General features: G+C 38.8%; 1 protein-coding gene across 1 annotated transcript; it reads left to right on the forward strand.

Annotated features, from left to right (window-relative positions):
• Positions 1-25,444: 25,444 nt before the first annotated feature.
• LOC150082195 (uncharacterized) lies at positions 25,445-60,159 on the forward strand. Its single transcript, XM_090380039.1, has 3 exons — positions 25,445-26,141; positions 52,548-52,724; positions 59,886-60,159. Exons 1-3 carry the CDS (start codon positions 25,775-25,777, stop codon positions 60,143-60,145), a joined length of 804 nt encoding a protein of 267 aa, XP_090236165.1. The 5' UTR covers positions 25,445-25,774; the 3' UTR covers positions 60,146-60,159.
• The last annotated feature ends 3,851 nt before the right edge of the window (positions 60,160-64,010 follow it).

Below are 64,010 nucleotides of genomic sequence, written 5' to 3' on the forward strand. Positions count from 1 at the left end.
CTCGAACTCATGTCTTTTCCACCCTGTGTGGGGAGGACAGCGATTCTACCAACTGTGCTACCGCGAGACCCTGTTACAGCAACAACAACTTGAAAAACGTTGATTGAAAAGCGATTGCCATTGCAATGGCATCATCAGGCTTTGCTGCTGCCAAGCAAAGAAGAACAGAGCTGCTCATTTCTAGCGACATTAGAAAAGCAGAGGCCCTGGAGGAGTGCCGAGACCTTTGAGACGAATCAACAATATCTCATAAAGATGCCTGAAGAGCACTGGATCTCATCACGGACGTTTTCGTACTGTGACTGAGTTAACCAATCTAGGTCGGGAGTTGCATGATTCTTCTCCCTGAGCATTGGTTCTTCTTACAGCAAAGAGGCAAACCAACCGAAGAATACACGCAAACACAGATAATATATCACCACCTCATGGTTTATCTGCCTTTGCGCTTAAAACAAACCCCAAGTCTCTCAACAAGACTTACTAACTAGGTAATATATGAAAAATGCATAAAACTTCCTCCTGGAAAAATGTATTCGGAACCTTGTTATTTCTATACGGTGTGAAAGGATCATGAGAAGGTACAGATAATTTCTTATAATTGTTGCTGCCAAGGCTTTTTACAAGTCTTGCAGCATGGCCCACACAAACTGTTGACCGTGCAGTTTCAGGCATCCTCACACAAATGGAATTGTACCGGTTACAGAGAGACTACACCAAAATTTAATCGGGCGCACACAACTGGTATAATAATCATTAACACATACAAACCACGCAGACAGAAGAAGTAGTCATGTAGTTCCAAAGATTACCAATCGAATAACTTGGAAAGCTAATAATTTATGCATCTATGCCTGAACAAGATTTAATAATTTTCAAGCAGATTCGTCAACTCTTTCTGTGCGATTTATTCTCATCAGTGATGTGGAATGAAAATGTATTTTTATTAATGAAATTCGTAAATGTGTGGGACCATCTTTAATTGCAGAAGTCTCAGATAGTCTACTGTAGTCCACTTGCTAACAAATTGTTGAAATTGCAGCCGATAATCATACTACTCCAAAACTATGTAAGCGCCTGGAATTAATTTTCCATTTCAGTTCGCTATTTATCAAGACATAGGGTCTAGATAAATGGCGCACATAGAATGCGTCTTCAAGTCCTTTATGTGTAACAATAAAATTATTTATCAGATAAATTCAATGATTTTTCTCATGCAAATCTATTTTAATTTCCTAAAAAAACAAACAAACAAGTACGAAATATGTATTAATCATAATTTTAGCCACTGAATGTTATGTACCTGTTTTGAAATTTTGATTGGTCGATTTTTATTACTTATTTTTGTAGAGTTTTGATTTTATGCTTAACTGCATACCAGGCGGCAGCACTTTACTAATTCTTGCAGACGAACATTTCTCTGCTTCTTGAAAGTTCATATAGTGTTAACATTTTAAAAGGTAAAAATATAATATTGGAGATATTTAATCTTGTTCTGGATTTTAGATCATATATTTCGAAAAAATGGTACGTTTTCAACAATTTTATAAACTCTTTTAAAACTAATCCTTTCAAACAGATCGTAGATATATTTTTTAAAATATCCCAGTACTTTTTTTGAAATAAGGATCTCATGAATTTACTATAAATAAAGTTTCTGAATAAATTGTATTTATTGTTAATTAAGCGAGTAGAATTTAGAACGTAAACTAGGATTAACAAATCTAAAATTCATGATTATTTTTTATAATTATGAAACGAAATTATTTTGGGACTAAATAATCAATTTAGGGATACAGTACATTTTTTATTAGTTATCATTTCTAAAATTTCGAAGCTTCATATGAAGTGCGTAGCCTTGGCTACGTTTCAAGGTGGATTTATGTAAAAGTATACTGCAAGTAATCTGCTTATTTAAGGTACGTGTTATATTTTCCCTTTAATGCACTTTTGGAGATAATTTATAGTCATATTTATGGATAAAATGTGTAATCAATAATGAAGATGACCATTAAAGGAAAAAATCTTCAAGGATATGTAGGTGTGCAGGGTTGGATTTCCTGTTATTATGTTCGAAGCCTGCAAGTAACAGGTGAAGCTGCAAAACAACCTCTGGGGTCATGCTTGTTAGTTTTGATTCTTTGGATACTATATTTCTTTAAGACGTTACTTTGGATTTCAGTTTTATAACTCATTTCAGGATAGTGTTGAGAAGTAGTTTGACTAAGCCAGTTTTATTGTTTTTCTTTACCTAAGAATGCATTATTGTTTTTTTAATTAAATATTTTCTTTATGAAATGAATAAAGTTTTCTGTATTGCTTAAAAACTTCGTTAGCTATGTTGAAGCGAGTCCATTTTTAACAGCTACATCAAAAATAGTGCCAAAAATTTGACGTCTTTAAAATCTAGCAAAGCAAGTTTACCACTTCAAAATGTGCTAAGCAAGATGATTAGAATTATTGGCAAAATTATTCTATTTATTCAAATAATAGCCTCCCCAGAAATATATTAAAACTCATTAAGGATATATAAATGGCACATTGCCAAAAAAAATCAGAATATAATTTTATGGTTAATCAATACAGAAATACTTGTACGAACGCTTTCGCCATGAAATATAATTAAAAACTAATTACTGCATACGAAGCAGATTTTCGAGGAATTTTTGAATTTTAGTAGAAGAGCTTAAGAAAAATCGTGTTTTTATTTCTCATACTAGGAAAATCAGTGCATTAAAAGAATAATGCTGATCATGAAACCATGAAAATCTTTTATGGTTATGACACAGCTACAAATGTTTAACAGAATAGAAGAGAAATATTTTTTTCTATTTAATTCGTTTTACGCTTTAAAGAAAAATTCTACAATCAGAACATAGAACATTAAAAGAAGGTGTTCTTATATACGTCATCAATGAATTCGAAAAAAAAAAAAAATAACATAAATTCACAAATTAAGATGTTCTATTTTAAAGTATAGAAAATGGTAAATGAAGGTTTTATTTAATCAAAGAAAGTTTACAAAATTGAGAAACTGAAAGTTTATAATTTTGATATACTGTTTTAGTTTTCAAACTTTAAAGTTTGAAATGCACATGTAAGTTGTCAAATGGTATGATCACAACATCTTTGGTATTAGATAAATACTGTAGGCTTTGCTGGACTTCTTAGTCGACTTTAGTCATGGAAAAGACAGATAATCCTTCCAATTTTCAGAAAGTTGTTGTCGGAGCACGTTTAGCATGAGCCACAATTTAGAAAACACAGGAAATAGCTGCTGTTTTGAAAGAAACTATTTCAAAAGTATAAAATGAGTAGAAAACTAAAAGAGAACGCATCTCTAAAAGGAAGAAATGAGGCAGAAAGTCAGAATTCTAAGAGAGAAGACACAGCAGGAATTTAAAGGAATTGTGTGTCATAATACACTGAGTGGACAAAAATCATGGGATGTCTATCTAGTAACCTAGTAACGGGTAGGCCCATCTTTCGCGGATAGGCATCGAGTTCACTAGTTCACGAAAGCGTTCCATAGGTATTTCCATCCATGCTTGCTGCACAGTTGTTGTCCATAATTCCGTCGCATTCCTGGGTGGAGGATCCAAAGCTCGAACGGACCTTTCCACATCATCCCAAAGATGCTCCAGAAGGTTCATGTCCGTGAACGGGGAGGCCATTCCATGGTGGTAAAATCTATGGAATGCTCATCGAACCATGATCTAGTCACCACGACTCTGTGGGGAGGCGCATTGCCTTGCTGGAAGAGTCCATCGGTGGACAATGAACTTGAAGGGATGCAGATGGTCTGCAAGGATGAACACGTAACCTGGACTGTTCAGAGATGCATCCAGACGTACCAGAGGTCTGAACGTGTGCCAGTTGAATACACGTCCCAGACAATTGCCGACCGTTCTCCTGAACAGTTGTTGATAGGACGGGTGCATAGCTTCGTGCGGTTTCCGCCAGATATGCACCCTTTTGTCCGCTCGAAATAACTAGAAACGGGACTTATTGTACCAGGAGACCGTTTCCAATCATGCAAGATTCAGTGCCGATGTTCTTTCGCCCAGTTGATGTGTAGAGTCCTGTGTTGTGGTGTTAGCAATGGGACTGTGGTGGTTCGGCGGCTCCCGTAACCTATTCCGGCTAATAATCGCCTGATGGTCTTCGTGGAGACGTTTCTGGTACCTCCCTCGTTGAAGTCGGGGGGGGGGGCGATTTATGCCACTGTTGCCGTCCGGTTGGCTGAAACAATGCGATAAAGACGTCGTCGACGGCGACGTTCATCCACCACCTTTTTCTGCCCACAGTACTCTAATAAAATATGTTGTTGTTGTTGTTATTTGGTTTTTAGGAGCATTAGCAACTAAGGCCATATTGCTCCGAGAATATGCAGTGGTCATTCCCTGACCTTTCCGCATCCTCCGTATTTTAATAAAATATATTCTGTATTTAAGAATTACTTTAGTGAACGGCAAGTTGTTGTTAAACCACGGTTTGGTGAGGTGAGCAGGAAAATATATCGAGGTTGTCCTCAGGGCTCGGTGATAGGCCCTTTTGCTTGGAAATGTGGAGTGAACCTCCTGAAGGCATGCATCCAGACCATTTCGTTTCGACAACCCAAGCAGCTGGAGGTGATATCATGTTCTGTTAGGGCCGACTGGGTACGCTCATACCGTTACACAGTAATCTGGATAAAATGAAACAATGTTTCATTTTATCCAGATTACCATGTTTTCTTTCAAGACAACACGACTGTCCAACCTTCAAACACAGTATCTTAAAGTTTCGAGGAGCATTCCCAAGATTTCCAACATCTATCCTGGCGATCTAATTCTGACATTCTCAGCTGGATTTCGAATCCAGCTGAGAATGTCTGGGATATGTTGGAAAGTGGAGGTAGGCTTCGCAGTTCTCTACCGACCACAGCAGCTGACAAATATCTTGATGGAAGAATGATAAAATCTGGAGCTAAATTTCTCGACCCTTAGTGGAATCCATGCCACGATACGGGGCTGCAATTCGAGCAAGGTCTGGCCCTACTAGATATTGAATAAATTTTAGAATTTTTTTTTTCCAGTGTGTACAAAGTGCAGAGTGTTTTCGGGTCTAACGGCACCAGGGATTTACCCCATCTCCGCGTATGTTCTTTGTATCGAGGACCGTATGCTGTGAGGGCCAGAGGTTTAAAAGTGTGTGGATCATGTGTTGTGTAATATGTTGTGCCCATTGTTCATTTGGCTTGTTAGCCGCCGGGCCCCTGATGGGACCCGACGTTTACATACTTCGTCGAGGGGAGGCCAGCCAGGTGTTCCCTTAAAGTTTGCTCTGGCAGGTCCTGCCACCTACTTTCCTGAGATTTCAGTGGCTAGGACTTAAAAAAAGAAAAACAATTCTTTTCGTTTGGGCGCAGTTGGGATGGTATATTATACGCTGTTTAGAGGGGCTATAAGGGATATACGCTGGAAGTGATAAGATTTCCTAATAGGTCGGGCATGAATTTTGATGTTTTAAATTTGGACGTGTGCGTCAGGCGCTGTGTAAGGGGAAAGAGATGGGAGGGGAGACAGAAGACTGGGGGGTTGGAAATTGGAAGTAAGGGGTCCACAGGAAAGATGATCCCTGTTGAAACAGTGGAGCATGCCCATGCAATACCAGAGGAGAAAGAGGGGTGGCAAGCGGGGGAGGAGACAGCAGGCCGTCTCCTCCACACCCTGCCAGGGTAAGAGGAGTGAAAAGCAGGCTAGGCAGAGTGTCCAGCCAGGGGCGCCAGACTGTTTGGCCTCATAAGATGCAGTCTTCATCTTTCCATTAGTCCGGTGGAGGTCCAAGTCCAGAAGTCAGGTCCAATTCTTCACGTTCATGTGTTGTGTTATGTATCTACTTCAGGTGGTCACTAGTTCAGAGTTTTGCAGTCATTTCCTTGATGTTCACGTCACGTCTGTGTTTTGGGAGATAGTTACATTGGAGCTGTCTCTCGAGATATAGTTGTTTATAGTGTTCCCTTTCTGTTTGTTATGTCCTTGTGTTGGTCCGGTTTGTTGCTTTTATTAGTCTCTACTTGTGGTATCCTGGTCCCCTGGGTGGGCCGGCCTCATTCTGGGCTTCTTGGTTTAGAGGTTCGGATATCAGCTCGTGTTTGGTATTTGGATCATAGATTAGTGATGATGCGGCAGGGATCTTTGTCTTTCAAAGAGTTCGCGAGCAAACACGGTGAAAGTCCTGGATTTGTCTTCTTTAAATATTATGTCTTCTTGGTTCCTTAGCAAGGAATTGATGAGTGTGTATAGCTGACATCTGAGGTCCTCATAGTTGTCACAGTTGTGGATAAGGTGTTCCTAGGTTTCCTCCTGCCTGCAGCTACAGCTCGGGTTGTCGGAGATTCCCAGCTCGTGGAGCTTCCCTCTGAAGGAGCCGTGTACCGTAAGAAGGAAGGTGGTGTGCAGGCCAGGAGAAAACCAGGACGGGGAGATGGGATATACCCCGCTAACATAGGATATAAATTTTTTGGTGACTTGCCCTTTTGTGGTAAGATTCCATCTGTTTTGCCAGATAGATTTCAGATGTTCCGTTAACCTCTTATTTTCTGAGGATTTGCTTTTCTGTGGATCTGTTGTGTAGTCTGGATAAGTTGTGGTTCTTCCTTTCGAATGTTGGTGCAGCAAACCACAGCGCACAATCTCCAGGTCCAAGGGAAGGGAGCCCGCGAGGACCTGGAGCGCATGGGTGCTCACCGTACAGCAGGCTCTACTTGTTGTCAATAGTGTACATGCAGCATCTTTCTCTCCCTTTTACCCAGTGCTATGTTTTATATATTGCTCTTGTGGGTAGCACAGTTTATAGGATCGCCGTCCTGCCCACACCGGATGGAAAGACATGAGTTCGAGTCCCATCGATGACGTCAGGAATTTTTATGGGCCTTTTTCACAACGTGGTTGATTTAGTCGGACTCAGGCAAGAGTAAGCAGCATGAGTTTTCTCGCGGAAATTTGGATTTTTCATCCAGCAAATAGCAAATTGACCACAGAATACATGGAATTTACAGACAATATACATGGAGCAATATGGCCTTAGTCGCTGATGATCCTAAAACTCTACTACAACAACATCTTTATATATATATATTTATTTATTTATTTACGAAATATTTATTTTTCTAAAGTTAACAAATTGTCAATAAGAATATGAACAATTCAATACATTACACCCACTTCATGCCATCAGCGTGGTCAAGTTAGTAGATTTCGAGCGTTGTTGCATGGAGGAAACTCGAGTTTTTGTCCAGCAAATAAACACACGGGTCACAGAATACATGCCGTTACAGACAATATTTTGACGCCCACATAACCTTAGTTGCTTTGATGCTTACCACCCACACACACCCACTCTAAAGTGGGTGTACGCTCAGCATGTTACTGTCAAGTTCTTGACTTTCTATTTCTTTAAAAAATTATAACATTCTTTCTTTAAAGGACTGCAGAAGGAATATGAATAGAATAGAAAACTATTACATGTGTTTTTATTTTAGAGTTCCAGTTATTTTCAGTTAAAAAAATATACGATGATAATTTTGTATTTCTTAAACTTTGGTTGTTTGAAATCCAGGACTATTTTATATCTCTATTTGCCTTCCCCTAAAAATATGTAATCCTTTATATCTCCCATCCCTTGGTAAATTTAACTACGCTACAGATTATAGCAAATTTTGTGATATATTTGCTCACTTCGATAAGGAACAAGTTGTTGAAACTCAAGAATACTTTGACACTTTCTACCTCACAGCCAGACTAGCTTCCAGCGACACGCAACTCTGATACTCCAGTGATAGTGGCTATTTTATGCCTGTCACGGTATCTTCAAAAGCTTCGTTTCCATAGTCCGCATCTTTCTGTCAACATACAGAAGAGGCTCGCCAGTTCTCTAATCTCGTTACTAAACTTTCTATGAGCTGTTGGTGTTCTGTGAATCTAGGATGGAATTTCTTAAGAGAGGAGAAGTGAATGGAATGAAAAACACCAGCAGAACCTAGAAAAGGTGTTGGATATTTGAATTTTAGTAGCGAAGAAAATGTCGTATAAACCAGTGTTATTTCATTTTCTGTTTTTCGGTGGGTGTTTAATATTATTATATTTAAAATCAAAGCATGTGTATTTTATTTTAGTTCTGTAAAGAACTAAAATAACTTTATATAACTCACTGGTCATATTTTAACTAAAAATATGACCAGTAAGATTTTAAAATCTTCCAAATTTAAAATTTAAGCATATGCGGACTGATATTTGGAATATAATCTTCATACTGCACTTTTAACCAATTTATGACAAGTATTGCATTTCTCCAACGAAACAATTTATAATTGGGCAAGCGATGTTGATCTCCATGGGCGAACACGTATACATCTTCCCAATTTCTCTCACAGCGGTTCTACGCTAACTGGCCAAAAATTTGGAAACCTTTATTCAATATCTAGTAGGGACACCTTTTACCAAAAGTACAACCCGTATTGGTCGTTGCATGGATTCCACTAGGTGTCGAGACAACCTATAACGACCGATTTATCCATTCGGTCTGGGGAAGTATCCTAAGCCTGGAGAAGTATCCTAAGCACTTTAAGCAGGTCAATATAGTTCCTATTTTCAAAAAAGGTGATAAAAATGACGTATGCGATTACAGACCCATAACCTTGCAAAACAGCCTGGCTAAACTCTTCTACACAGCAGTGCACAAACATCTCTTCGAATTCTTCAAGCCTTTTATCGATCAGAATCAACATGGTTTCTGCAGTGGCAAGTCAGTAGTCACAAATTTACTTCCTTTCTGGCAATACACCTCTGAAGCTCTTGATAACCACCTACAAGTTGATGCAGTCTACACAGACATATCTAAGGCATTTGATAAAGTCCCGCACGAACAACTTCTAGAAAAACTTAAGCTATATGGTATCCGTGACCCTTTGCTCTCATGGCTACGCAGCTATATTACGCATCGTTCCTTGAGCGTTATCATCGATCAAGTGAACTCAGACTGTTTTATACCACTAAGCGGAGTACCACAAGGCTCTCCCTTAGGTCCTCTTCTCTTCATTGTTTTCGTAAATGATCTTCCTTCTTTCATCTACACCTCTAATGTTCAAGTTGCTCTCTATGCAGATGATCTTAAGATCTACTCAGCATTGAAGGAGACTACCGATTCTCAACAACTTCAATGTGCTCTCAATAAATTCTCTCTGTGGCTATCTCTGAATGGCTTGTCTGCTAACCCCTCGAAGTGCAAAGTTATCTCTTTCTCATCTTGCAGATCTCCACAACTAATGAATACGGAGTATAGTATTAACTCTGTGATCATCGAAAGGTGTGACCAAGTTAACGACTTAGGGATTCTCTTTTCCAGCAGTGCTAAATTCGATGCCCATGTCCTTAAAATCACCAGCAAAGCATTCAAAACACTGGGATTCATCAAACGGAACACATACAAGTTCAAAAACTACAGATATGCGGTTATCCTTTATAAAACTATTGTTCTGCCAATCCTTGAATTCAGTTCATCCATCTGGAATCCTCACACAAAGACTTTAACTAACAAAATTGAAGCAGTCCAAAAAAACTTTATCCGTTACCTTACGTACCGCAATCCTCTATTCTATCACTCAGTGTATTATGAATCGCTGTGTGATTACTTTCATCTGAGGCCTCTGTGCACTAGAAGAGTTACTGCTGACATCGCCCTTCTAGCCAAAGTAATCACTGGAATTTACGAAGCATCTGATATCCTGAGTAAAATAAACTTCACTGCTCCTTGTAGACAAGTCAGGAACTTTACACCGTTTCGCCTTGACTCTGCCAACACGGACTTAATGAAGTTCAGTCCACTGAACAGAATCAGCAAATGACTCTCTCATTGATTTCTTTGACAACTCCCAATCACTGATGAACTCCATCCACAAGTTTGCCTCTTCTCTTAAACTGCAAAGTGACTAGCTCACATCTAATTATTGTAGCTTATAATTTGTTATATTATTTTTTTATTCTCTAACGGATTAATTATTATTACTTGTTTTACCGGTAACTTAACTTAATACAATCCTCTTTTGTACATATGCTTTTATTGTTTGAATCTATATCAATGTTTATCGTCCTGTTGGAGTTCATATTATTGTTATTATGTTTATTGATCTGATCTCAGATACACTGTTAATGGTTACCTGTTGTGTATCTTGTTATTAATAAAATAAAATAAAATAAAAATTCTTCTTTCAAGATATTTGTCAGTTGCAGTATAGAATAGAAATGGGGAAACTGTGAAACCGAACTGCCCTCTCTAAAATATGCAGAAATTCTCAACTGCATTCATAACTGTAGAATTAGGCTGCCAGGTTAGACGTTGGAAATATTGGGACTGTTCCTCGAATAATTCAGATATAACTTTTTCACCGTGCACAGTTCAGCTGTCGTCATAAAATAATCCATCTGCATCAGACTAAAAATGAAGCGATGGACAGTGAAATAGGTCCGTTACGATAGAAAGATATTCATTGGAAGTAACACCACATTCTAACGGTATGAGTGGAACCAATAGAACAACAAAATAGAGCCTAATACCATGATATCAGTTCCAACCGTAGAGTGGAGCACAACAAAGAGTCCGGATGCATGACTTCACGACGCTCAGTCCACACTTTCAACCTACCATTGATGCAAAAAGTGCAAATCAAGAATCGTCAGACTACTTTATTATTTCCACTGTTCCACAGTCCAGTCTTGGCATTGACGGTACCACTGCAGTGGAGTCTTTCGAATTTGAAACAGAAAGAACAAACTTTCGTGTAGGCAGGTGACTACCAAATCCCAGATTTTTTCAACCTCCACCACATACACTGCTCGACAAAAATTAACACAACGCGTAGAAAACGTTATTAGAATTACCAAAAAAGGTCACATTACAGAAGTCGATACAAGATGCTCGAAAATATGTTCATATGACATCTATACGGCATGTGATCCCCTCCGACGGCTAAACAAACCTGACAGCAGTGAATCACGCTCGATATAAGGGTGTCTATAAGATTCTATGGCAACAAATCCCATTCTTCCACAAGCGCAGACCCTAGCTCCCCAAGTGGCCGAGTTGTAGGCTGTCGGAGAGCAGTGCAACGCCCAAGGGTGTCCTACACATGTTCGATCGAATTTAAGTCTGGTGATCGTGCTGGTGACGCAGTCCTTGAATATCTTCAGTTTGAAGATATTCCTCCACCAATTGAGCTCTACGTGCAGTGGCGTTGTCGCGCATGAAAATAAAATCTGGCCAACCACACCCCTAATAAGTAGCACATACTGTTCGAGGATCTGTTCTCGGCATCTCTGCGCAGTTACGGTACTCCTATTAACAACATGAAAAGGGATGTGGCCGTTGATCGTTATTTCGTCCCACACGAGAACACCGTTTCCACCGTAAGTCTCCCTTTCTCTGATGCTGGAGGAATGGTACCGCATTCCTCGTTGTCTTCAAATGAAATAATGTCTAGAATCTGTTTGTAGGCTAAAATGGGACTCATCAGAGAAAAGAACTGTACCCCATTTGTCAGGGCTCCAAGTCACATGTTCGTGGCACCAGTTCCGACGACCTCTGTGTTGGTTTGGGGTTAATAAGATACAAACCACCGGTTTCCTTGCGAAGAGTCCACTTGAATTGAGCCTTCTTAACATAGTGAAGAAGGCTCAATTCACCTGTTGGAAATGTTTTCACAGGATATCATAGGGTTCCGTCTTGCTGTTAGAGCCAGATAGCAGTTTGTTTTAGTTGACGTAGCCCTCGGGCGACCTTGGCCGGTTCTTCTTGTAATAGTTTCTATCTCCTGAAACTGCTTCCATAGTGCCGAAACGACACTGTGCGACATATTAAGTCAACGTGCCACCTCCGTCTTTAAGCCAACAGACCATCTCAAAGAATTATCTAATGACGATGACGTCTGTGCGGCAGCACAGCCGTCCTCCTCACACCGAGTAGGAAAGGTTTGCCCGTCAATGAAGCGAGGAACTTTATGGGCTTTTTTCTCTCTGTTGCTGAGTTATTCGGGCTCAGGCGTAGATAACACGGGTTTTTCATCCAGTAAAGCAGGCAAATCGGCCAGAGAACACGCAATTTACAGACAATACGCATGGTTAGAAGAAATAACTCTCCATGTGATCATAATAAATAAATAGTTTTTTAAATAACGATGACTTGCCATCCTGAGTACTGAAGATGTGGCTATCCACTGAGAAAACCAAAAAGAGGGAATGAAGCGATATGGTCGCAACCCGTGTTTTTTAGGCATGAATAATTTGCATAATGTGCGGCTTTGTAAGGTGGTAGATCGATTGTAATTGGATACTAGGAATTTGCATGCAGGATGCCTATTATATCAAATATTAACTCGGCAACACTATTCAAAATAAAATATTAAATAAAAAAACGTTTTGTACTGCTAATTTTGTCTGTTAATTTAATTTTTGTCCTTCTTTGCCTAAATTGAAATTTTCAGTGATTTTCTGCATCCTTCACCTTCAGTTCTAGATTTCTGCGGTGTCGTTCTTGGAATACCGACTTTTTTTCCGGAATGGTTTCTTTTTGAGCTGCAGTCTCCTTTATTTTCCACTCATTGTATGCTTTTTGTGGTTGTTACTTTCGACAAATCAAAGATTATTTATTTCCTTTGTTTTCTCAAATATTCTCCGGCTAAACATGCTCTGACAAAACAAGCTTTCTGAACATCAGAAAGATCACCTATCTTTCTCACGAGCGGATCGACTAAGAAGCCCCAGGAAAGCGTACAATGATTATGAGATGCCAAGGAACTTGTGATCATACCATGTGACAACTTTATTTGCATATCGTACGTTTAATTATCTGTTCACATCAACTGAAAGAGGTTTCTGTTTTTTTCGCCAGTGATTATTTATGCAATGGCTCGACATGTCACAATATACGCCGATGAGCTAAAACATTGCGACCACTTACCTAATATGATGTTGGCCCTCCACGTGCAGCCAAAATAGCTCGTAGCTGGCGAAGCATGGACGCTACAAGGTTTCTAAATGTGTTTTGTGGTATCTTGTACCAACACGTAACCAGCAGATCCTTTTAACTCCTGTAAAATTAGTGGTTCAGACGCCGCAGATCGGAGTTGTTGTTCCAACACAAACCACAGATGCTCCATGGGGTTGATGTCTGGAGAATTTGGAGGCTAAGGCAATACCTAGAAGTCTTCCTCATGTTCCGCGAACCAGTCTCGAACAATTCGGGTGGTGTGGAATGACGCATTATCCTGTTGAAAGACGGCACCGCCAGAGGGGAAGACGGTTGCCATGAAAGGGTGTACCTGGTCAGCAATGATGTTGAGGTAAAAAAAAAAAAACCCAAATTATGATATTAGGGTTCCCCGTAAATGATTATATCTACCCATATATTTATTTGTCTGTAAATTGCGTGTGTTCTCTGGTCGATTTGCCTGTTTGCTGGACGAAAAAAAAAACCCAGTTTCTTGGGGGGAAAATCTTGCTATCTACGCCTGAGACCGACTAACTCAGCCACAGAGTGAAAAAAGCCCTCGCGTCATCGACGGGATTCGAACACAGACCGTCTCCACCCGGTGTGGGGAGGACGGTGACGATACCACTGTCTAGACGCGCAGACTGATGTTTAAGCAGGTGGTAGACGTCAGAGTGCCCGGCACATGGATGACTGGACCCAGAGTATCCCAGCAGAACATCGCCCAAAGCATGACACCGTCGGCACCGACTTGTTTTCATTCCACTGTGCATCCAGGCGCCATCACTTCCCCAGGTAAACGATGCACACGTAACCGGCCGTCCACATGGTGCAACAGGAAACGTGATTCATCGGACCAGACGACCTTCTTCCAATCACTCAAGGTCTAGTTTCGATGCTCACGTGCCCATTGTATGCGCTGTCGCCGGTGAACCGTGGTTACCATGAAGTATGAGGTATATTGAGGGTCTAGCGGCTCCTGGGATTTTTCCCATTGCCGCGAATGTTCTATGTATCGGTGACAGTACCCTGTAAAAGCCACAGATTTAGAAGTGTGTGAGCATCCTACCGTGAGCATCCTACCAGCCGTGCCGTTTCGGTTATGCTCTGACCCATTCGTCTGGCCATTACAATTTAGCTTTTGTGGGTCATGAGTAGTGTTATATGTTGTGCCCATTGTTTATCCGGCTTATTGGCCTCCAGGGCCCTAATGGGACCCGACGTTAGCAAAAAAAAAAAAAAAAAAAAACTATTATATTTAAGCCACCCGAATAATTAAATTCATCTGCCGTGCTGTCTTATGTCTGTTAATTACGTATGTTCTATGGTCGATTTGCCTGTTTGCTGGACGAAAAAAACCCTAGTTTTTGGGGGAAAAACTTTGCTATCTACGCCTGAGACCGACTAACTCAGCCACGGAGTGAAAAAAGCCCACTAAAGTTCCTCGCGTCATCGACGGGATTCGAACCCGGGCCCTTTTCCGCACGGTGTGTGGGGGGGGGACGGTGACAATATCAATATCACTGTGCTACTGCGCAGACCCGACGTTAGCATGGGCACTCGGAGCGGCCTGCGGCTAAGCAGCCCCATTTTCAGCAGGGTTCGATGTACTGTGTTTTGTGGCACATTACTCCTGTCGCCAGCATTCCAATTACTGGCAAGTTGTGCCACAGTCGCCCTTCTGTTGCCACGTTACATCCGGAAGATCCTCGCTCATTTCGAACATCGGTGAGCCGTGATCGTCCAACACCTCGCCAGCGGTTCGTGGGTTTTCCCTCCTCGGACCACTTTCGGTAGACCACGGCTGACCGTGAGCATCCTACCAGCCGTGCCGTTTCGGTTATGCTCTGACCCATTCGTCTGGCCATTACAATTTAGCTTTTGTCAAACTCTCTTAAGTCCGCTGCATTTCCCATCTGAAGAATAAGAGTAACACTGATTAACGGAGATCAGTATTAGGTGTTTTTTATACCGTGTCCCGATCCGCGCAAGCGCCGTAGTTCACCTGCGGTTGCTGCCATTTGCATAACGACACGTTGGTCATAATGTTTTGGCTCATCGATGTAGATGATAAGTGTAATCGCATTTCACTGGTGCCATACATCAACTTATGTTTCGATTTCATTAACATAATTACTTTTTCTTTCTTGCCTCAGGCACTAAATGGCTTGGCACGGCCCTGTTCCGTGCCATAGCAACTGAGGCTATGAAGCGGCAGTATATTCTCCGGTGGCTGAGTTAGTCGGTCTCAGGCGTAGATAGCCAGATAGATTTTTTCCCCCAGAAACTGGGGTTTTTTCGTCCGGCAAACTGACAAATCGACCATAGAACTGAACACACGCAATTAACAGACATAAGACACACAGCACGGTAGATGAATTTAATTATTCGGATAAGTTTAAAGCAATATTAAAAAAATAGTATATTCTCCGGTCAGTTTGCCAGATGAAAAACTTGAGATTCAGAGAAAAAAAAAAAAAAAGCGTGCAATCCTAACCGAACACCGACTAATTCAACTACCTTCTTTAAAAAAAGGGCCATAAAAATTCTAGAATCGTTGACGGGATTCGAACTTAGCTGGTTTCCATCCGGTATGGGACTGTGATTATAACCACTGTTCACTGAAAGGACAGATTCATGAGACACTTGGTTCCTGGGCAACGCGACGCTCTCACCCCTCTCGCTAGTGGACGAACCCACTGCTTGGAAGGTATATAGGTACTCTGCATCACTGCATTTATGTAGACTGGGAGGATCTACAGCAAGAATCAATAGACATTGCTATATCTAGCCTGGCTAGCCAGGCTAGATATGTTCGGTTTACTGTTCGCCCCTGCCCTTGAACCTTTCCTCGCCAGGTACACTGATTTCTCATCATATGCAGATGATCTCAAATTATAAATACCATCTAAAGACGCTAAACAAATACCTCATAAATCAGAGTCTCATTCCTGATCGACAGCCTTGTAGCCTATCTACTGCAAATAGATCTGGAGCTAAACTTAACTAAATCAGCTCAAATTACCTTTACCAAAAAGAGAATCAAAAATGACATTTATGTCATTTTTGATTGGTGGTACACAACGGACTGCAGATAAGGAAAGCAAAGTCTCACACCGACCTCGGCATGACTTGGGACGAGGGCCTCACTTTTTCAGATTAATTTTTCGACGATGAAATCGATGACTTTCTCGGCCATGTGGGCAATTCGACAAGAGCTGACGGGGTTATTCAACGTGGACGTAATCGGAGGATACATCCAGCGATTCCTATTGCAGTATATGCATCGCCAATCTGGTTTTATTCCCCGGCTTCGTACATAAACTTATTCCTAGCAGTCGAGTACTGGGTAATGCGATGGATGAACAAGGTCACGGGCAACGCATTCACCATTTCCGGGGATGTTTTATATACCTACTTAAATATCACTCCATAAATATCACTGGAGAGTTCACATAGCATCCAGGAATATTCTTCTTCTTTCTCAGATGCTTACTGGTGTGATTGACGCCCCCAGCCTTCGAGGACTTATCTCTACTCCACGTGCTGGACGCAGTAATGGCAACCCCTACCTACCGTTACATTCTATACTGTCCAACCTGTGCTATCTGAAGAATTTCTTCCCCAAACAACGCAGTGAACCTCTTCAATTCATTGGCAATAGACCCTGTGAAATACTCCGAAAGCAAGCAGTACAGAGTGAAGAGCCTCTCTGAAGCGCACAGCTTACTTCAACTATAAACATGTCAAAAATTGCATTTTGTAAATAATATTGTAAATATACGCACTTCTGTAAATATTGTTAATACAGTAAGTGTATTTCTTGCATAGTTGTACGCCATTCTAGCCGGTCGGCTGTGTATAAGGGGTAAAATCAAGCACTTGCTACATTAACAAATGGATTTAATAAAAAAATAAATGAACAGTAATTCGATGTCAGTATGGATAAACATCGTCAGTTAACCGACTTTGAAAGAGGAATGATAGTGGATGCCCGACGCATGGGCCACTCTATCGCGGAGGTGGTACAGAAATTGCGTTATCCGCGTTCCCCAGTATGAAGAGTGTATCGAGAATACGTTATTTCCGGAATAACATCTTATCGTGGACAGCGCTGTGAGCGGAGAAAAGCAATGGATGAACGTGGCTTCGACGTCTGTCTCGTAATATTTCAGCCAAACAGAGAGCGATAGTGGCACAAATTACCACCGACTTCAACGAGGGAGGTGCCAGAAACGTCTGCACCTGACCATCAGTCGAACATTAGCCGCAATAGGGTATGGGAGCCGCTGACCCACCAGAAACCCATTGCCAACACCTCGACACAGGATTCTGCGCCTCATCTGGGCGGAAGAACATCGGAACTGGGCCTTGGATGATTGTAAATGGTCTCCTGGTCCGATGAGTCCCGTTTCTAGTTATTTCGAGCGGACAGGAAGGTGCGTATCTGGCTGAAACCGCACGAAGCTATGTATGTACCTGTCATGTCAACAAAGAACTGTTCAGGCAAGTGTACAGTCGGTAATGTCTGGGACGTGTTCAACTGGCACACGTTGGGACCTCTGGTACATCTAGACGTATCTCTGAACGATCCAGGTTACGTGTCCATCCTTGCAGACTATCTGAATCCCTTCATGGTCATCATGTACCCACAGGGTAATGGACTCTTCCAGCAGGACAATGCGCCGCCCCACAGAGCCGTGGTGACTAGAACATGGTTCGAAGAGCATTCCGCAGATTTTATCACTATGGAATAGCCTCCCCGTTCACCGGACATGAACCCTGTGGAGCATCTTTGGGATGCCGTGGAAAGGTCTGTTTAAGCTGTGGATCCCCCACCCAGGAATGCGACGACATTATGGACAGCGGTGCAGCAAGCATGGATAGAAATACTGTGGAACGCTTTCGTGAACTAGAGGACTCAATGCCTCGCCGTCTAACTGCCCTTATCCAGGCGAAAGGTGGGTATCCCATGATTTCTGTCCACTCAGTGTATACCCACGAGGGAACCAAAATAAGTATTAAATTACTTATTTGTTTTAGGCTACTACACGCTGGATAACAAATATAACGGATGCGCATTCCATTCTAACGACGTGTTCCCCGATTTGGTGACTTTCAGAATTCAGTAGGTCGTTGCTTCTGAATAAATCATGACCTGCCTAAATCTACTTTTTATATTAAATTATGCTTCCTAAGAAAAACCAACCACACACCGAGCTTTCTGACCAAGGAGACATTATCATCTATTTAAAAAAGCAAGATGATGATGTCCTTCTCAAATATATTCTTATCGGTATTGTAAGATCATTATCCCGGGTGCCAGAGTATCATCATCATCATGAACTTGATCCAGCTTAGGTCTTTTAAGACCTCTTCCATTGTAGCTCTTGGAGGTGGTCTTGATCTCGCCATCGTTGTGTTGGTCGACCCACATCTCTCTTGCCTGTAGGTTTTGTCTGCGCGGGTAACACCGTCCTCCCCACACCGGGTGGAAAAGGCCCGGGTTCGAATCCCGTTGATGACGCGATGAACTTTAGTGGGCTTTTTTCACTCCGTGGCTGAGTTAGTCGGTCTCAGGCGTAGATAGCAAGGTTTTCCCCCCCAGAAACTGGGGTTTTTTCGTCCAGCAAACAGGCAAATCGACCAGAGAACACGCAATTTACAAACAAAATAAATATATGGGTAGATGTAATCATTTACAGGAACCCTAATATCATAATTTGTTTAATTTGTGTGCCTGTAGGTTTGTAGTTAAAGGCTAATTTTGGGATAAAGTCTGGGTTCATTCTTTCTATGTGGCTGATCCATTTTTTCTGATACTGTTTTATATCTTTACTATGTTATCTACTTTTAATTTCTCACGAATATCTAAATTTCTTTGATCTAGTCTTGTAAAGTCTAATAATGGTCTTAAAAATCTCATTTATGCTGCTTCTAGTTTTTGTGTATCTTTCTTATTTATTACTCAAGTCTCACAGCTGTAGAAGAGGACTGATTTTGAAATTTGTGTTGTGCAGCTGTAATTTGTTTGAGTTGTCATTTGTTTTCCGAAGTGGCGTTTTATCGTTCCGCTCATCCAGAGTCCGTCCATCCAGAGACCGTCCATCGAGATCGTGGACATTGGCTCTTCTCAAGATTCTACACAAGCCCAGTAAGCCTCGTGACGATCCTCGAGCTTATAGGCCAATTTCGCTTTTATCAAACCTCGGTAAGCTTTTCGAGAGGTTATTGCTTCCTAGAATAGTTGACGTCCTGACTGTTGGTAATGCTATATCGAATTTTCAGTTTGGCTTCAAGAAGGGTCATTCGACCGAGGAGGCAATATTGACATTAATTAATCATGTGAAGTCCTCTTCCGAGAAATATGTTTTGGTTGTGTTTGTAGATTTTGAAGGTGCTTTTGACTCCCTGTGGTGGGAGAGTGTTCTGAGTGTTTTGAGGAGGTCTGGCTGTGACCGGTATTTATATGGAGTAATAAGTTCATATTTTAGAGATAGATTGGTAAAGGTATGTGCGAAGCACCTAATGTATAGCTATTATGTAGGCCGAGGATGTCCACAGGGATCAGTGCTGGGTCCAATTTTTTGGAATGCCGTACTGGATCAGTGGTTGCAGAAGTCTCTAGCTATAAGTTGTTTCCGTGCGGCGTACGCGGATGATTTGATTGTGGGGGTCCCGGGTGGATCTAGAATTGTGTTGGAGCATAGAATACAGGAAGTTTTGGTGGACCTTGCTGATTGGGCTGCCTTGAACAAGTTGAAAATTTCATCCACAAAAACTAAATTCATGGTATTTAAAAATCATTTTAGTTATAACCGCCCACCTAGAGTAGTGTTAAACGGAAGGCAAATTCCTTTTGTGTCCAACATTAAGTACTTGGGGGTGATACTGGATGATAGGATGAGGTTCCATTTACATGTTGCACATTTGAATGACAAAATAAAGAAGTTTATTTACTCAGTTGTACGAATTTCAAGAAGAGAATGGGGTCTTAGTAAAAAACTTTGAGTTTATATTACAAGACGATCTTTTTACCAGTTATTGCTTATGCTGCCGGTGTATGGATTGTGGATGTGTTCAAGGCCAGAATCCAACGTAAGTTAATGTCGTTGCAACGTTCTATGATACTGACTTATTTGTATGCACCACGGACTGTGTCTACGGTGGCACTTCAGGTGATTGCTGGATTGTTACCTCTGGATTTATATGTGGTCTATAGAGGAATGATGTATGCGATCTTACAGCTACAGTTAAGGAGGAGAAACTTCGAATTTGGACTGGGTTGGTCGGAATATGGAGAGCACGGTGGAGTTCTTCAGAGGTGGGAGAGATAACCAGGAAGATCATTCCTATGGCAGATTTTGCCATTACTAAACCGGTGTCGTCGTGGTTCTGTCCGTCTATGTATACCAGTTTTTTGCTAACAGGTCATGGGTCGATCAGAGATAAACTGTATTCTCGAGGGTTGGAGCCGGATCCATGGTGTTCTTGTGAAGCGGCAGAGACTTGGGAGCATATTTTTTTCTCTTGTCCTTATGCTGAACGGTGTCTTTTGGGAAAACAGATAGCTAATTTTAATGAAGATAACGTACATAGATTGGTGCAAGGAGTTAACAACTTTCAGGCCTTACAAGAGTATGCAAATGCTGTGTTCCCTAAAAGATCTATCATACGAAACCTCACGGACATTGAATTGGCCGTCTACAACCAGAATCTTCATTGATTGCATCAGGGCTTGGGAGCTTCAGACCTGGAAGCTTTTGGTCGGGTCTGGGGCTCCTGGGCATGGACCACTTAAGTGTTTTTTTTTTTTTTTTTTTTTTTGTTCGGCTGTTGTTCAGTTCTTGGGTTTGGGCGGCCCAAGGCTGGACAGCTGGCACTCAACAGTCTAGCACTCTCTCTGTTGAGTGTTTAATTGCGCTTTGGCGCTTCAGCTTTTAAAGACAGAACCAGGTCCAGCTCCACGTGCCAGGGACGGGCATCAGATTGCAGTTGAAGAGTTCAGCTGCTTTCTGATGGCAAAGTGACCTGACATAAACAACATACTACACTCACAAACATCTCTCTTATATTTACTTTTATTCTTTCCTATTCAAAATTTCTTGTTTATACACTTAACTTAGCTTAGATTATGAACTTAACTTAACTTAATTTTTTTTTTTTTTTTTACTTTACTTCTCTTTTCAAAAATATGTTTTGTCTTCTTATTTCTTAGCTATCTTTTTATTTATCAGGTCCACTTTGCAGATTTTCTGTTTTAAATGATTTAGGTGGAGATGGGCATTTGCCTGGGAACCACCCTGAACCAGTACACACACACACACACACACACACACACACACACACACACACACACACACACACACACACACACACACGTTATTATGTTATGTTATTTGGTTTTTAGGAGCATTAGCAACTAAGGCCATATTGCTCTGGGGATATGCGGTGGTCATTCCCTGACCTTTCCGCATCCTCCATATTTGGTGGCTCACAGGCTCGAACCCCGGTCTAATCAAGAAGCATGTGCTACGCACTGCTGCTCCTGCCCACCTGGCTACGGAGGCGCCACACACACACACACACACACACACACACACAATCGTTCAGCCAGAGTATTTCTCCTGTAAGTTACCACCTAAAAACTTTCTTAGAAACACTTTTTCCGCAGGAAGGCACAAATTGTACATTCTGATGAATTGTGACCACCTAATACCGTGTTGGGCCACCGTTCGCACAGATAACAGCCGCTATTCGCCTAAGCATTTACTCCACTAGATGTCTGAAGACGTCCTTAGGGATCTATAGCCATGCTGCATTCTACTGTCAGGATATATGACGGTTGTGTATCCATACTTCTTACTTCTCGTTCCAATGCATCTCACATGTGTTCAATTAGACTGAGTTCAGGCGAATTTGGAGGTCAATCATGATGAGTGACATCTTCACTGTGTTACTCGAACCACTCGTGCGTAGTGTGGGACCCATGACACGGTGCATTATCGTTTTGGAAAATCCTGTTTCTGCCCGGGAAAAAAATACAGCATGGCAGGGGGCACATGATCTCCTAAGAGCTGCCGATTGGCCTTACCAGTATTCAGTACCAGCAGTATCCCGTACCAGCAATATTCCGTAACAGTACTTAAGTACGGAATATTGCTGGCAACTGATGGGTTGCGGGATAAATTTTTTTTTTTTTTTCAGCTGGTATCTAGGTACGGAATATCGCAACTTATGAGTTGTGGGGTTTTTTTTTTGGTTTTTTCTGCTGGTACCTAGATGTGAGCGACCTAGATACGGGATTGCTAGCATCCACTGGTATGGCACATCGACTAGTGGATGCTGGATTTGGTGCGTTACAGCACAGACTCTTGGTACAGGTCCGGGGATGGCACCAGGAATCAGCTATCCAGGTGCTAGCTGGTCCCTGGTGGCAAAGTGGCTTGACATAAACAACACACACTACAGTACATGCACAAACGCGTATACACACTAATTCTATGTCAAGCCCGTTTTACAGATTGGTTTGATTTGGTTTGGTTTAGATTTTATTGGCGCATTAGCAACTAAGGCTATAATGCGCCAAGACCAGCGTTTTACAGAGATTTTGTATTCCATCACAGAGACATTAGGTGGAGATAGGCATCCGCCTAGGAGCAACCATAGACAGGAAACACATACATATATGGCCTTAATAGTATAGCCCTTAGCACCTTACCGTATAGCACTTCCTCCAGGTGATCGCCTTCCTGATGGCAAAGAGGCCAGAAACAACTAAAAACAACACACACTCTGCACTACACACATTTCTGGCCTTTAACATAGGTCTGTATCCATTACAGTGTACCAAAGCGGAGATGAACTGACCTTCAGGAGCCGTCCTACACAAGATAATATACATGACTACATATAGCCTTACCAGTGCGCGGTAGCACAGTGATATTGTCACCGTCCTCCCCACACCGGGACGAAAGAGCCTGGATTCGAATCCAGGTGGCTGAGTTAATCTGTCTCAAGCGTAGATAGAAAGTTTTTTTTTTTTTCCAGAAGACAAATCGACCAGAGAATACACACAATTTACAGACACAATACACATGGGTAGTTGAAATTTATCCATACGCACCAGTTTCATAATTCTTGCCAGCAAACAAAAAAAAAATTCAAATTATTATATTAGGGCCACCCCTAATTTCTTGCATGTATCCATTTATATATTATGTCTGTAAATTGCGTGTGTTCTCTGGTTGATTTGCTTGCTTTGCTGGATGAAAAAACCCCAGTTTCTGGGGGAAAAACCTTGCTTATCTACGCCTGAGACCCACTAACTCAGCCACGAAGTGAAAAAAGCCCATTGAAGTTCCTCGCGTCATCAATGGGATTCGAACCGCGGCCTTTTCCACCCAGTGTGGGGAGGACGGTGACGATATCACTGTGCTACATGCGCAGACAGTTCTTGCCAGAAAACTTCCCGCATATTAAACAACCACCACCACCGGCCAGGATAGTGGGCACCATGCAATGGGTCTATGGACTCGTGTTGGTGCGCCACATACCAAAGCGCCGGCGCTGCGTATTAGACACTTGTTTCTAGTCCGGTGTCTAACCAGTATGTTGTTAACACCATAGCATGGTTTTATATATATATATGTTGGTCCTGTCACTGGAAGCTCAGGTAATTAGGTGGGGCGCCTCCGTAGCCAGGTGGGAAGGAGCAGCAGTGCACAGCACATGCTTCTTGATTAGACCGGGGTTCGAGCCCGTCAACACCAAATACGGAGGATGCGGAAAGGTCAAGGAATGACCACCGCATATCTCAGAGCAATATAGCCTTAGTTGCTAATGTTCCTGAAATCCAAATAACAAACAAACTAACAAACAATTAGGTGGTAGGACCTGCTAGAGAATAATGGGTAGCCTGGTTTACCTCCTAGCGGTGTGTACGGGCAACATTGGGGGTCCCATTAGTGCCCTGCGGCCAAAAGCCAGAACACAACAACAAAACCCAACGTAAAACTTCTCATATACCACAAAATACTTTTGTCTGGCTTTTACAGAGCAATGTATACTTCACAAGAGTACCTATGGCGCAGTTGTGGGGGAACCACCGGTGGCGTCCCTCCCCAAACACTATGTACACCACAGCATTCGCCGTCGATGATGATCAGCAGTGAAGAGGCGTCTGTTGGTCGTCTGCTATAGAACCCTATACGTCCGAGTGTAGGGTGCATTGTCATTTGGGATATCGTTCTTGCATTCTCCATATTGTATTGCGACGTCAGCTGTCTCACACTGACCTGCCGTTGAACACGTATAACGCGCCATACCCATCGCCCACCACGAACATCCACCTTGTGTAATCCTTTACAGTTCTGTCGGCGGGAGGTGGTTTGACCCGTTCGGCACCATTCCTTGTACACCTCAACCACAATTAGCTGAGAGCAACTGACAAGACACGCCGTTTCCGATATGGAAGCACCCGACGAATAAGCTCCTACAATCATGCTGTTTTGAAATTCCATGATATCTTTACTAAGTCCCATAATCTGCAACTTTACCACTTTGACTTTGCACGACCAGATGCAAATTACCACTGCTCTAGCGTACAAAGCTGTTTGGATTTTTATACCGTTAGCTATGCGGCCTAGTCCATTACAGATGGGGTGGCCATAATTCAGTGATCACTGAGTGTAGATACCGCGAAAGAGTTGCCCACGGTGTGTTTCTCAGCATGACGTATTTTAAGAGTGTATTACTTAAAGTAGTAAATATGCATAAATGAAAGTATTTATAATTATGAATTTTTTTGGGGAACCAAGGTCCTCAGTTTCACTTATATGGACATCTGTCGCCTCAGAGAATTCCCAGAAAATGGCACAATTTTCGGAGGAGGGAGCTAGTAGTAATAAATTACGCTGCAACATTAGTATTCTATTACTTTTAGTAATATAATGTGCATATATAAACTTATTAAAACAATAACTGCCATTTTTATAGTACACATTTTAGTGTAACGTTCTGCTGCTACAAATCCGCCAGTAAAAAGTCTTTTATTGGCTTTTTTTAAATTAAATTATACTCAGAAAACCAAATATTGTATTACTTGGCTGAACTTTTAGTTTAAACTATTTCATTCGTTTAATAAAAAATCAAATACTGTACTAAATTAACAAGTATAATTTTTAAGCGATATCCAAATTAATCAATCAACATGTAAGAATCAAGAGCAGAAGAGTAAGCTAAAATAACATTCAAAATTTAAACTCTGCATATTTCCTTAAATTTTTTCCTCAATAATTAGCCTGATATCCTTTCGCTACAGACCTGTATTTTTTTTTCTCTCTTCGTTCTCTCGTTATTCAAAAGCTCAGGAAAAATCGATACACCAGGCCTGCAGTACAGCGCACTCTTTACTAGCGTCTCCACCTCCAAGTGGAATGTATTCGAACCTCGACAGGCAGCGCACACCAACCAAATGCCTGCAGTCGCTGTAGAACAAACACGGAAAGGAGAATTGACATCGAAGCTGTTCGTAAGGGTAAAAGTAAGGGATTTTGAAGCTATCAGAGCTTAGAAACATCTTAGACGTCTTGCAACACGTGGCTGGAAGGTTGTACAGTGTGTGGTTAGCGATAAGCTTTCGTATAAAGAGGAAATATATAAACAAACGATATATTTCTTAGGCCTTGCCACGTTTATTGTAACTATAGTCTCTTCATGCAAGAAAATTGGGAGCCTCAATCCTCTACCGGCTATGCTCCTTTCACCATCCGACATCCACTTTATCAAAGACACCACCAATGGTATCTTAGTTCCAGACCAGAGGACAATCATCGACTTAAGTAACAAGTTTCAAGAAAGCCGGGAGAAGATACCTAAGATACAGGTGGTTGAGAAAGGCGGTTCATGGTTTGCCCTTAATAATAGCTATTTACACATCATACGGGAGCTTGAGAAGCAAGGGAAATGTCCACAGATTAGGGTAGAAGTGGTTCCTCTCAGCAGAGTCCCTGAAAGCGTTCAAAAGGGAATGGTTGTCGGCAGAGAAGATAAAACGGTTGCCGAAGGACAGACAGGGGCTACTTCGGTGCCATCGACGATATTACGTGGGGCTGATCAAGGTAAGGAATGTTAATTTTCTTAGCTATATCATTACAGTATGCTTTTGTAGTTTTATTCCAGTCCAACTCCTCTGAATCAAATCTGAAGTAAAAATGCCTTCCCCTATTTATGAATACTATTCTTAGAATCGCGGTATTTAATGACGTTGCAGAGTTGCTTTAAATATGAATGCATAGTGTTCCAAAAATATCTACATAAAAGCGAATATTAAGCAGTTTTAAATTTATTTTATTTATTATGATTATTTTTTTCTTTTGCACGACATGTGTATAAGGCAAAAGCAATTGTGCCATACACTATCTACTAGCGCTTGTAAAGGAAGAAAATAAACTTGGAAAAATGAAATATGCCGGTAGATTAACGTGGTTTGATAGCGAAACGTATTTACAAAAGATTGTGGTACATAGATAAGCTGTTGCCACATTCAGAGAATGACACGCATCTTTGAAGAAATACTGTTTACGGTATAATGCTTTCTAAAACACTCCACAAAGTCTGAGAATTTAAAATAATTAGCAGAATCAATCACTGATATTATATATAAAAAAAATTATGCGTGTAGTTTTGTCTTTCCTTTGGGACGTTAATAATTTTCGTTTAAGCTGTGAATGGTAAATTTTAATCGAATCTATTAGTTACTAAGCTGTTTAATTAAGTTTGCTTCTTTAATGTTCAATTTAACTAGCGCCATCTTTCATTCAAATAACAACAACATAAAAAAAAAAAAAGAAAACATGGAATGGACTTTATGGTCTTTTGCAACTTTTGTTTGGGATTTTGTAGGGTCGTCTGGAATCGACCCACTGGTGGGTCGATTCCAGACGATTGCAGCTTTTAATAACTGAATAATACAATATAAGTGGTCTTGGAGATTCTTTGTGATCCCCGTTAAATCAGTTCTACTCTCCGGATGGTGTTGAAATTTAAAAACAAGAATTAATAAGATCTTGAATGTAGACGAGACTTAAATTTCATAACACGTTGCAGTATTCTATCAGTTAATGTATGACGCACTGTCTAACTATACTCTTAGCATCTTTATCCCCACCCCAATGACTGCATTCGTTGACGAATCAAAGAGGAAAAAGTATAATAATAATATATTTTAATATCGATTGACCCTGTTTAACATGGGAATGCTTTTATAAAACTTTGCAGGGCCTTGAAACATTGAGTCCTTGAAAACCTAACCCAAACAAACAAAAAAACTTAACTGGTTTTCTTTTTATGTTAGCATAATTTTAAAATAAACTGGTTAGAAAATCCTGCAAAGGATAAAATCCAAATCTTCAGATAACATGCAAATCATTAAATCAATTTATTAGCTATTACGGTACCTTCTACCATTTTTTAATTAGAACATTAAATAATACTATCAGGACATTATTAATTACTATACGCACAAATTTGCATATGTACAATAATATTCGCAAAAAAAAAAAGTTATTCTCATGGCTTAGACTTAGATTAAGTTTCGTTGAGAATTTCGGGGAGATATTTAAAATTTGAGTTGAGTAGATCACTGTCAATATTCATCCGATTAATAAAAGCTTTGAAGGAATTAGGGAAAGCTTGTCCAACCTTTTTAGCTTATTGAAGACTCATGACTCTTGGTTTTTGCCTACTGACAAGCCAACGTATGATCCAGACAATTCGATCGTTCGCTTCAAGAATTATAACCCCCGAAAGTTTTACAAAAGTCGCTTAGTTTAATATTTTTAAATTAACACTGGTTAAACTTCAGTACAAGGCTCTTGCCCATAGATCTTTGCGACAATGAGTGATAGACAGGTCTAGCTTCGTTCACTGCTTCGCAGTGATTGACTGCTTATCACCACGATTTTGCGTTAGAGTGAATGCCGTTTTGTAAGCGAGTACATCTGGCAGGAATACGATGTACAAGCCGGAACCCTAACATTTGTAGTAGACATTTTTTTTTCCCTCTTGGCTCTGGATTATTCAAGCGAAAGAAAGTTTTTTTTTTTAATAGATTTTCATTTTGAACTAGTTCAAAGGTTATGTTAGTTTACGCCACCAATTCGGGACGGATTCAAGCGAAAAACGGTGTGTCCATAATCTTGTATGCTACAGATTGCGAAAATCGTTTTACGCATGAATCCGTCCTTAATCGGTGGCGTACACTAACCTTTAAATAGTTCAAAATGAAAGTGTACTAAAAACGATAAATTACTCACAAGACTGCATCTTCCAATCAATGCGAAGCAGCTGGCGGAGCTAAACCTGTCCATGACCCATTGTCGCAAGGATCCATGGGTAAGACCCTTGTTCCGAAGATCTAACCTTAACGTTTCTTATGAGTATAGCTCAGATTACGAATAATTTTCATTTCAGAACCAACGAAACAGTTGTTTGACGTTTGTTTGCAAGAAAGCAGTTTGTTTGCATGAGCTTATGTAACATCAGCCAAAAAAAAAAAAAAAAAATCAATCACAACCATTCCCTCTAAAAGAATGTCCAGTTCCTCCTTGAATTTATTTAAGCCATCAACTTCCACAACGACAGATGGAAGTTTGTTCCAGCAATTAACCACCCGCTGGCTAAAGGCAAATTTCCGCACATCTATTCTGCAACTGTCTTTCCTCAGTTTGAATTTATGCTCCCTTAGGTTCATAATCTGAGCAAGTGGAAGAATCCCATCAGATTTCAGTGTGCTCAACTCATTCATGGCCTTATACACCTCGCAGGTGCCTAGGCTTCAGCTGCTGCAATTTGCAGAACTTAAGCCTCTCTTGGTAAGAGGATCCCTTCATCCCCCTCACCAATCTTGTTGCCCTTCTCTGTACACGCTCCAGCAAATCTACATCCTTCCGAAAATGAGGCCTGCAGACCTATACGCAGTGCTCCTCAAGGCGTGGTCTGACCATTGCCTTATACAAAGGGATAATCACCTCCTCCTCCCTGTTAGAAAAATTCCTTTATATATTATTGACAAAACCCCATGACCCTCTCTTGCATCCTGTCTGCATTGCTCAGAAAACTTCATATCTGCCTGCACAATTACTCCCAGGTCTTTCATTTTCTACCATCCTAAGTGCAGTACCACACAGTTGGTACGTTCCTCTGGGGTTACTTCTACCCATATGCAGTACTTTGCATTTGTCAATGTTAAACTTCAATTACCACTTCTCAGCTCATCTGCCCAAATTTTATGGCAGTAGCGCACTGCCATTACTGTCATTAACAACCCTGCCAACCTTTGTATCATCTGCAAACTTTGACACTAAGCCTGATATACCTTCATCAATATCATTAATAAATATACAAAACAACAGTGGGCCCAACACCGAACCCTGTGGGACTCTACTGATAACATTAGTCCACGGAGAGCAGCGTCCATTGATTACTACCCTCTGTCTTCTCCCACTCAATCACCCTTTTATCCATTGTAGCAACTTACCCTTAATACCATTCTGCTCCAATTTGTACAGTAGTCTTCCATTTTTTTTTAAATAAAATATAAAATCAAAACGATGCCGTTACATTACTCATGTAGTTAAATTTATGGGTAAACTATGGTGTATTTACACCAATAATATATAGTAGTCTTCCATGCGCAACAGTGTCAAAAGCTTTCCTGAAATCCAAGTATATGATATCAAAATTATTTTTTCCCTCCAGTTCCTTTGTAACCACATCATAATATCCTATCAAATTTGTGAGACAAGACTTTCCCTTAACAGACCCATGCTGTGTCTGAATTATTGCTGCAGTCTTGTCTAGATGATCCTGCAATGCATCTTTAACCAGTGACTCCATTATTTTACCCGAAACAGAAGTTAAACTAACTGGTCTGTAATTACTCGTGTCACCCTTGGATCCCCCTCTGTGAATTGGGAATACATTTGCACATCTCCAGTCCGTGGGGACTTCCCCTGAGTCCAAGGATGCTCTCATAATTATGGCTAAGGTTTTGCTTACTTCCTTTGCCACCTCCATTAATATAACTGGATAGATCCCATCCATCCCAGGTGCCTTTCTTATGTGTAACTTCAACAATTTCTCCTCCACTTTGCTCTCAGCTATTACAAAATCATTAAGCACCAAAATCAGTTATTACAAAATCATTAAGTACGATGAGATCGACCTTAATTGGGACCCTAAACTTTCTTTCAACAAGCATAAAAGCACAAGCAACAAGGAATTAAACTTATACAAACCCTGGTGGAGTATCAAACAGCTCACCCCAGTTCATTCTTATATTACTAGGTGTCTTGGAGCAGTTATATGGTCACCATCTCCGCTTATATAGATTCAGATCTCAAACCTTGAAATCATGGACTACAAAAAATGAAAGTAAAGACCTTTTTAAAAATTGTTTGTTTGGTGCATTAATCTCTCCATTTGTTAATATTGGAGATATCAGATGACCGGAGGAAAAAATGGAGTTCAAGAAATGGGTGCCACAGAAAGAATGTTGCCTACAGATAATGCAGTTAGCCTATTAAACTAGTCTACGATTAAATTAATGAGGGCCAAGGATATAGAAGAAAATTAAGATACTTTGGCCAACACCGTCTAATTTTCTTCATTCTGACAACTAGAACTATTAGAAATAAAAAAATAATTCTCTAGAATTGCATAAGGGTTGAATGAATAAATATTAGAATTACGAAATCTAACAGTGCGGATTGTACAGATGACGCTTTGTTCTATTAATAGACCTTCCTGGAGTCGAGCCATTTACTGAGTGCTACGTGGTCAGATAGTATTCTGTAAATCCACTCATCTTAATGAAGCAACTTCAAGGGAGCGCTGGACAAGCAAGCCTTGCTGTATTTCTCTAGCCTCTTGCTATTTTTAATATTTACCGTATTTTCGGGACAATAAGACGCACTTTACTTTTTCTAGAAAATGTTTCCTAACCCCCTCCTGCGTCTTATGGTCCTCAGGTACACTATATGAACATTGTAGTGTTTTATACCTAGCCGTGGCTATAGAAGATATGATCAATGTCCATTCTAAACAAGTTAGCTCTGTTAGTGTGCGTAATCATTTCAGATCATTTCGGCATTTTTATGCACACCATCCGTTTAAGCTTTAATTGCTTTAAACAACAAAACAAAAGCAAATAAAGAATTCTAAGGTTTTTTTTTTTTTTGCTCCACTAGTACTGTAGCAAACATGGCTAGAACTCAAACGAAAAATATGTATAAAATCCACTTTAAATTGACATTTTCTCGTAGCTTAAAATAGGAAATAAGGAAACTGCTGACATTGAATTCTTTTACTATAAACATACAAAAAGAAAAGTTTCCACTTACATTCTTATAGCCTTCAGCTATAGGAAGAAGACATAACAAATAATTCTTAACTTTGGATAAGGACGGTGCTTCAAGGAACTGTAAACTTTTTTGATACAATGACGTAAGGAAAAACTTGCCAAGGTAGTCAAAAATTGTGTTATATTCGTGATATTCATTATTAGAAATGTGGTCAAACCGGAAATGAAAAACCGATAGTGGACTATATTATTTGCTCAGTGTTAAAATAAGAACCCGATTTTAAGTAAATGGGTGGAAAATCAGCGGACTACTCCTCATTCCATCCCCTTTGAAAAAAGACTTATTTTCGGCTGAACTCCCGATTATGGTACATCTTGTCACCGCGTTGCGGATATGGCCAATTTCGGAACGGATTCAAGCAAAAGAAGTGTGGATTTTTTAATAGATTTTCATTTTTGGCTAGTGAAAACAGGTTAGGTTAGCTTACGCCAGTAATTCAGGACTGAATCAAGCAAAAGAAGCGACTTACTCTGGAAGTGTACCCATAATCTGGAGATAACCTTATTTTCATTTTCGTAAGTTCGCAGGTTAGGAATTTAAAAGGACTGTATTTTTCGTAATATTGGACTAAATTCCCCTTCCCCTGTTTAATAAGTTTCTGAAACTTTTAAATATCCTCCCCCCCTTCAATCAAATTTATGCTTTTGTCCCTTGTTGAGTTTTTCAATAATGGCAGTAAAATGAGTTTTTATTTCAAGTAGAAATTATCAGAAATACATTCTCTTCTGAAATACGAACAATTTCGGACTTCGAACAATTTTTTTAGTATTAATCTTAGTATTAGTAATGGCCTTATGGTGCAAAGAAGCCTAAGGCTCATGCTGCACCAGCCAAAAAAAAAAAAATATAGTAAAATAGTAGTAATAATAATAATTTTAAATAAAAGAAGGAAATGGACAACCTATGCATTTCCCTCCTCCTTGGGTAACTGACTCCTTGGGATCCGGCTGACCTTTGAATTTCCCCAACCTGTCAGTCTCTAACACCCACGTAGATAACATTTCGGTAATTTATAACTCGCTGGCTAAAATAAAATTTCCTGCAATCCAGTCTAAATATCTCCCCCATAACTTGAATTTATGGCCCCTAGTTCTAGAATCTTGAACCCTAGTTCTAGAACCGTGAAAACTTCGTCCTCGTTCATTTTACTTTTGCCTCTCAAAGCCTTAAACGCCTCAATTAAGTCTCCTCTAAGATTCCTAGTTTACAGGCTGCGCAACCCACATAATCGAAGTCGTTCCCCATACGGGCGCCCTTTTGCCAATCTCACCAGGCGAGTTACTCGTCTCTGGACCGTTTCAAGAAGCTCTGCCTTTTTTTTAGGTGCGGTCTCCATACTTGAGTACAGTATTCCAATTTTTATTTATAATTTTTAATAGAAACAGGACATTCTGACCTGAACTCTATAAGTCAGAGCTACGCTCTCGCTTGAATTATTTCCAAATATAAAAATTTACAGTTTGGTGTAAAAGTGCAAAAAAAAAAAAAAAAACAAACAAACGGAACTACTTTTTATTCTGATAAAATAACAAAAAAACTGGTTCCTTATTAGAAGGGGGTAAAAGCAGGTCCGTACATTTATTAACGAGTCTTAATTGAGAAACTAAGGGTTTTTTTTTCTCCCTGAAACAATAGGATGCTGCTATTCGATCAGTTATTTCCTCTGGAAATAAAAACCAATTTTTGTAATCTATACTTTGGATTTAAAAAAAGCCATATTTATCATTTAGTATATGCCTATCAAACTATCGATTTACTTTATTTTATTAATAATAATGGACAGTATTTCACATTTTTCACATAAAAAAAAAAAAAAAAAAAAAAGCATTTATGAACAGTTCGATTGATTGAGAAACACCGAAAAGTATTAATTATTTCAGTAATTTTGATATGTATAGTCTGGTAAGAGTAATCTTTACTTAGTGAGAGGTAAAGAGTTGTGGTCAACGGCTTTTAATAATTTTAGATTTCTTTATATCGTGTCATGCGCTCCATCCCATCTTATCAAGAAGGGTTCTCACAGCTTCAATGAGACGCTGTCTCCCCATTCGCTTCCTCCGATAACTTTGCAGTTGATTTGGAGTCTGCTAAGCGGGAAGAGATAAAAAGGGCTCAGATTTAGAAATTAAGTCTTTCTTTTAAGGGAGGACCAAATTTCTGCTGACTCATGTCAGCAGATTGGCAGTATTGCTGGCTTTCGGCGATCGATGGTTTATTATCAAAGAAAAACCACATTTTCTTCTTTTCACTGATGCTGTAGGCAAATAGCCAAGAAAGCGAAAAGGCCGTCTAAGCGAACTGAGGTGTACGCTTTATACTGCCTTTCTTATCTTGAAAGGGGGGGGGGGTAATCCAGGAATGGTTGAAGGCTTTTGTCATTCGAACATAAGGTTGATAGTGGTCACCTTAAACGGTGACGCACTAAAACTAGCGGCAAAATATAGCCGCAATTTTATTGGTTAATTTGAAGGGAATACCGACCTTGGACAAGGTCAGAAAGCAGTTGAGATTATGCAAGGGAACTACTTATATGGATTCATCAGTCGAACTTTATACGAATTACTCTTGTCCTTGGTTGTAGTGTCAAGCGCTCATCGTAAGGTCTGACGAAGGCTGTTGTAAAGTAAGGTAAAGGATGTTTTTTGGAGAGAAACCTGCCCTACCCAATAGAGAAAGTCGCATGGATAAAGCCACATATCGAGTATGTAACGTTTCTTGTCTTGTTATAGGTGCTGTACAGCGTTTACATCTGGGTGACCAAAAATAATTGATCCACTTGAAACAGAAGATCATCCATAGTTTCGGGCATGGATTTAATCTTCTCGATTAACGCTTTTCCACATCATATAGGTCTTCATGAAACCTTTTTCCTGCTCACCATGACTGTACCTATATTTGACGGAAAAACCTTTTTTAGTGAAAATGAATAAAATGTAATTTTAGCAATATTGTAAGTGGCATACACACAGGCAAAGTGCTTACACACTTTGTAAGCTTTTTAACATCTCTTCCACAAAATTGTAGTTCAAGTGCTGTATATTATGTTTGCTGCTGTGCGATAATTGCAGTAATGAATGGACAGTATAGCGGATGCGCAGAAAGAAAATGTTCGTAGTTCGCGCATATGAAACTCGTTAATTTTGGGAAGCCCTTTTTGTTATCCATTTATTAAATATACAAGTCATGAAATATTAATATTTTCCTATTATATTAATCACAGAAGAAACGTTAAATACGCCTTGCATTTAAATAGCTGCTTTTATTAAATTAGTAAATAACTGGTAATAAGATAATTACTTTACTTTTCACTTCTGTTAATCACAGAGAAATAAATTTAATTTAAGAAGTAAAAATCGAATGGGCATGAAATGTAACGACACTCTGCATACATGCTCCCCCTGAGAGATTTGTCTACAATTGTCATAACAGGTTTTAATTCAAGGAATCCCCATTGAATTCTGTGTCCAAACAAAGTAAAGTGTGTGGAGTATAATTAAACCAGTAAGTTAATGTAAACATTGCGTTACATTTCAGGCGCGTTAGCAAATAGTAACGGTTCATCATTTATAAAAAAAAAATTTTTAAAAAATGGGCAAAACACAATGATTGTGCTAACCGTGGCAACTTCGTTTCTGCGCATCCGCCACGTTGCCCATTCATTTCTGCAACCAGCGCACAACGACAAACAATATCCAGTGATTCAGCTACAGTATACGATATAATGGATATTGTATGTGATGTGTATGAAAAAAATAATTTCTCGATTTCTATTGGCCCGATTTTAACGAAATTTCGGAAGGAGCTACAAATCATTCTAACGTGCGAAATAAAAAAATTTCATGATAATACATTTACTAGGAATCGAGTTATTACATGCTGACGGATGGATATGGTAAAGAACAGTAGGTCCATTACGCATATGTAACGGACCTACTGTCTTTACCATGGTGTATCAGATCTGGTGTACCATACTTAATTCTTTGTCTTAATTTAATAATCGATGCAATAGTTTCATTGGTTTAATAGTTGCGTCTCTTCTTATATTGCAATTCCTTTTACACTTTCGCTAAGGTTGAGCTTCCAATTCTTATGACAAGAATGAGAAATTCTTTAGATGATTAATCTTGTTCGCGATCTGGTCATCAATTCACAATTATGTAAACATGTTCCCATCATGCAGTTTGTATATGATTGCTCAGCAAGCAAAAATGACGTTAGATTTCCCAAAGTTAATGAGATGTGTCACTGCGTCTTTCATCTTATTTTGGCCACAGCATATGGTTTCAGATGTCGATTCAGATTATTCTAAATTAATATTTTCTGGTTTCTTTTAGGTAAACGGCATCACAGAAGACCCATATGACTACATGCATAGTTTTATCTCTTTCTATTCATTAACATTTTTGAGGTACAGTTGCTGCACCTTGCTTTGTACAAAATATACAATTTCTATGATTTTAGTTTCGCTTGTTTGTTTTTAGGTTCTTCATATATGTGCTGTCTTCACCATGTCTGTCCGTCCGTCCGCATGTAACAGGACTTCCAGTGGGCGGATTTTCATGAAATTTTGTTTGGGCCTTTCAAAAATATCTGTTGGGCCATTCCAGACAAATACAAATTCTGCATTTTTTTTTTTCATACAATATGAAAATAAAAATTGAATTCTTACATTAAATAGTTTTAATGCGGTATGGTTAGCTTTAGACGATCTGTGCACGCTTCAGGGTTGGATTTAGGACCTAAAAAAAAAAAAAAATGATGTAAACATGGTCTTATTTTTGGCTTGTTTCCGAGTTACAGCCATTTTTGTGCGTTCCAGCATAACTGAGTTAGCATAACTGGCTCCATTCAGCTGTTTACAAACAGTGTTCGATATTTCATATAGTTGTAGTTATGTAAACTTGCTGTAGTTATGTAAACAAGATCATAGTGCTCTTTGAGTGACTTCAGTTAGTTCTCCCGACAATGGCACAACATTTGGAGCTCGTTATTAATATTTTGATACTGTGCATTTGCTGTCATAATGGAGGTATATTATTATCTGCCATTATTCAAATAGATGGCAGACATTCATCTCATTCATGAACTTGCTAGATGCAATGCAGCTGAGGAAAGTCTGTATGCAGAAACTACCTTAATCGTCATGTGCAAAATAAGAAGCCCTTTCGGAGAATTCATGAATGTCCTGAGGAAACTGTAAATAGCTTTTTGCTTTCAGTGAGTGAACTGTTAAAAAAAAAGTTTGCATTTTAAAGTAATTATTTGAAACTCTGGTAATAAATTTTGTAGTCTTTTCTACAATAATTTTGTAAAACATTAATTTGGTTATGTTTGTTTATTTTTTAAATTTATTTTGTTGTTTAAATTTTAATTCCATGAATAGATAATGTTGCTTGATGTTTGAGTCGTGTCAGCCTTCAGAACTTTGATAAAAAAAAATTAAAGTTACATAAAACGCCATATTTAAATTTGAACAACGTTAGTTCGAAATGGTATTTTTTTAACCATAGTCAAATATGAGATTATCATAACACTGATTTACTTAGATACAATATACTGAAACTTAACAGTTAATTACTTTTCTATTATATCTGCCATTAATTAAAAATAACTGTAGTATATTCCTTTAAAAATTTAATTTCATACTAGGATTACATAAAGAAAGGATTACATATCTGCAAATTTATTTTTCTTTTTAATTGAATTTAAAACAGCGACTTTTAAAAATGAAATAATTTATTAATTAGGCCAAATTGCAAAATCAGACTTGTACAGCTAATAAGAGGGAAAGACCCCAGGGGCTCACATTTGGTGAGTATGGGCTTGGCACACCCAGGGCCCTGAGCTGGATATCATCATCATTTTCTCTCTCTCTCTCTCTCTCTCTCTCTCTCTCTCTCTCTCTCTCTCTCTCTCTCTCTCTCAGGGTAATTCGGAAACTTTTTTTTTGGCTGGTGCAGCATAAGCCTCAGGCTTCCTTGCACCATATGGCTGATATTAATAATAATTTCAGCTAAAATAGCTTGCAATAGAATTTACATTTATTCTACATTTATATAAATGATATATAGGAAATTCATGTGAACAGCCATTTGGATTTTGTACATGCAGTTCTTTGCCTAAAAATGGACGTTTTAACAATCTATGTAGATATTATAGCTACTCGATGTATTGCAACTCACTTCAACATTTTTGAGGCTGAACTGGTCGTGGTAAAAGCCGACCAATTGTGGAGTTTTTATACTTTCGAAGCTCTACTGAATATGAATGAGAGTACTACAATAAAACAAATCAGTGCTAGCAGTCTCTTTTGTTAACCATGGAGCAGCATTTGATTTCATAAATATTCAGGGTCTCCTCTCTCTTTCCCTTCCCCCCCGGAACATTATTACTTCATTCAAAGTGACGTGCCATGGTTTTTTCTAACCACGCTCCTGCGTAAAAGAACATCACTACCTCAAGCAAGATTACAGCAGGTATTCCACAAGGAACGTTCTCTCTCTGTCCTCTTAGTTACTGCCATCATTCCCTACGCACTTGACAGCACAGACGTAATCTGCTATTCCGATAGTATTAATATCCTAACAGAAATCAAAATCAGACTTCACGGTATCAAGGATACAATCACTAAAAAGTTCAGTGATCTATAGAACTATCTCAAGGACTTCCATCTTTGGATAAAGCCAGATAATCAGCGGAGATGATTTTTTTTTTTCTCTAAAACTTCAGCCCACTCAATTACAAATCTCTCCTGAAGGATTGGAAATACAATATATTATATATATAGTGAAACTCAGTCTGATCTTGGTATTGTCTTTGACCCCAAACTAATCTTCAATGTATTGACAGACTGACTTCAACCCTTCTTCCAATTGTTATGGATCACCGAGCATCAACTATTACACCTCAGGGATTCATCCCTGGTGAGGAAGTATATCTACACAAGTTGATTCGGTTATCTCACATCTGAAATCTGAGCATCAGCAGCATTCATTGACAGAAAAGGCAATTATTTGAGAGAATGTTGGTTATCACGGTGGATTGTGTTGGATATTGACTCAAACTACATCTCCCCCTACATCAGAGGCCGAGTGATGTGGCAGGTGCTTCGGGCATCTCTAGGCTGCCATCTCTGGTTGCAGACAGGCAGTTCGTACTCCAGGAAGAGATGCAATGTGGTATGATTTCAGAACCCTGAAAACATCTGAAACCTATGTTCGTGAACAATCCTGTCGCCACGTCTTAGATCGGTACCGGCCCTCACAGCAAACCCTACCAGACTGGCGCTACCGGACAGATTCCTCCTACGACAGGTGTCCCCCCCCCCGTTCAAGCACTTAATGACGATTTTCACAAATTCGGTCTAGACAGAGAGGGTACAGGCATAAGATTCTTGACAACGCTCGCTATATACTCTCCTAGTTATATTATATATCAAAATACAGTGAAACCACAGTACTTATTCCCCTCCCTCGATGTTCTCACATGTTGCATGATACAGTGCTTTTCTCGTAGTGTGTTGGCTCCATGATCGGATCACTGACATAAAAGCACAGGATCCTTGTTTCTGGAGTTTACTTTTGTAATGCAAGGCAATCTCTGATTCCTATTGGGATGGAACAAAGTGCCAAGTCTTTAAAAAGGTGGTACAATCTGCACTTGTAAACCACTGCTCTGACTACAGACCTCACACCTCCAGACAGCCATAAAGAACAGATCTACAACTACCAACCTTAAGGATACAGAAAGCTATCCATGAAAAAGACCAAATTGAGCAATTTGACTTCTTTCGTTCTGCATATGACTATCTCCGTCCCAGCATCCGTTCACATTCTCAGGGAAATCTCTGAAAATTATTGAAACTATTAGTCTCGGGCACCTACAAATCTCCTTTAATATTAAAAATTTCTTGTTTGTATGTGACTTCAACAAGATTTTCTTGTATTAAGACGACTACGTTTTGTCTGTTGGCATTCTATTCAAGCTATTCATGTGAGTGAATATTTTCATAAAGGAAAATTTATATGCAGCTTATCACGAAAGATACTGACAACAGAAAACTGAAACCTGTGTGATCGCTTATGAAACTATCAACAAAATATATCGATTTTAGCTAATGAAATTGTTAAAAATTCGTGCAACATTTATAAAGATTTCTGTAACAGTTTTATATTACAGAAACCACATTATAGTACTGTGTCGTATTAATCCGCTGTGGAAAACGTTTCCAGCCCACTGACTTAAATAACTCCTTCATTCCAAGCAATCAGATAGTTCCAATTTATTCGATTAGTTTTAAGGAGTTTTTACTGTAATACGACTGGGATAAACCATTTCCTTTCAGAGGAAAGGATATAAAACAGAAATACTTTCTTTTTCAATCTCCTTTCTAAGGATGGAAATCTTGCAATTGGAAAGATCACAATTGCCTTCTGTCCCCTAATCAGATGAAGCAAGATCCATGGGTACCCTAGTATTTGCGTGAGGGATATATTGATCTGTTCGTTGATTTAATTCAAATAGGCTTCATTATTCGTAAGTGATCAGCTGCCCGATAAGTTAATGGGTGGAGGTTTTATAAAAATTGTTTCCTCAGTTTGGTTAGATTAAAATGTCTGTCGACCAATATAGCTTGTGAAAACAAAGAATCACGATTATTTATTACGGTCGAAGTCGAGATCAATGATTTAGTGACTGTGGTGACTTGACATAGTTGAAAGCGAAAATTTTAGGCCATTTTCTTAATCGTAATAGTGGAGTAAATGCGGTGTAAGTTACAGTAAGGAGGATATAAACGGAAAATTTATCCGTTTATATACTCCTTACTGTAAATTACATGATATAAGCTGTAGAAACATAGTGACAGTCTCACATCGGCGAATCCAGCCTTAATATTTTTGTTTATGTATGAGAAACAACATAGGAAAATTATTATGTTGACAGATACTGCATAATATAGATAATGCAGTAAATGTTTGAGTGGGAGAAGACGGAGAGTGGTAATCAATGGACTAATGATATTAGGGGAGGCCTCCAGGGTTCGGTGTTGGGCCAATTTTTGTTTTCTGTATTTGTCAATGATATTATGAAGGCATATCAGGCTTAGCGTCTAAGTTTGCGGACGATACGAAGGTTGGCAGGGTTGTTAATGACAGTACGTTCTGCAACAGGATCCAGAAAAGTTGGGCTGAGAGGTGGCAACTGAAGTTTAACGCGGACAAATGCAAGTACTGCATACGGGTAGCAGTAACCCCAGATTAATGTACCGATTGTGCGATACTACACTCAGGGTAGTGCAGAATGAAAACAACCTGGGAGTAATTGTGCAGTCAGATATAAAGTTTTCCGAGCAGTGCAGACAAGCGGCCTGAGCAGCTCATGGGGTCTTGTCAATGATATACAGGAATTTTGTTAGCAGGTATAGGGAGGCGATTATCCCTTTGTATAAGGCGATGGTCAGGCTACACCAGAGGTTCCCAAACTTTCTTGGTTCACGGCGCCCTTACTATCCCAGTAATTTTTTTCATGGCACCCCTAGGCCAAAAGAAATACCTAACACAATGGTTTTCGACCTTTTAATATAATAATTTTATTCTTTATATAGAGGTACTAAATAAAGATCAATTATAGATCACCACAAAATTAAAAAGATACGTTACAATGGATATTGTACCCTTTTTATAGTGAATTAAATATATAAATTTCAAAAAATATAACTAAGTAACTTAAACCCAAATTACACGGCACCCCAAGAATGTTGTTGCGGCACCCCGGTTGAAAACCACTGGGCCACACCTTGAGTACTGCATTCAAGTCTAGACATCTCATTTTGGGAAGGATGTAGAGCTGCTGGAACGAGTACAGATAAGGGCAACGAGATTGGCGACGGGAACAAAGGGTTGCTCTTACCAAGAAAGGCTTAAGTTCTGCAAATTGCAGCGTCTGGCGGCTAGGCACCTGCGAGGTGATCTGATTGACGTGTGTAAGGATTTGAATGGATTGAGCAAGTTCAATGCTGATGGGATTCTTGCTCAGACTACACACGAGGGGCCATAAATTCAAATTGAAGGACGGTTGCAGAATAGATATACGGAAACTTGCCTTTAGCCAGCGAGTGGTTGATTGCCGTAACACACTTCAATCTATCATTGTAGAAGTTGATAGCTTAAATATATTCAAGGAAAACCTGGACAAACTTTTGGAATAAATTGATAGGTGAAATGAGAATTTTTTTTTTGCTGATGTTGTATAAGCCTTGCTTTCTTGCCCCTCTAACTGTTCTACAGTAATAGGCTTGTGTTGGACCCTTATTAATGATGTGGTGATTTTCAGAAAAAAATTAGGATTTCACTAGAACTTTTCCATGGTTTGTTCAGCCTGTAAACAAACCAGTTTTAGAACATACACAGTTTACAAATGCTCATATGAAGACCTGGTGTCCTGTGTTGCCTTGTCGGCTAATCCAAGACAGTGACGACAATTTCCACGTCATTCTTATGATCGAATTGTGACGAATCAAATTCCGTACTGTGCAATAAAACTTCTTGCTAGCTAAGATTGCTTTAATACCGCCTATACTGGAAAAATAATCTTTTGTTTTTAAGAAATTTATACAAGAACTTTGCCTGAGTATATTTTCTTGCTTTCCAGGACATAACTGGCAGGATTTGCATTGATTAATATAGCTGCGACTGTCATGTGTTTATTTCGTTACGTAACATAAATATTTCGTGGATCTTCTCCAAATATTCTGTCATTCTGTAATATTATGACTTATGAGATGGGGATTTTGAACGTGCCGCCATAATCCAGTACTGATCTTGTAGACAGAATTGTGTTAGGCAACTTGTCTCATATTGAAACTCGTCTTTCTGTAGGCCGAAAAATATAAAGCCCATTAGTCTCGAAAGTTACATGGTCTTTGAAATCATTTCGGGAGATGTCAGTCTTTTATGTTGTATTTTCGCTCTGCTTCTTTTATTATGAGCGTCTTGTGGAGATTTGCACATGAAGATGTGTGTGCAAATCTCCACAAATTTATATAATGATTCCTCTGAAAAAAGTAAAGTATAGCAAAAGTAATATTATTATTACTATATAAATAAATGAGTTATCTAATTAACAAAAGAAATTTATATTAACTATGTTTACATTAGCTGCATTAATACATGCTAAGATCCTTCCGAATGAGATATATTTCCCCGATGTATTTAAAAATGGGCATAGCGAACTGTTACACTGTGCTGGATAGTTGGAGGAAGAGGGGAATAAAAATAATCGGTACGTGTTGGGTAATAAAAATTGCTATCGCACGAAAAATAATTGTACCTAGTTGTTAAAAAGAAAGATTGACTCCTACTGTGAGTAAATGATTTCTTAATAGGACTGTTGAGTGAAATCTATATTTAGCTCGGTATACTTCAGAGCTAGTTCTGTTATTTACTCTAACAGGAAGGGAATCTTTTATTTAATATATTCATTATCGGATTGTCAATATTCATTAACCCATGAATAAAATTGTTTCATTCAGGATCAATTTGACAAGAAATAAATGTAATTACTTCTAATCTTACGGGAACTAATTAAATAAGCGACGCCAATCTACTACGTGAAAGATTAAGATGTTTTATTTAAAATGTTGCAATTAAATTGAATATACCTCAACAGAAGCTGAGCGAAGTATCAAGGAGTGTTGTTCTACTGAGTTCCAGTAGTTCAGTCCACATCAATCCAGGTGCCAATCTAACAGGCTCATGGCGAGAACCCGTGACTTCTCGAAGTGTCACCAAACTATTTCTGTTGAGGTATATTCAATCATAACATTTTTAATAAAACAGCTTAATCTTTCACGTTATGAATTATTCCTTATTTTTTTTATTCCCATAAAAGTAATAACCACGTACGCTCCTCATTCCAACTAATTATTTTTAATAACTAAACTTTCAGTTATATATCGAATAAATGGTATAGCTTTATTGACTGTATAAAATAACTGTTGAACTGAAAATAAAAAAAAAATTACATTTAAAATCTGAGGCAAAATTTAATTTGCTATAGTATGGAGAAAACGTTTTAGCAGCTTAGTCATTCAGCAGGCCTACTCACTCAGCACCTTCAGTGAGTGAGGAGAGGTACGTCTAGTAAGTAACTTTGACCCGCTAATTTTTATCCTTACTAGATGTCTGGAATTTTGGTTGTTGACTTCAGTACTACTAATGATTTCCCTGCTATTTTTTATTAGACAAATGATAACACCTCTTATTGTGAAGAAATTAAACATTTCCGTTGAAAATTGAAGTCCCAAAATGATCCTGTGGTGAAGAAATGACCAGATAGTCCAAAATCCTTGTCGAGAGGCAAGGATTTTGAACTATCCTGTGAAACTCGGAACATCATCACTCCACGTACCCCTAAAAACCCTTATTTTGGAGATGCAAGGAGCAACGAGTAGCCGTGTACCTCTACATTTGTATAGAGCTGCGTCCCATAAATTTCTACAATAGAGATGAAACGCAAAAGTCCTTGATTGTCAAATCTAATTCGTAGTGTCAGTTGATTATAATCAGTTCTTCCAAAGACTAAATAATTAATTTTTGTTCGTATAATAAAACCGGATAAGAAATTTGACTATTGCTCAAACCTCTGTCGGTGAAACACGTCGGTAGTCACAGAAACAAACTATAAAAACAATATTTGTAAACAGATTCTCTCACACGCCATATAAGTCCTGATGATGATCATTTTTCTCATCATGTACTTCTCAATAAAATAAAATAACTTGATGTCCCCTATAAAACAATATATATATGTTGCGAAAGAGATATTATTGCATTTTGTTAACGAAGAAAGCTGCCAAACTGAATTTTTGACGTATCATTTAATGTAAGGATTTTATGTTCGCGTTCTTCTATTAAGACGAAATCTAATTGCGAAAGGAATAAAAGTTTGTTTAAAGAGTCCACAAAAATTTAATTGTAACCATTAAAACTGACGCGGTTCTAATTTCCGTAATTTATACCTTTGTTGAACTTAAGTAAAAATAGAGAAAGCGTTGTTGATCCTATACATAACTATAAATTCCACGAATTAAAAGTCATCTTTGATGGTAACTCTTAAAAATAAAAAATTGATCATAAAACGTTAAAATTTTAGACCATTCGTGGTCCAATTTGGTATATGCTGCCAAAAGTTAGGAGGTTGATGGGTTTTAACCCGTACGCTACCACAAAAAGTTGTCCGGCCCACTATGACTGGCGCTGAAAATCCAGCGGCCATTAATAATTCAGTATGTATACAGGGTGTTTCAAAAGTGATGGTCAATAATTTAAAGGTGAACTGTACAGACTACAATATGCAAAAAAAAAAAAAAAGCCTAGTAAACATGGCTCCTTAAGTGAATCGTTTTCGAGATATTGCACATTTCTATTTGGGATCCACCACTGACTTGTTTGTTTAGGTTAGGTTATGCTCGTTCTCTCCCTTTCCCCTCTCTTGATGCTCTGAGACGTAGCAGGTATACTAATACTTGTCAAAGGATAGTCAACATGGAAAGAGGTTACAGCAACAAAGAGTATGCGGATGTAAGAACCCAGTTCTTACACTCATCCTATGGAAATAAATAATATAACATAACAAGAAAATATGTATATATTAAATAATATTATTCACATGGGATGATTTTCAGCTTAGATTGCGATCGCTCTGTACTGTACCGTACAGTCAAGTAGGGGAGGAACACTAGTACAAAGGGAGCACCGTAAGGCCAGTTCATGGTCGCATAAACAGAAAGTGGGCAGCTCTTTGGAAGAAAAGAACAAGGGGAACCGACTCCCCCTTGTGGAGAGGAAGATTTTAAGAACTAAGAGGGTGAAGGAGACCCTGGATGCGATATACACTATGTGGAAATGGCTAGCCGCTAGATGAAACAGACCGACTCCTTGAGCACTTATTAATTTCATGGAGCGGTAGAGAAAAAACAGAATGGACTAAAAGGGGTAAGTGCCTCGGAAAGATCACAAGAGGATATCTAGAAATTTCTAGACGCCCAGTAGTTCATCGAAGTTTCTGGAAATTTTGTGAACAGGAAGTTACCCCAGGAGAGGGAAGGGCCAAGAAAAACGGAAGAAGTGGGAGAGAGCGAATGAGATGATGAAGAACGAACGACGATTGGACCAAAATAGAATGAGCGGCTGAAACAAAAAGGAGATGCAAGACAGGGAAGGGGGAGTTTTTTTCGTGGGAGAGTTGAGTTTTGACAGTTTGGAAGTTTTTGAGAGTTCCTGTGGAGATGCCTGAGTGATGTGCGGCTGGAAAGAAATCCCGAGAAGTGCCGGGAGAATCGCCAGAAAGTAGCGGACAGAGAAATGAGTTGTGGGAGTTGCTGTTTAAGAGTTGTTGAAATAGGAAGGAGATAACCAATGAAAGATGGAAACACATATGCTGGAGCTGAGTAAAAAGGATCGAAAAGCCTCGGTATAGAAAGTTAAGGAAGAGCTACATAGCCAGGCTTCTTGATAAAGCAGTAAGAAGAGTCCTGATAATTCTATTATGCTTCCCAGTTTCGTCGAACTGATCAGACGCCCAAAAAGCAGGCCGGAGCAACTTATTTAATAGCCGTATGGAGAGAAGAGCGAGTTCCTGAACGTAGGAGAATCCCTGTAGATGAGCAGCAGTTCCTTAGCCGATGAATAATTCCAGTTGGAGCCTGATGATGCCCTATGCTGTTGATGATGGTCGCCCCTGAACTGAGAAAAGGTTGTGTAAAGAGTGATTCCCTAAGTTATGTAAGTACGAGATAAAAATTTAAGCTAGATTTGAGGGGAAGGACTTTAGAGAAATGTCTATTTAGTTGATAGTAGATTTGGTATTGTTTAGCATAAAAGGAAGGAAAGAGTTCATAAGATATAGATGTATGTACTTCACCTCAAGGATAAGTTAAAGCAAGGAAGATTTAGATACATGTACTCGAGACTGGTATGTTCTAAGTTAAGATGTAAAGGTGTCCTAATGACATGAAACGTTACAAGATATTAAGATTGAATTATTTTGGAAGGGATAAATTAAAGAAAGATTATAGCGGGGATTTATAAATCTAGGACAATATCCATAGAGGTGTTAAGCTCACTGCTGTAATTCCAGTTGGGAATTTTAACTGTTAGAAAGTAAAGGAATGTTATTAGATGTAACCTAAACCAGAAGGAGAAAAGGCAGAAAGACACGAAGAGACATAATATATGAGTTGTGATTAATTTTACATCTTAGCATACATATAATGCCAGTAATTAACATTATACCAATAGATGTTGTATGATATAATCCTTTAATGTATATACTGTGAAATAAACAAAATTGTATATGTTTATCATGTGTAGTATTGAGTCATTCTGAATACTCAGCCAGTCCAGAGGAGACATACACGAACTATTATTCCCCCAGAATCTGTGATCTTCTGTGCAGTATACAAGTCAGGTGGAGGGGGTAAATTAACGTGGAGGGGGTAAATTAAGGGGGAAATTTAATTGAGAAATACAAAGTTAAAAGAGGTGGGTCTGGAAGGTTAACGAGATTTATTATTACAGAAATTAATAATAAAGAAAAAAGTAGTAACCTCCTATCCCCCCCCACACGGACATGCACTTCATGTATGGTAAAGCCAATGGCAGTGCACTCGAGGCTGTACGTTTGTACCAAGAAGCATTTCCCCGCTGAAGGCAGCCCAACAGGCGCACATTCATCAGGGTACATGAACGCCTTAGAGAACATAGAGTACGAGCAGGTAGCCCCCAGAAGCAAAACACCTGATGGTAAGGAAAGGGTGGATTTTTTTTTTTTTTTTTTGTCCCATCTACTGGATGAGACACCTGATGTTGAGGAAAGGGTGTTAGAAAGAATAGAACAAGATCCAGTAATTTCGACAAGGAGGGTTGCTCTGAAAGAGCGTAAACTGAGTCATAGCAGTGTGTGGCGAATTTTACATCTCCAACTATTGTACCCCTACCATATCCAGCATGTACCAGGTCTACTCTCCCAGAGTGCTCCCATAGTCAGTGGCGGACGTTAAGAGAAAACGTGCAATATCTCAAACGGTTCATTTGCGGTCCAATGTTCTCTGGGACTTTTTTGCTTATTGTAGTTTGTACTTTTCACTTTTAAGTTATTGACCATCATTTTTGAAACACCCTGTATAGTAACGCTGAATCTGTAAACTATTCTAGCCTTGTGCAGAGAATAAACGGAAATTTATTATTGATTTATTTTTTAAAAACAAAACTGATAGATCTTCTGGACCTTTGCTACTGACGAAGTCAAAGCTGCTGTTGATACACCTCAACAACCACTTCTCCATGTCATTCAGTGCTCAGCTTTACATCTCTCCATATTTGCCACCTACTCTCACTTCGTCTCGTATAATATATTGTTCAATTCCAAATGGTACGGTTCAATTTTAATATATGGTACAGTTCAATTTGTGCACTTGCCCAAATTGAAAGTATGCTAATTTAAAAACAAAAAAAAAAAAAAAAAAAATCAAAAAGCTAAATTTCTGCCTATACTATTCAATATGAAACCTCCAGTATAACATTAGATGTTAAGGTCGGTTTACGGCAATGCTACCATAATAAAAGCAAATGTTTTTAGGCGGCACAGAAGGTTCCAAGTAGGAAGAGAAGATAGACGTTCGTTTTGATGAAAGGTGCGGCGCTACCGTACAAAAGAAGGCAGATGACAACGCGACGAAAATCAAGGAAATGGTACGTTTTGGTTCGAAAACTTTTGGTGGAAGATATTGGCATGAGAAAGATAGCAGCTAAGCTGATACCTCGACTTTTGACGAACGAACAGGAGATTTTTTGGAACGAAGCGAAGAGGATAACTTTTTTTTTTTTTTTTATATGCCAGTAATCACGGGAGATGAAACATAGTGGTACCAATACGACCTCGAAACAAAACGTCAGTGGATGGAGTGGATAAGGGTTCACTCACTTCACAGAAGAAGCCACGAATGGGAAGGTCAAAAATCAAAACTGTTCTGTTTTTCCGACGCGAATTCCATGTTTGGCATTGTTCACATGGAATTCGTGTCTAAGGAGACAACTGTGAATCAGACACTGTTGGGGGTTTTAAAGGGTTAGTGCCGTGATAAGAAAACAAAACTATCTGCGGAGAAATCATTACTGGATTCTCCATCACGACAACGCATCCGCTCATGCTTCGATTCGTGTAATCACATTTAAGTGAAGAAGCAAATCGCCACTTAGGACCACCTGCGCTCTCATGGGTAGCACAGTTGGCATACTCATTGGCCTCCCTACATCGGGTGGAAGAGACCAGAGTTGGAATACCGTCATTGATGCGAAGAATTTTTATGGGCCATTTCACAGCGTATCTGAGTTAGTCGAACTCAGGCGAGGGCAGCATGGTTTTTCGTCCAACAAACAGAAAATCGACCAAAGAACACGCAGTTTACAGATATATTATATACGGCGCAATATGGTCTAAGTCGCTGATGTGCCTAAAACCCCTCAACAACTGGACCACCCGCCCTGTTCTCTTTTCTAGCCCCTCTCGACTTTTCGGATGTTCCCAAGATTAAACATTTCTCATTTGCAGTCGTTGAAGACATTAAAATTGATGTGAAAAAAAAAAAAGTTAAAAGGCGTTGCAAGTTGCAGAAGAGCGTTATGGACAATATGGCACTGGATCATTGAATGCATTCCGGAGGGAGTAATTGGAAACTTGCTAATATGTAATTTTTTTTATTTTTTTTTTCTAAATTAAAAATACCATTTTGTAAATTGTCAGGAAACTTAATTGTTGCTAATATTCGCGATTTTAATATTAGTCTTGACAAAATGATACAAAAGAGCAAGCTTATATAGAATCAGCCAAGTGTGTGTGTGTGGGGGGGGGAACTGCTGACTTCCACAACTGAGATGGAAGACTGTTCCAACAACCAATTTCTGTCCTTCCTCATTTTAAGTCGGTCTCCTTATGTGTGTGTCTATTATAATCCTTTACACTCGATATCAAACATGTGGAAGGTGTCTTATACCAGCCTAGTTTTGTTGAAGAGAGAAGTGAGTGATCTGTGTACTGCTCACTATCTCATGTTGTCCGAAAGCAACGGGAATCGAAGTAGGGCCACACAGTATCAGAACAGCGAAGCTATCCACGGAACGATCCGCAAGGGCTAATTTTCTAGCAAATGCTGCTCCAATGCATATTTGAAATGCAATGTCACTGACGTACTATAAATGCATAGCCGTAATCGTCTATAATGTAATTCGAGACAATACAGTCGACCTTCCGAAAACATCGTTTAATCATTATGCCAAATACCTGTTCGGACCATTACCCACGCTTTGTTGATGGAAGATAGCGAAATCTTTAATACTTTCATCAAAGTTTTCTCCAATCTAACATTCTTTCAAAGGCTTCAGCTGAGCGTGGACCCAATATTGACTGATGATAAGATTGGCACGATTCCAAATATCCATAATGTTATCCTGCCGTTCTCTGCAGTTGATGGAAAGCACGGCTTATTCTTTGGATTATAAATGGTGCAATCAACCATATAAAATTTCATTTATTATGAATTCGCTTAAAGTTTAAAGAAAATTGTCATACCTACGAGTATTCTACCATTGTGTAATCTCCATAGAATAAATTTTGCTATTAAAAGTTAAGTCTACAATGGAAATTTCGCTTTAGACAAATATGCTGTCGAAATACTTGCTCAATATATGCATAGACTAGTTTTACCTATATTTTGGCATTGCTGTCGAATGTTCGTTGTAGCAAGACCCATTATTTCTTATAATTATAGAGAAACCGTCGATTTCGAAAGGAAATCTAATGATAAAAACAGGATCTCTTACAAATAAAGAAAATTTACTTGGTAAACACATCGTAATTGTTCTCAAACTAATTAGAAATTCTCCTAAATTTGTTATTTATATAGAACAGTATCCGATCTGTGCAGCTAATGGCTTTATAAAATTGAAATTGAAAGGAATATCAAAAGCATTAAAACTTAAACTGTTACAGAATCAGTTGGAAGTATCCCCTTCCAACGAATCCTCTAATAGTCTAAAAATTTCATTTTATCGTTGTTTCAAAACACCGATAAAATGAAAGCCATAAAATGAAATAAAATGAAGATCACTTCATTTTATTTCAATATTTTCTGCTCATGTATTACCATTATGAAGATTTTGTTTTTTAAATTCTGTTTCTAAATTATTTAATTCTGTCTTTTTTAGTTTAATTTTTTTATCCCGATGAATTTGGTATCAGTCTCTTTACCACCTTCTTTTAGGAATATAATTTTAACTGTCATTATATTAGTACTTGGGTTGGGCTGTTACTCTAGAAATTCAATGTAAAAATTCAGAAAAATTATAACTTATTTATAATCACTGGTCAAAAAATTTTAAACCTTTATTTAGTATCGAGAAGAACGTACCCTATACTATTATACAGCCTCTTGAGTGGAAGACACGAGATAGTCTGGATACAGGCCTTCATGAGGTTCATGCCACACTTTCACCGGCGAAAAAAAAATGTAAATCAAGGCTCGTCAGACCACAATCTTTTTCTACTGTTTCAAGATGCAGTCTTGGCGTTGGCGGCATAGAATCGAATCTTTTAGTTTTTTTTTTTAATAGAAAAAAGTGGCTTTCGTTTAGGTACACTACTACCAAATACCAGATTCTTCAACTTATTTCACGTAGTTTGAGTCTTTCTTTGCCTAAAATGAATTTTTACACATTTTCTATACACTGGACATTCTATTCTTGACGCATTTGAGTGTAATTTTTTCGCATTTCTTCCTTTTAGAGCTGAATTCTCTTTCGTCTTCCACTCATTATTCAGTTTTTGGGACAGTTGCTTTCGCCAAACCAATAATTTCCTTTGTTTTCTCAAGTCGCTCTTGCTAAAAGTGTTCCTACAATAACACCTTTCTGAAAACCAAAAGGTCAGCTGCTTTCTCCAAAACTAAGAAAACTCAGAAGCCGCAGAAAAGCATGCAGTATTTATCTGATACTAAGGAACTTGTGTGATCATACCATGTGACAACTGATATTTGCATACCATAAGTTTAACTGCTGACGCCGATTGCAAAAGAGTTTTTTTAATATTTTGTTCAGTGAACGTAATTTGTATAATAATAATTTAACTATAATAATATGAATTGTTTATTGCCCTCGTGGGCACCATTGGTAGAACCGGCTTCCTTCCCACACTGCGTGGAAAAGACCTGAGCCCTCCCTTCATCGACGGGAGTTTGAGTCCTGTCGATGACGGGAGGAATTCTTATGGGGCTTTTTCAGAACATGGCTGAGTTAGTCGGTTTCAGGCGAAGTAGCATGGTTTTTCTCCCGAGATATGGGTTTTTCGTCTAGCAAACAGAAAATCGACCACAGAACACATGCAATTTACAGACAATACGCGATTCGCTGACTCTCTTAAAACCCCAACAACAACAATTGTTTATTCCACAAAAAATTTAATATATAAAGAATAGAATCATTTGTTGACTATTTTCACCGTAATCGAAGAACAGAAAGAAAAATCAAAATTGCGCAGTGAGAAAAAAGTAAAAATATACAACACATTAATGTATTTATTTGTTTAAACTCTTTTGGATTGTTTGCTGTAAATTCTGCACATCTTGTTTGTTTGTTATTTGGTTTTTAGGAGCATTAGCAACTAAGGCCATATTGCTCCGGGATATGCGGTGGTCATTCCCTGACCTTTCCGCATTCTCCGTATTTGGTGGTGACGGGCTCGAACCCCGGTCTAATCAAGAAGCGTGTGCTATGCACTGCTGCTCCTTCCCACCTGGCTACGGAGGCGCCGCGCACATCTTGTGAAACAAAGGCTGCTTGTATGTGTTAGTATGTTGAGCTAATACAACCCAATACGTTTTCAAATTTCCTTTCATCGCAAAGAATTTAGCTTGCCAATAAAATGTCATAGCCTGCAGTTTTGCATGCGTGTCATCTGTTTGCCCTTCCTGATCTAGACTTGTCTGTTTTGCAGCAAAGACAAGCTACTAGTTTCTAATCAACTTTAATAAATATTTTGTCTTCACCTTAGGCTATCAAGTAAAGAAGCAAGAATATTACAAAATGGCATCCAAAAACTTGTCAGAAGGAACTTCTCTCGTGACGGTTATAGACCCTGAGACAGAGGGCAGTAGCTCCTGTAGTAGTTCAGAATACTCCGATTATGATCGGGAGGATGAAGAAGCGGAAGAGAGCGAAAGCGAATGCGGTAAGTATGAATCTAATTTCTAAAGTACAATACAGGAAATATTTCTTTAGTCTATAAGATCAATGTTTTCTGAAAATAGTCTTCTCATCCATCACTTTAGGACAGCTAACAAAAAATCTTTCGTTTTATATTAGGTGATCAAGCTAAAGTAGTGTTTCTGTACTGAAGACAGGTGTTTCCACTTTCCTGTGCTGTCCATTTGAACCTTGACTTCGTAACCGTGATATACTTACAAGAAATCATCTTATTCCCTAGTGTCATTTTTCTGATTTTACGATTTACTTGGCGCATTTTATTGGCGGTGCCTTTTAAGTATATTCCCGGTTATGCGTTTTGTCAATTATTTATATGGCTAATATGTTTTTTCACCTGTTGTTATAAAACTGCTATATTTTATACACAGTCTGCGCGTATAGCACAGTGGCATTTTTACTTTGAATCCCACGCCGGGTGGAAAAGACCCTGGTTCGAATCCCGTCAATGACACGAGGAATTCTTATGGGCTTTTTTCACTCCATGGCTGAGTTAGTTGGTCTCAGACATAGATAGCAATGTTCCTCCCCTCCCCTCCCCTCCCCCCGGAAACTCTGGGGGGAGAGGAGGAACTTCTCTCTGGTTTTTCGTCCAGCAAAACAGGCAAATCGACCAGAGAACACGCGCAATTCACGAACATGATACACTTGGGTATTTGAACTAATGTTTCTGGTGACCCTAGTGAGATTTATTTTTATATTTTATACACATATTATTGTATATGCTCATTTCATAAACCGAAGATTCGATTCACTGTGTGAAGTGTGATCAAAAGAGGACTGATTATTATATTTGGAAAATGAAAGCTTATCGACTATTCGGATGGATCTCCTTGCACCGATTCCAATTCTTGGTTCACCGGTTGACCACAAGGGAAATGATGAATTTATACGATACGATAACAATTATCTGATTGAGAAAAACACAATAAGAATGATCTAATCGAGAGTCTTCTTGTTTTTTTTTGGCTTGGAGGAGTCTTTCATTGAGAGTACTTGGTACACTCACTAGTAATTATGGTGCGCCTCCGTAGCCAGGTGGGAAGGAGCAGCAGTGCGTGACACACGCTTCTTGATCAGACCGGGGTTCGAGCCCGTCACCACCAAATACGGAGGATGCGGAAAGGTCAGGGAATGACCACCTCATATCCCGGAGCAATATGGCTTTAGTTGCTAATGCTCCTAAAAACCAAATAACTAAGTAACTAGTAATTATGGAAAAAATACAAGCGTTTCGTTGTGATCAGCTGCGAGGATACGAGGCACAGACTTGGCTGAAATGCTTACCATTCCTGAATCTTGTGTTAAATTAATTGGCAAGTCCCAATACTACTTTCACTAGCAACGTCGCGGATAGTTAATTATTTATTACTCTTGGTCCGTTCTTGAACACGAGCAATTAAATCATTGGTTTTCAAAGTTGAAGCTAGGATCATCTTTGACGGATAAAAGTCCCCTTTAAAGTTTGCGAACCAATGAAAAGTCTTCGAATGACGCTCGGCTGAATTTTAACATTACGTTCTCCTAATTTAATTCAAATTTGCTGCTTAGTAAAATTACATTATTTTAAAATGTGGTGAAACGCAACACCTCTTCATTATATAAAACGGCATGTTAGGACAAATCGCTGCGACGCTGAAATTAAGATAGTCAGTCCCCGAAAGTTTTGATCACACCTCGTACATCTTAAAACTCATGAGGCTTTACATATAAAAATGTCCATATAAGTTCTTCCATTTTCGAATCGGTGTACAGAGCGGTTGTAGCTGTGTGCTAATTTTTTTTTTTTTTGTTTTTTTATGTAAACCCCAAACACGAGAGGTATTAGAACCTATAGTACTTAGTACCGTGCTTCGGTTGGAGATTGAGAAGACGAAAGAATATATTTGTTGACATTGGACTTTAACTTCTGTAGACTGTAATTTTCAGGAAATACGTATGAAGGAAGGTTGTTCCAGAAAACGGCAGTTGAATGAATATACGAGGAAGATGAAAAGTTGGTTCTGTGAGTTCGAAGTTGGACAGTAAATGGACGTTGGCTGGTGGCGGCACGTGTTCTGACTGTTTTGAAAAAGAGAGCGGGAATTACAGAAGAACAGTGCTCATTGAAGTATCTGTAGAAGAGGCATGCAGCAGAAACAGTACGTCTATGAGACAGCGAGTGGAGAGACTCTGTTAGAGAAGAGTCATTAATTAACCTAACTGCCCTCTTCTGAATGGAATCAAGAAGCCTGAGAGAGGTTTTGGGGGCACCACCCCAGATATGGGAACAATATTCCATGGCAGGGCGGATTTGCGATTTATACAGAGTGAGCAGCTGTTTGGAAGAAAAGTAACGCCGAGAGCGAAAGAGAAAACCAAGTTTTTTAGATGCAGAGGAAGCAATATTTGTAATGTGCTTGTGCCAAGAGATTAGAAGTCAGGGTAATCCCCAAAAGAGATATATCATTTTGCCTAGAAATAGGAGTGTCACTAAAGATAAGCATAGGAGCAGAAGAATCCTTTTTGCGAGATATAAGACAAGACTGAGTTTTAGAAGGATTGAAATCAACTAAGTTGTCTTTGCCACACTGGAGAATTACCTGAAGATCGGCATTTAAGGAATTGGTAGCAGATTTTCGAGAAGTTGAAGCTGATTGAGCAGGACAAGGTTTCTCAAAATGAAAAGTGGAATACAACGTGCTGTCATCGGCAAAACTATACATAGGATTTCCAGTCAATGGAAGAAGGTCATTAATATACAAGAAGAAAAGAGTGAGTGAAATAACTGAACCTTGGGGGACACCGGCATTAGTGGAGAAGTTAGAAGACAGAGAGCCATCTACCATCACCCTCAGTGAGCGATCAGAGAGAAAACTGGATAACCAATTACTAAAAACAGTTGGCAAATCATAAGATGGAAGCTTGTTTAGAAGACTTTTATGCCAAACACGATCGAAAGCCTTTGAGATGTCAAGAGCAACTACTTGTGTTTCACCGAACCTTTCCATTTAATTAGTCCATAAATGGTAATATAAGCCAGAATATCACCAGTGGATCGACACTGACGGAATCCATACTGGCGATCGTTGATCAGATGGAAGGTTTCTAGGTAGTTTAAGAGTTGGCGGTTAATTGATTTCTCCATTACTTTGGAAAGAGTAGAAGTAATTGCCATGGGACGATAATTGGATGTGAGGGATTTGTCACCCTTTTTAGGAACTGGCTGGATATGAGCAAATTTCCAAGCAGAAGGAAAAACACCTTTTGGAATAAGAAAGTGAAAAAAGGCGGCAAAGAATAGGAATAAGTTCAGGAGCACAGGTTTTGAGAACAAGTGGAGAAATACCATCGGGACCCGGAGCTTTCTTAACATCAAGATTTGTCAAAATCCTTCTGACATCCTTTTGACGGAAGACCACAGAAGGCATTGAATTGTGGGAGGTGTTTTACCAAGATCATTAATACATGAGTTGGAAGAAAAATGGGATGCTAGCAGGTCAGCTTTATCCTTGGCTGAAGTGACAACAGAACCATCTAGTTTGGAAAGAGGTGGGAGCAGAGATGGGCAGAAGTTGCGGCCAATAGCTTTGGGAAGAGACCAGAATGCTCGGCTACCATTAGGGCAAGAGGCAAGTTTTCTACTCTTAGCCTGTTCAAACTCTAGTTTGGACTGATTAATAACTGCTTTACAATTGTTGCGAGCTTTGGTGTAGGCAGAAAATGAAACTGAATAATCAAAAACAAGCCAATTACGATATGCAACATTCTTCTCTTGAACAGCCTTAGCACATTTATTGGAAAACCAAGGTTTAGATAAAGGACGAGATTTTAAAGTGGAGTGTGGGATAAAGGATTCCATTCCTGCAAGAATAATTTCACTGACACGATCTGGGCAAACGTTGACATCAGAAGTTTTGAAACAGTAATCCGACCAAGGAAAAGAAGAAAAGAAATCTCGCAGGTCATCCCATTTTGCATTCTTGTAATGCCAAACAACACGAGGTTGGGAATAGCCATGAGATAAAGGTTCCATTGGAGAAGAGACAATCACCAAGTTGAGATCTGAAGTGCCTAAAGGACCTCCCACTTCGACCGTGTACTTAGAAGGGTTGTTTGTGATAAAAAGATCAAGCGTATTGGCTGTATGATTATAATTGTCCGGTATTCTTGTAGGTAAATGAACGATCTGTGCAAGGTCATTAGTAATTGCAAATGCCTCAGCATCTCGACCAGCTGGGTCGGTGTGACTAGAAAATGGACGCCAGCTGGAGTTGTGAACATTAAAATTACCAAGGAATTAAAGAACACCTGAATGATAGCTGGACATGCCCTATTCTAAACTTACATCCTAAAGATTAGATAAGAAGAAAATTTTCTGTATAGAAAAATCTTTACGATGAGTGCTTTAGTCTTCTACTACTTAAAATCTAGTGACATCTGTTTCCTTTTGACTAATTGATTGATCAGTTCGATTGATGGATTCGATAAGTCTGTACATTCCTGTGCCCATTGTTTCCAAAAACGTCCAACCTTTCGAGCGTCACAATCGTACCAGAGTCAATTTTCTTTGTTCGCCATCCAGATTCTGGCAACCCAATAATCCTACCTATTTCAAAGTCGAGCAGCTATACATAACGCCACCTTAAGCGTGTTATAGGTATTGCACACTCGTAGACTCATTCGCTCACCGTTTTGTTTGCCTGATGACGTTTACAAACCATTTTATGACGCTTTCAGATTCAGGGCAATAACAGACACGTTTTTGGACGTTCACTAAGCCGATAAGCATCGCATGATAATCGTTTACGCCCATATATGTCACAATTACGCAAGAAAAATTTCAGTAAATCCCTCCATTCTTTCTAGATATGAAAATTTCAGTGACGAGCAGTGTATATGTTTGTCAGAGTTTATCGAGTACATTTTAACTTTATAATCTTGCAAAGTGGTGTAATAAAGTTGAATTTTCAAAATTTCTTCGTTGTACATTTCCCACTTCGCATAACTGACAGTGTCAAGGCTCTTGAAGTTATCGTTTGAGTCAGTGTCAATTCATAAACATGTCTGCAATACTGCTAACTTGTCATACAGAATGACTAGCATCGTTGGATGACATTGATATAAATTCACGTCAAACGCTTGTATTCTGCTCCTGGCTAGCACTCATTCTAGACTGATTCGGCTGACTGAAAACTCGCCGTTTTCAGCTGTTTGAAAATATTGAAAAAAATTGAAAGTTTGTAGAATTCTCTGCTCTACCAAAATATTTTCAGTCGTACAAGCATGGCATGCATTTATTAAGAAAATTAATACAGAGTTGATTAATACAAATTAATACAGGTCACTTGTTATCTTAATGCTATATGAATACGTTGAGGAAGGCTTCCACCACTTTCTGGTAAAGAGCTAGTGGTATAGTGTTACTATTCTTTAAAATAGTGAGTTTCAGCAGTTCAAGAGTCTTCTTGGGCATGCCCGAACCCGGAATTCAATCTCGGATCACAGGCGCTATGTTGCGTTTGGATTGAGGGCACTGTAGTTGTAGTACCACAGGATTATCCCGATGTCGTTGCCTGCAAACCACGAGTTCACAAGTCGTGCTTTGTAGTGGAGAATATGGTGCCGAAAGGTTGGATTTGGAATCCGGCGGATGGAGGCCATGCCAAGTGACATACGCCCTCACTATAACGCAGCCACCTCCAACTTGCACCTTTTGGACAAAATATTCAGTCGCTGGACTGAACATTTAAGGAGTTGCTGAAGCCATCTTGAAATTTCTTGCAGATGGAATTTTCCGAGTATTTTTTTTTCTTTAACAGACCGTGCGTTTTCGCACCATGTTCACAAAATACGACTCATTCTTAACTAGCCTAATCAGAGTAATTTAATTTAAAGAGGCAAAGAAACCAGCTTTAAAAGTCAAGTAACAATCAATGTATTTTATTTTTTAAAATCAAACTGGTCAAATTTTTACGTGAAATTTGTCCTTTAATTTAACATGATAAATGAGGATATGATGTCGGGCATTCAAAATCAGGCTGGGTATAACAAAAAAGCAAACGCTCATTTAGTGCGGTACTGGAGGCAACTAATTTTTTTTTTTAAGATGTTTTGAAGGTTTAGAGTGAATAGCTGTTGGCAGGACAATTGCAAACTTCAGGTGACCAGTGACAAACGTATCAAGAATGAGTTTCAAATTATAGGAGGAGGAGAACGGTGTCGCAAGGTCGGCCAAGAGTTTGTTTGTCATCTTCTATAAGGATGGCAACCGAACAGCCTGTAACCCGTTCTCAGCAGTTGTAAATATGACAGATCCAATGCCAATTGTACGCGAAGGTGTCAGGAAAGGGAACTCTGAGCGTGACCAGTCGCTTGTTTCCTTCCATAGGATTGTACAAACAGCACTGACTGGTACCAAGACCAACAAGCCGATGTTCTTTTTATATATGAGTTGATATTAAGTCTTGAAGCTGATTCTCGACATCTTATTTAAAGAGAACACAAATCATGCATTCTCTCCCAAATCAGGGAAAAAGGAACAGCTATCGTGGCAGTGGTTCAAGAAGACATGATGAACGACTGCACGTATCGTCACATCGCTGAAATTGACTGTACACAAGATATTGATGTCTTTTGTAATGCTTTCAGAGTGGCAAGATTCATTTTCATGGGCGATGATTCACTTCCACTAGGACTCAAATGGTTCCTTCAAAGTGAGAACATTGTTCGGATGAAGTAACAGTCGTCAGTATTTTTACTGGACGGATGTAATAGTTATCTAATTGCATGGGAACTGAAATAATAATTGTAATTCAGTCTCGGAGACCATTCACAAATTACCCAGCGCGATATTTTTTCATGTTTTTTTAGCATCTTTTCCAGTAGCACTTAAGCAACAGCTTTATTTCTCCATTATTACCTAATGAAATGCTCCAGTTCAAGTCACATTGATTTTGTTTTATGAAAAAACCTGGTTACATAACAATCTTGCAACCTTCTTACTCCCGCCTATAAACTTATTGTAACATTTTGCCTAATCCTTTCCCTACCTTTTTTTTCCTTTGCGCAATTTGTGATTAGCTTCCTTATTATAATATAAAATCTTTTCATAATTAACCCAATCAATTTTTGTTACTTTCTTTTCTAGATGATGGGTTGACATGTAATGTCTGTGAGCGCACTTTCAACTCTGCTAGAAAGTTGACTCATCATCAGCAAAAGAAAAGACATTTTGGCTGCTCCGTATGCAATTCCAATTTCTCCAATCTTCTAACTCTTGAACAACACAAGGAATCGCTTGACCACTGGTCTGAAGACGATGGTAACACTTATGAGAGCGATACAGATGATGACAGCGAGGACGAGGATAGTAGCAAGAAAACTGAAGAAATGGAACGCCTATTATAAATCCTGTTTATGCTCTTGTTAACGGTTGTTTTTTTTTTTTTTGGTTTTTTTTTTTGTTGGTTTTTTGTTATATGTGATGTTGCAAACTGAAGCTTATTATTGATATCCCAATATTGTGATATAAATATCTTAAATTTGCTAAATAGTTTTAAAAGTAGTTGAATAAGTAACTTGTTTGGTTATTGCTGATTAACTTCATAACTAGCAAATTAGATTAGTCTTATTATTATGATATAATCAGAAAAGCAATCATCTTGAAGCAAGCGAATAATTAACACCAGAATAATGGAAAATAATTGAAGAATTTTATAATAAATATGCAATTATTTTTTTAAGACGTGAAAACGATTTAAATGTGAAAAAGAGTATTTTAGAAAACTCAAATATTCTATCTACATAACGAAATAATTCAGATTGTTGTAAAGGATGAATTGTTTGATTTAATATATTTTTTAGATTCCTAAAAATTCTTTGCACACCTATTTTATTTTCTCTAAAAACGGTATTTTTAAGCAGTTTAGACACCAGGTGGCGCAATACGAAATGAAGCTTTTGATACAATTAATGCGGAAGTTACATATTTAATTTTCTCGATTGTAAGTGCAAAATATTTACTTAAATCTAAAAGAATTAAATTTCTTGTAGTTCTTTAAATATGATGGATTAAACTTGCCACTACAGGAAACAGCAGCTGCAGAATCTTAACTTGGAATTGCATAGGTGTGTGTAATAAATTTTATTGCAAGGCTTGCTTAGAATTTAAATAATACTTTCAATGGTGGCTGTATCTGTTTGCATGATGTATCTGGATTTTTAAAGATTTATGCTTATTTTAAGTTTACAGTATTTTCAGTGAAAGTATATCTTTCTGGCGGCCTTTTTAGTAAATGAGAATTTATGAAAATTGTGCTTTACGTATTAAGCAACGGTATTTCTAAAACCAAATCTGTAAAAGTTATTTTTGTACTATCGCATTTAATGCTAGTCATTGAACCATTCAGGGTTAATTTTAAACTATATTTTATCAATGCTGATAATTTTATATCTTGAAAGGTATCTGAGAATATCTAAATATTTCGGGAAGAATGACAGCGATGCAATTTGATGATTCTCCATCACATTGAGAAATAAATGAAATATGAATCTGATTCTTCATAACTTTCATATACATTTGAAAGTGGCTTAAGAGTTGAAATTCGTTTATTTATGATACTAGTCATATTTTCTGGTTGTAAGCATTATAAAATAATAATCTCTTCGTTGACAAATGTGTTTTACTTATACTTGAGGCTATTACTTTTTGTAATAGAAGTAAAGATGGTATTTTAGGGTTACTTAGACTATTGTACTAAAATAACCTTACCAGTGTAATATATTTTCATTGTATAAATACACCAAGGAGTGTATTTATACAATGAAATACTTATGCATAAAAGTGTCAAAAATGGAACTAGCAGCAACTTATGATAATGGCTAGATTTTAGCTTCGCTTATTGGGAAGTCACTAGTTTGTTTATTCCCATATCTGTTCTGAAATTTAAATTCTTTAACTAGATTTTAAAGAATATTCGTCAAAAATCAAAATATTGATTTTAAAAATGGAATTTAATTACGAGAGAATAAACTGAAATGCTGTGGGTGCGACTTCATATTTAAATAAAATTTAATCGGTAAATGTGGTGGTTTTTTTTTTTTTTTTTATGTCGGACAGTTTTGGTGAAATGTCAGTATTACTAAAAAAAAATAACCAAACAGCATATGGATATGTATAAGCTTTCAAAAGCAAACATTATTTAAATAAAGCGGAAAATCGGCGGGTTCGCAAAAAAAAAAAAAGTAGCCTTCTTATGGGAAGGAAGATGGGGGGGGGGGTTACTGCAATTTGGGGTTGTGAGCCCTTCCATTATGCCACGAGGTATGTAGACTGGAATAAAGACTGATTCGTATTAAATGTAGTCTTGATTTGTGACCATACTACACCTTATTCTCGCCACAATATATTCCACCTCTCTGATTGAATTAGGTATAGCGAAATTGGGCACGCCTCATAACTTCGCTTTATACTGAATCGGAATTCCACTACCCAACGGATCGATTACGGCATTCGTTTCAAAATGCAAGACAAGACGGGCAATGTTTGGCTTATGCGTCGCCGCTCTCTCATGAAAACCGATTCTGTGAAGTTTCATACGTAGTGTTCGTATACAGATCTTAAACTTCAGGTTGTTGTTTTGTAGGGATGTCTGACGAGATTACCTTATATCTCTTCCCAGTACTCTCTGGGCACATGGAGTTAATTTCCATGGAGTAATCTTCAGATCGACTCTTTTCACCAAAACAAATATTGTGCAACACATGCGCCTTTTATACATACCGATCTCTGAGTCGCTTGTTTATCCGAGGTCCAATGGACTATGAAAACTGGAATGTTCGGATACTCTTTGGAGGTTGTGTGTGTGTGTGTGTGTGTGTATATATATATATATATATATATACACACACACACACACACACACACACACCAAAGCCCAATGGAATTTTAAAATAAATGAACAACCAGAGCTGCTGCTATGTTTTACTTAATTTAGTCGAAAGCCAGGATAAGGGCGAAGGACAACGTTATTATTAGCCATATGGTGCTGCAAAGGCTTATGCTGCACCAGCCAAAAAAAATTACCGAGAGAGAGAGAGGGGGGGGGGTAGAAAGGAATCCCCAAGAAAGAGAAGGATGATGATATCCAGCTCAGGACCCTGGGTGTGCCAAGCCCATACGTTGTCCTAATATTTCTGACGTTTTCGCCTAGCAAACACACAAACATTAGCAAAGCGAAGCTGATAAGGACGTCATTCGAGCAATGTTTCATCTCTATTTATCATGGGAAACAACGTTCTCATTGACAAAAAAGAGATTAGTTAGGCAAAAATTAAAAAAAAAAATGCTCCTAACTGGTGGAGAAACCATGATATTATGAGCATTAGCACCTTCACCTAGAAAAAAAGATAATTATAAACTTTCAGAAATCCACGAATAAGTCAATATCGTGGAATACTCTGTATGATTATGCCCAAAAGTTTATCTTTAACGTTAATGCAATAAGTTTAAAGCATTGGAACAAATGAGTCACGTGGCTAACCATCTTAACGCTTATACCATGTGATTATATATTAATTTTATTGTGAACGCCTCAATACATACTCTTAACTGAAATGTTATCTCTTCAAGATATTTGTCTTGTCATCATTAGGACGACTGGAAGCGTTCCCCATCGTGATACCGATGACAAGTATTGTTTGACATATTGTTTTGAAAAGTAGGCTAAGGTTAAGAATATACATTGATGTATTCTCGGTAAAATTCTTAGTACGTATATATAATCACATGGTATAAGAGTTCTTATCTTTAAGATGTTAAACTTTCATATATTCCACTAATGCAGGTGTTTCCCAAGGTTCTGTTCTTCTCACTCTTTTCATCTTGTATATCATTGACCTTCCATAATTTGCTGATTTGCATGCTTTTCTGTAGTTACCTCCATGGGCACAGTTCTTCTGAATTGTCTTATATAATTCTTCTCTCTCTCTCTCCCCCCCCCCCCCAAATCAGTCCGAATACATGCTGCAACCAGTCAACATCCATTTACTATCCAACTTCGAATTCACAGAACCAACTTTTCTTCCTCATTTATCTCTTCAACTTTCCGTTTTGTGGAACAATCGCCCTTCACACGTATTTACTGAAAATTAGTCTACAGAAATTGAGGTCTAATGTCAATAACTACTTTCAATTATCTTTTCGACCTTCAACCCATGCACGGACTAAGGTTCTGTACAACTCGTTTGGGATTTTCATTAATGAAATGCGAGA

Source organism: Mastigoproctus giganteus, chromosome 8 (genome assembly GCF_048544385.1).
Source record: "Mastigoproctus giganteus isolate SK-2022 chromosome 8, ASM4854438v1, whole genome shotgun sequence".
In the NCBI taxonomy this organism is placed as follows: Eukaryota; Metazoa; Arthropoda; class Arachnida; order Uropygi; family Thelyphonidae; genus Mastigoproctus; species Mastigoproctus giganteus.

Coding starts and splice junctions, on each gene's coding strand:
- LOC150082195 (XM_090380039.1), top strand. CDS start 25,775: ATGCTCCTTTCACCATCCGACATCCACTTTATCAAAGACACCACCAAT. Junction 26,142..52,547: donor ATTACGTGGGGCTGATCAAG/GTAAGGAATGTT, acceptor TCTTCACCTTAG/GCTATCAAGTAAAGAAGCAA. Junction 52,725..59,885: donor AGAGAGCGAAAGCGAATGCG/GTAAGTATGAAT, acceptor TTTCTTTTCTAG/ATGATGGGTTGACATGTAAT.